General features: G+C 38.8%; 1 protein-coding gene across 1 annotated transcript; it reads left to right on the top strand.

Annotated features, from left to right (window-relative positions):
* The first annotated feature begins 19,767 nt into the window (after positions 1-19,767).
* On the top strand, positions 19,768-43,142 carry mbip (MAP3K12 binding inhibitory protein 1). Its single transcript, XM_003214464.4, has 9 exons — positions 19,768-19,979; positions 31,495-31,614; positions 33,282-33,503; positions 33,606-33,702; positions 35,265-35,330; positions 36,733-36,882; positions 39,008-39,105; positions 41,535-41,573; positions 42,604-43,142. The coding sequence occupies exons 1-9, from the start codon at positions 19,848-19,850 to the stop codon at positions 42,706-42,708; spliced, it is 1,029 nt and encodes a 342-aa protein (XP_003214512.1). The 5' UTR covers positions 19,768-19,847; the 3' UTR covers positions 42,709-43,142.
* The last annotated feature ends 28,947 nt before the right edge of the window (positions 43,143-72,089 follow it).

Below are 72,089 nucleotides of genomic sequence, written 5' to 3'. Positions count from 1 at the left end.
TCTCATCACAGCCATAGCCCAATTCTATGTACCTTCATTCCCAGGTAAACCCTACTATTCTGCCCCCAGGCTATCTAACTGCTTGGAAAGTGAACTGGTTGTGCAGGGAACAAATGGAAGACACTTAGACAACTGACAAAGGCTTCAATCCCTTTCTCCTCCCAGGTCTAACTGGCACAGTCCTCAGAAGGGAGTTAAAGTCCTTGAAAGAGGGGCTCTGAAGTACTTAACTTCTCTGCTGTTTCTTCTCTTGTTGGTATCTGTCTTTGGAGTAATATTTGGCTTGAACTAACTTTACTATAATTCTGTGACTTGAAATGACTCCAACCTGTACTCTCTCTGTGACACCATCTGTTACATGTTATTTTGTAAACTTTCCTGGCTTTCCTCTCTCCTCACCTTCCACTTATAAAAATGGCTGCTTCTTCAAGGAACAAGAAAGATTTTACCTGGGGCTCTGCCCTTGGGAGGATTCTTAAAAGGACAGGGAGGGGGGTGGCTTAAAGGGAAAGAGGCTATCTAGGTTGACCCCCACAAAACTGTAAATGAAATGCTAATTCCCTCTAACTAAAAAAGGCTTAAATAAGGCTAAACAACGAAAGTCTTTATGGAGGCACGACACCTACTATGTCCAGTTCAGTTCCAGAAAGCACACACTGGATTGCAGTCTTCTTGAAAAATTCATTCATTCACAGATACAATAATAATAATAATAATAATAATAATTTTATTCTTATATCCCGCCCCATCTCCCCGGAGGGACTCGGGGCGGCTTACATGGGGCCATGCCCAGACACGACAGCACAAATCAGATAAAACATTAAACCGAGCAGTAAAACTTCAACATGATTAAAAACAGTCATAAAAGTCAATATACACAATAATATTAAGATCCCGATTTGGGTCAAAAGATCCAGGCCAAGGTGCAAAGTAATATCAAGTTATCAGGGAGGGATAATTATGCAGCAGGTGTAATACTTAAAGTGCTGAATGAATCCTAAAAACAATCCAGAGGGTCTACTGCTTAATAGGTAAATAACATGATCCCACAAGGATCAGTCAACGAAGGCCTTCTGGAATAGCCAAGTTTTCAGGCTCTTCCTGAATGAGAGTAGGGTAGGGGCCTGCCTAATCTCCCTGGGGAGCGAGTTCCACAGCCGGGGGGCCACGGCGGAGAAGGCCCTCTCCCTCGTCCCCACCAACCGCAACTGCGAAGTTGGTGGAAGCGAGAGGAGGGCCTCCCCCGACGAGCGAAGAGGTCGTGCGGGTTCATAGGGGGAAATGCGGTCTCGAAGGTAGGTGGGTCCCAAACCGTTAAGGGCTTTGTAGGTGATAACCTGCACCTTGAATTGGGCTCGGAAAATAAATGGCAGCCAGTGGAGCTCTTTAAACAGCGGCGTTGAGCGCGTCCTGTAATCTGCCCCAGTTAGAAACCTGGCTGCCGATCGTTGTACTAGTTGTAGTTTCCGAGCCGTCCTCAAAGGCAGCCCCACGTAGAGCGCATTGCAGTAATCCAGTCTAGAGGTAACTAAGGCGTGGACCACCATGGTCAGATCTGACTTCTCGAGGTATGGTCGCAGCTGGCGCACAAGTTTTAGTTGTGCAAAGGCCCTCCCAGCCACGGCCGACACCTGGGCCTCAAGTGTCAGCGCAGTGTCCAGGAGGACCCCCAAGCTGCGGACCTGCGCCTTCAGGGGGAGTGCAACCCCGTCAAGCACAGGTTGCCACCCAATACCCCGATCAGACGTACGACTGACCTGGAGGACCTCTGTCTTGTCAGGATTGAGCCTCAGCTTGTTCGCCCTCATCCAGGCCAATACAGCGGCCAGACACTGGTCCAGTATCCGAGGGGCTTCCTTGGAATTAGGTGGAAAGGAGTAGTAGAGTTGGGTGTCATCCGCGTAGAGATGGCACCGCACTCCAAAACTCCGGATGACCTCACCCAGCGGTTTCATGTAGATATTAAAAAGCATGGGGGACAAAATGGAACCTTGCGGGACCCCACAGGTCAATGGCCAGGGGTCCGAGCAGGTGTCCCCCAGCTTCACCAACTGGGAACGGCCCTCTAGGAAGGACTGGAGCCACTGCAGAACAGTACCCCCAAGGCCCATCCCGGAGAGACGTCCCAGAAGGATACCATGGTCGATGGTATCGAAAGCCGCTGAGATGTCCAAGAGAACCAGCAGGGTCACACTCCCCCTGTCCAGCTCTCTGCGGAGGTCATCCACCAAGGCGACCAAAGCCGTCTCGGTACTGTAGCCAGGTCTGAAACCAGACTGCGATTGGTCCAGAAAATCCGTATCTTCCAAGAATCCCTGGAGCTGGGAAGCAACCACCCGCTCCAAGACCTTGCCCAAGAATGGAAGGTTAGAGATTGGTCTGTAGTTACTGAGGTTAGCCGGATCCAAGGAGGCTTTCTTCAAAACAGGCCTCACCACAGCTTGTTTTAGGCCAGATGGAAATATGCCCTGCTCCAAAGAGGCATTGATTATTCTCACAAACCAATCAACTAGCCCTCCACTGGCTTGTTTTAAGAGCCAAGATGGGCAAGGGTCAAGGGCACAGGTGGTCGCCCTCACCGCTCCAAGAATCTTGTCCACATCATCAGGCTGCACAAGCCGAAACGAATCCCACAAGATCGAACAGACAGATGCCTCGGTTACCTCACCTGGCAATGCATCAAGGCCGGCGTCTAAGTCGGAACGAATCTGAGCGACTTTGTCTGCAAAATGGTGAGCGAACTCGCTACACCGAGTTGACGAGATGTCGGGTGCTCCCCCAACCTGAGGAGGGTGGAGGAGCTCCCCAACAACTCGAAACAACTCTGAAGATCTATTTGTTGCAGACGCGATGCGGGCAGTCGAGAAAACTTTCCTGGCTGCCCGCAATGCCGCGGAATAGGCCCTAATAGCGGCTCTAGACCGTGCTCGGTCAGATACGTCACGAGTTGTCCGCCAGCGGCACTCTAGTCTCCTTCTTGCACGTTTCATCTCCGCCAGCTCCCCAGTAAACCAGGGAGCTGGGGCAACTCCACGCAGCAAGAGGGGACGCTCAGGAGCGATCGTGTCTATTGCCCTGGACAACTCGCCATTATAACGAGTGACCAGGGCATCGACAGGATCGTCAGCTTCCATGGTAGACAGATCCCCAAGAGACCTCAGGAATCTCTCAGGATCCATAAGTCTCCTGGGGCGGACCATCTTAATTGGTCCACCACCCCTGCGGAGGTTGGAAGAGACGGTTAGTCTTAAACTGATCAGATAGTGGTCGGACCATGACAATGGAAGAATAATTTGCTCTTCCACTCCGACCAAACCGTCGCCCGCAACAAAAACCAGGTCGAGTGTATGTCCAGCTTGATGAGTGGGACCCGATATTATTTGGGACAGACCCATGGTCGTCATGGCGGCCATGAATTCCTGAGCTGCACCTGTCAAGGTGGTCTCAGCGTGAATGTTGAAGTCGCCCAGCATCAACAGGCGCTGGGAACCCAACACCACGCTAGAAACCACCTCTGCTAGCTCAGGCAGGGAGACTGCTGTGTCGCGGGGTGGACGGTACACCAGCAGAATCCCCAAACTGTCCCGGGTACCCACCTTCAAGTGGAGACACTCAAACCCGACCGATTGCAAAGCGACGCATCTGACCAGGGCGATGGACTGCCTAAAGACCACCGCAACCCCACCTCCCCGCCCTCCTGGCCTAGCCTGCTGATGCACCCCGAAACCCGGAGGACAAAGCTGGGTAAGACTAACCCCACCCAGATCATCCAACCAGGTTTCGGTGATGCAGGCCAGATCCGCATGTTCATCCATGATTAGATCCTGGATAATAGATGATTTACCTTTGACGGATCTGGCATTAAACAGCAGGACCTTCAGCCGGGAGGGGCTACCATGGAGGCTACCACACCTATCCTTCTCCAGGGTCGCAAGAACCCTGTTGCGCTTCTCCCTGGAAATGCGTTGACGGCAATTCCTCCTCCTCCCCCACACGACCTCGATGGAGCCACCCCCCGCCTGTTCCCCACCCCCCAAGGAGTCTGGCTCAATTGGAGCATCCTTAAGAGAATCTAGTCAGCTCCCTGGATCCAAAAGGTTACTAGACACACCATCTAACTTTACTTCAAAAGAAGGGGATAAATGGGGCCTACTGGAAAAACGTAGTGAGGTTGAAGAGGGTGAAAGTTGCTGGTCTGGTACGGAAAATGATTGGGCCAGAGTCTCTAATTGAGACTTTTCTAAAGGGGGGAGCCTACGCTGAGGACTACACATCCTATTATCTCTGGGCCTAACAGATGGTTGAGTGTGTAAAGATAGGTTGGCCACCAAAGGGCGAATCACGGGGTCCACAAATACTCTTCTAATGGTAATGCCCCATGAGAGCAGCCGGAACCTAAGGGCCCATAATTCCTCTGTTATAGACTTATCCTCAAAAGTGAAGATAAGGCGTAAAGAGCGATCATATGATTGATAGCCCTTATGGAGCCAAGTGATCATCTTTATCTTGACTGTCGTCAGGCTCCTTGAAAGAATTTGACCCAAGGACCTCTGGATCACTCTTTCCGAGGTCCATCTACCCCTGTTCAATATAGAGTCTTCAATTTGAAAAGCCAGCTGTTTCGTCTGTACAAGATGTTCATAGTAATCCTCTACGTATGGAGGAGAGAAATCCCCCTCCAACGGAGAATTAGTTATCGGCTTCACCGCTGCCAAATCTAGATCCATACCTTCCCTCCTTTGAACAGTTTGATCAACAAACAAATCATTCCCTCCCTCAACCTCGTCATTTTCTAATCTTAGCTCCTTAATACCCTTTTGGAGCCCAAGTTCTACCTCTCCCACCAAATCTGAAGGACAACTGGCCTCCTTTAGATCATAACCAGTATTATTATTATCCTCCCCAGGAACATCCTGTAGTCTAGTGGTGTTTACCAGTAACAAAATTCCTTTGAGGAGATGATCTAATTTCTCATTCACTGTTACGAGCTGAGAGAGGACGAGGCTAAACGATCTACCCATGAGGTGGCATAACTGGGATAGATCGTGGTTCCCATGTGCATCTATCTGACTCATTCTCTACTACAACTCTACTACTCTTCTAGCCAGACCCTCCTTCTTCTACACAACCCAGTCCTGAATAAAGGCACCAAGGCACTAATTACTCAGAGCAATTATAACAATGTGAGTTAAGTATACTCAATTGACTCACACTGCTAAAAACATAGGTTTAAAAGGGATAGGTAAGAAACAAAAATGGGGAGAAAGCCAAGTGGCGGCGACACATTAAATCTAATAAGGGACACTCTTTAGACAACCTAAAATAAACCAAAAACACCTGGAGACCCCAGGTTGAGAACCACTGGTCTATGACAAGGGCGTCAAACTCATTTTTATCAAGGGTCACATCAGCCTTATGGTTGCCTTCAAAGGGGCATTGAGTCCACTGATGAAGAATCCATTGATACAGAGGGACAACTATATATTTTTACATATTAGAGTTCTTTAGTTTTTACCCAGCTTGGATCCCCAGATGTTATTGAACAACAACTTCCATTATTTTTAATTATATGTCATGTGGACTGGGAATTGCAACCCAACAACACTTGTGGCTCTGAGGTTGGTGAAAAGTTAAAAGACATTTTATAGTCAGACACCATATTCATAAGCCTTGTAACCAAATTCAAACCCGACTATCCTGCCTGAGCAGAACAAACTGCAGCCTTCCAGATGTTATTATATCACAACTCCCATCAGTTCTAACCATGATGTCTAGAGATGAGGAATAAAGAAGATGTAGACCAGCATCTGGAGGGCCACCTAAAATGAAATGGCAAGCTGGATTCAGTCCGCGGGCCTTGAGTTTGACACATGTGCTCTGTCACTAGTACAGAATGTGTGCTACTATGCTGGTTAACCAAAAAGTTTGCTAACAGTAGGTAGAATTCATTCTCATAGATTGTAGAACTTTGTATACACAAACATGAACTGCAGTCCTGCACACTTATTTGGGAGAAAATCCAGTTAAATTCGGGTGAAGTTTCTATTGTGTAAAATGAACAGGTGTGCAAAAGATTGTGCTGTTAGATGATCATTGTGTGGCTTGTAAACTTGAAGTTAAACTACTGTCATGTAATGTCTATAAAACTCACAATAATTTATATCTAGAATGTTACTAGTGGAAAACACACGAGTTTACATTTCATAGGATGGTGAGCCCCCAGTAACTACTTAAACCAGTTTTTAGAGTGTGTATTCCATGCCATCAGTCTTTCAAAAACAATTCAAAAACTTTAAAAGGACCAAGGGCCAAACTCTGTGTAACATGGAAAATCCATCATCAAATCTCTCAGCTTTTTTACTGATGCCATTTTCTCCAATTGACATCATCCTAGAGACTCTTATCCTGCTAGTCGAAAAAAGGCAGATATTATATCTGTAATTTTTCCTCCCTCAGCTGGGAAAGAGTGCAATTTAATCAGGGAAATGGTATAGGAAAAAAGAGGGGAGGGGAGAAACTTCTGCAGTGTTACTTTTCCATCAAATTAGTACTTTCTTATAGCTGTTCTCAAGTAAGGAAATAGATGCTGTGAGTTCTGATCAAAAATTTCTTGCATCTTCTGTAGTTTTATTCTAGATAACATGGGCCCTACATGCATTGCAGGCTACCATTTGATTTATTTACAAGCACAGTTTTGCTAACATTAATCGAGAAAACAATAAGGCTGGTGTGAAAGCAAGATATTTTGAAACATTCTGCAAACTTTGCCCATTTTGACACTTGTCAGTGACTGCAATTAAAAGTGAAACATGTATGGAAAAACTAGATTTGGGGGCAAGTGGCCAGCCCTCCATCTGGCATTGCTGTAGTGTGTCATTGTGGGGAAGAATTAGAGGGAGATGAAACTGGTTGATGGGAGATGAGCATTTCCATCAGGAAGTGGCTCTTTCCTAGGTAAACATTTATATTTTTTAAAGAAGTTTTTGTGTACAGATCCTCACATATCAGTATATCGGTACTGGCGTAACTCTACTTAAAAGAAATACATTTATTTCTTCAATTCTAAGACTCATTTTTTCTAGATAAACAATTTCTAAAAAATGGGGTGCATCTTAGAATCACAGGTGTATCTTATGTATTTTTGTTGGTGGTGGTGCTACTGAATAATAATAATAATAATAATAATAATAATAATAATAATAATAATAATAATAACAACTTTATTCTTATACCCCACCCCATCTCCCCGAAGGGACTCGGGACAGCTTACATGGGGCTATGCCCAGACACAACAATATAAAAGCAAACAAAGCAATAAAACAAATCAATCAACAATAAAAACAACAGTAATTGATCAAAACAATAATAAAAGGTTGTACTGAAATTAGGATGCATCTTATAATCGATGCCTGACTTGCTATGCAGATAAGACGATTCATGGGGGAGCATGAAAACCATAAATGGCACCTTGAACACTATGGGAGAAATGTGGGATATAGATGTAATAAGTAAATAAATGTCTAGAAAGAAAGGTGTTGTCGCTTCTTAAGTCCAAATATCTAGGGGTGGACTGTATGTATGGTATGGTTAAAGAAATGCATGTTGCAATTTCTCTAAGGTGCAGAGGGATGGGGTCAAACTTAATGGTGTGATACAACATGGGTGTCTGCATAGAACAAAGGATATCACACATGTTCTTCAAGAGATTATGGGAAATGTGTTGTAGCCTCACACTTTGCCCACACTGTTGTTGCTTAAGCACACCGTTTTACTTATTTTATAGTAGAGTGCCTACTCCAAACCCAATGAGGCTAGGTTATACTTTTTCAACTGAGCTGACATGTCTTTCAAGATGTTGTCTTAAGCTGAAGAATGCTGTCCTCTTACCAATCTACAACTAATACATAACTATGAAGAGTCACTGAATTTTAACACAAGTGTTCACGACGTCTCTCTACTAGTAGTTATTGGCATCTGCCCCTGAGGTGCGGAAGATCTACAGCGATCTTCTGCAAATAAAAGAAGATCTAAAGGAAATGAAGATCTTCTTCTGCAGCCTCTTTAGATGTTAAGTGAGCTGGAACAGTGTTCAGACTCCTTTACCAAACCACCCCATCATCTAAAAGTATTTACATAAGACTCTCTGTATTATATTCTAACCTCTGCAATGCTGGTATTAACTACTGACATCTGCCAAGTCTGTCTAGCAAGTGCTTAACAGTGTCAATTCATGTAGAAGCAAAATGCATTTCTGAGTGCTGTGGAGTCCTTGTTATTGCAAAAGAGAAGTATCAGCGCGCATATGACACCTAGCCGAAATTAGTACCCACATTCAAAGAAAAGCTTTTGTTATTTTTTCCCCTGAGTATTATGTGGACTTTATTGAGATGACTGCATCTGACACCTGCTGTAATATAAATGCAGCTATAATTAGCCAACTGATGCTCACTGCAGTTTAGGTCGAATCCCTTCTGTGGGAATTATGCTTTAAAATATTCAGAACTCCAAGTGGCTCTCATTACATTTAATTTTTACTTAGAATTAGGTGGTCCAGGAAAAAAAATTAGGATTGTAATAGCCCCCCGCTGAATGCCACACAGCAAAGTGAAAACCCATAGATTCTCTCCCCCACCCTGCAAATAAAAAAATGAGAACAGCAGACTACACTACAGCCTTCAATTGAAGTCTGGCTTTGCTTAATTGTACTTTTTGCACTCATCAGTCTCTGCTCTTCAGAACAAGCTAGAAAAATTGCCTGAATAGCCAGAGAAAAGTTTCCCACAGTCACTGGCCACAGAAAAACACCATTGTCCTTCCTCACAGTTTGATGGACAACATTTCTATAAATGGGTAGTCAGTCTGTCAATGGCACCCTTGCTGAAAAGGCAAAAGAAGAGAACAGATTCTGCCAATATCTGACAAAGCATGTTAACACATAATCAGGCATTCACTAGCCAGGCAGCTGCCCCTGGGACCTTCATAACACAGGTGCCTTTAAGCCATTTCCTATTCACAGATAAAGGAAACAAGTAGGCGATACCTGGGAAAGGAGCAGTCTATTATGGCCTGTCAGATGTCCATCTTTTGGGCTGCATGCATAAAAACAGAAAGGGTATAAAGGAAACCTCAGAACGAATGGCTACACTATAAAAACAGCATAGCATTCACAAATCCGGTCATAACTTAAATTTAATCTTTCTGCCATTCTGGGCTCTTATCAGAGGAATAGTTCACACAACACTTTTTAGCATGTTGAAGTCAGATCTCATGATTTGTAAACTCTGCAGATAGTTCAATGTATATCTAGATTGTATCTCACCTTGTCTTGGCTCACTGCCCCCCAAAAAAACGAAATAGACAGGGCAAGCCACAAGATACACATTCAGAACCTTTATGTGTGCCAGTGAACTGAAAATGTCAACTTTAATTAATTTTCTGATATAAAAAACCTGGTTATGTTAATTGATACTGGACTTGTCTATCCCCCTTTAAATTTAACTGGGATTCATGGATTTAATCAGGATTTTTATTGGATTAATGGCAAAACTTAAACCACTTGACTTAAATCTTTCTGTGGAGTATGGATACACCATTAATGAAGAGCATTTTGACAACAGTTTGTAATATGGCAAAGAATCAGTTGTCAAAAGAAAATGGTTTTGAGGTATAACCACATAACATGAACTTCAATAGTAGTTTGGATCTTGATCACTAGTTGACTAATAATTTCATACCCAGGCAGAATTCATCAAGCAGAAGCCCTCTATCTCGACTCCCTACCTGCTATAAACAGCCTCCTATATCATATAGTAAATTGCTTTTGAAATTTTCTGGAGTTTCAATGTTGATTTATATTTTAGCAAAATAACATTACTTGGATGTGATCCAGGCTATCTAAAAGACTGTATTTCTTTATACAAGTTGGCCTGAACTTTAACATTTTTGGAGGCTTTCTTTGGGACCCTATCTACACTGCCCAACAATGCAGTTTCATAATGTAGTTTAACTGCATACAATGCAATTATAAGGCATTATGAAACTGCATTGTTCGGCAGTGTAGATTAAGCTTCAGGCCCATCACAGGCACAGTTGATGAGGACTCTAGAGAGCTTTCTCAATGGCTACTACTGAGATGTAGAACTCCCTTCCATAGGAACTCCAGTTAGTCCTCCCCTTGTTTTCTTTCCACCAGAAAATTAAAACCTTTCTATTTAGGTGAAATTTTTGATTTTTTTTAAAAAAAATCAAACAGTAGAAATGTGTTTGAAAGTACAGTGGAGTCTCACTTATCCACTTATGCCGGCCTTCCGAAGACAAAAACCCAGAAGATCCAAATGGTTCAAAATGCGGCGGCCAGGCTGCTAGCGGGATCATCTATAAGATCCCATATTACACCGATTCTGAAACAACTGCATTGGCTACCAATAGAACCAATAGAACAACGGATCTCTTACAAGATACTGATCCTGACATTTAGAGCTCGAAATGGCCAAGGACCATTATATCTTAGGGACCGCCTCATTCCTTTTTCCCATCAGTGGGCACCTCGATCCTCCCAGGAAAATCTCCTATACGTACCGGGCCCAAGGGAGGTACGCCTGGAAGCCACAAGGCATAGAGCCTTTTCAATCTATGCTCCAATTCTGTGGAACTCATTGCCTCCATATGTTAGAGCAATGTCGGAGTTGCGACCTTTTGGAAAAGCGCTCAAGACTTGGCTGTTTGGTTGTGCATTTAAGTAAAGTGAATCAGATCTAATTTGCCAAATAGTCACTGTTGAATGTTTTTATGATGAATGTTTTCTATTGTGGAATGATATTTTAAATTGGGGTTGTTGTATGTCTTTCGGGCTGTGTGGCCATTCATCAGTTTGCCTATGCGGTCACCTAAACTGGGCTCTACAGGCCAATGGATACTCCACCACAGACATCAGAAGAGCTGCAAGGCCAAGAACAAGCCATGAGAGTCAAGACAAAGATCCACCCAGAGGAAAGGTGTTCTTACCATACATCAAGGGAACCACTGACCGCATAGGCAAACTGATGAATAAGCACAACCTACAAACTATCTACAGACCCACAAAGAAAATCCAACAAATGCTACGGTCAGCGAAGGACAAGAGGGATCCTCTCTCCTCTGCAGGAGTCTACCGGATACCATGCAGCTGTGGACAAGTCTACATAGGGACCACCAAACGCAGCGGCCAAACAAGAATCAAAGAACATGAAAGGCACTGCAGACTAATTCAACCAGAGAAATCAGCCATAGCAGAGCATTTGATGAACCAGCCTGGACACAGAATATTATTTGAGAACACAAAAATGCTGGACCATTCCAACAACTATCATGTCAGACTACACAGAGAAGCCATTGAAATCCACAAGCATGTGGACAATTTCAACAGAAAGGAAGAAACCATGAAAATGAACAAAATCTGGCTACCAGTATTATAAAACTCCAAAATCAAAACAGTAGATGGGAACCAAAACTCTGAGGGCTTGACTGACAAAGGATGCCCCCAGGCAAGAGACAAAAACATCTCCAATGCTAATTAGGGTGATTAACTGAAACATTAATGCTGGCTCCCAGTGACAAAGGACTCTTGCCACACCCCGGACTCTGCACAGATATATATATTCTTTCCTTCCCTTACTTAGTTTATCCATACCTCACAACCTCTGAGGATGCCTGCCATAGATGTGGGCGAAACGTCAGGAGAGAATGCTTCTGGAACATGGTCACACAGCCCGAAAGACATACAACAACCCTGTGATCCCGGCCATGAAAGCCTTCGACAACACATATTTTAAATTGTAAGTCGCTCGGAGCACTCTGGTGGAGAGCGACTAATTAAGAAATAAAGTGAAGTGAAGTGAAGATAAATGGGCCGGCAGAATGTTGGATAAGCGAAAATGGAGGGATTAAGGAAAAGCCTATTAAATGTCAAATTAAGTTATGATTTTACAAATTAAGCACCAAGACATGTTTAAAACAAATAAACAGAAAAACAGTTCAATACACTGTAACATTATGTAGTAAATACTGCATTTACGAATTTAGCACCAAAATACTGCAATGTATTGAAAAGATTGACTACAAAAACCCTGACTACTAAAAGGCAGACTGCGTTGGATAATACAGAATGTTGGATAAGTGACGGTTGGATAAGCGAGACGCTACTGTAGTATGCTATGTTTTTTACCTCACATGTTACCAACTAAATTTTAAATGGATTTTAAATTGTTTTAACTTTTATAAGAGCTTTCTTTAACTTCTGTAATGTAAGATTTTAGCTAAACTTTAAGTCCTATGGCAGAAGAAAGGCAGCATATGGATTGAATGAATGAGCAGAAGGATTAAAGGTGGAGTTGCTCATCAAGTATTTAGTCCTATACTATGCACATTAACAAACAAATATAAGTAATATGGCAATATGCCTATCCTAAATATGTTTAGCTAGCTGTTATGTTGCTCGGCTCTGGGACTGTAACATAGATGTGTATCATATTCTGGGACCAAGGGGAGTTGTCTCCCTGAAAGAATATTGTGGCACAGGAAAAACCAGCCTGGCCCTATCTATCCATCCATCCATCCATCCGTCAGAAGAGCAGCTGCAGAATGTTTGCTTTTTCATCTACCTGCTGAGAAAAAAACCTTGTTGAAATGGCAAATACAGGTTGTCTTCCAACAGCAGAAATTGTTACAAAAGCCTTTATCACAAAACAGAAGAAAAATAGCTATTGGCTAGGCTGTCTGCAAGGAAAAATCAAGCTGGTCTTAGGTTGTAAACAGGATTAACATTTCAGTTTACAACTCACCATTTCTTCTTATATTTTCCAACCGATTTCTCCAGTCTACTTCTCTCCTTACACCTCTACCCTCCTTTGAGTGTCTTTGTCTTTCAGTCAGTAAGACTTTGGGAAGGACTTGTCTCCCATATTTTTCTAACTGTTGTAAGCCACTTTGAGAAATAAAATGTTCATCAGCAAAGGAAGATTAAAACAACAAAGTGAAGCTTAAATAAGTCTTTTAGGGAAAAGAAAAGCTGTTGAGGAGTGAAGATACCTAAGGGACTAGAGCCTGCAGCTGAATTTGTTTCTTTCTCCTGAACCCACAAGGATTTACTTGGGAGCTGCCTGGCCAGAGGAAGAAGCTGTCCTCCGGCCACATACTTGATTACACTTAAAATGAGTATATTCTAGTAGATCTGCCTCAAGACAGTGCTACAGAAAATTAGATTCTCACTTAATTGATATAAATAACAACAGCTGGAGACTAACAAGGTGAGACAACTGAAAAGTCCCAGAAGTCCCAATGGTGTATGGCACCATTGTGTGCTATTTTGTAAGCTGCCCGGAGTCCCTATGGGAGATAGTGGTGGGGTATAAATAAAGTGTTGTTGTTGTTGTCATTGTTAATGTTATTTTATTGTATGACACAGCAAACAAGATAGATATGCTGGGTTTCGTTTCACAAAATCACAAGTCAAACACTTCCCAAGTGTCTAAGACTGTGTGATGTATTTTCGGATGATGCGTGCAGATCCCAGTAGGGTGGCCTTTTGCAGTTGACAGATCATAATTTTGTCAATGTCTATTGTTTCCAAATGCCGGCTGAGATCTTTTGGCATGGCACCCAGTGTGCCCATCACCACCGGGACCACCTGCACTGGTTTCTGCCAGAGTCTTTGAAGTTCAATCTTGAGGTCCTGATAGCGGCTGAGTTTTTCCTGTTGTTTTTCGTCAATGCGACTGTCATCTAGGATGGCAACATCAATGATCCAACCCTTTTTCTTTTCCACAACTGTGATGTCTGGTGTGTTGTGTTCCAGAACTTTGTCAATCTGGATTCGGAAGTCCCACAGTATCTTTGTGTCCTCTTTTTCCATTACTTTTGCAGGTTTGTGATCCCACCAGTTCTTTGCTGCTGGGAGGTGGTACTTGAGGCATAAATTCCAATGAATCATTTGGGCCACATAGTTGTGCCTCTGTTTGTTAGTCTGTCAGTGCGCAACTGAGGATATGATCAATGGTTTCGTCGGTTTCCTTGCAGAGTCTGCATTTTGGGTCATCAACTGATTTTTCGATCTTGGCCTTAATTGCATTTGTCCTGATGGCTTGCTCCTGGGCTGCAAGGATCAGGCCTTCTGTCTCCTTCTTCAGAGTCCCATTCGTGAGCCATAGCCAGGTCTTCTCCTTATTAGCTTATTCAGCATCAGACAGAGTAAAATGAACAATATTGCTTGCCAGGCATAATTAGAGTTGCATCAACAGTGTAAAATTAATGTAGTTTGACACCATCTATGGAATCATGTAAGTTGTAGTTTTACAAGATCATCAATATGCTTATCCATCAGAAAACTACAAATCCCATTGAGCCACGGCAGTTAAAATGGTTCAGTTCTAGAGGACATGGCTTGTCTACATTGGTCACTTATTCGAGGTCCAGAACAGAAATGGAGCATGCTGATGCACATTAAGGTCTTTCTTTCTGACTTTCCCCTGACTTTGCTTAGGTCAGTTTAAAGGGCTTGAATGACACTTCAGAATACTTTTGCAGCGTGTGTTGTCTAGCCATGGTGTTTTGATGTTTGCTTGAAGCTGCATTAAATAGTCAGTGTAAATGGGCCTCAGTCACTGGAGTTGGCTATTATGATATATATCAAATACAAACGGTGTAGGGTCAAATGTAGTCAGCTGTTCAACAAGGGAGGTATACAGGCATTCCATCCATATAAGAAACTGTAGCTCTGAAGGAGTTGCTTTAATAGATCTTTCAATGTCAGATTTTAAACATTTTTTATTAACACCCTCTCCCTATTTGCTATATAAAATAAAGCCCCCGGGGGACGAGGAGGAAACGGGACCAAGCTCCTTCTTTCAAGGAACAAATCAGTATGTAATTCAGAGGGTCACTATTTCCACACTTTGGGCTGTTAATATTGGGAAATAATTTCTGTTATTGCAAACAGTAATCAAAACACCAAATTCACATTTGTATCATCTCCTGATCTCCATCAATTTATTTCTTCACTTATGTGGATAAAGTTTAAAATACATTTCAAGATGTATTTTCCTTCTATAAAAACATTTTAATGGCATTAATCCAGTCGTTTGTTTATTTGAAATATAATGTGATGATGAAAACAAATAAGAATAAACCACCTTGGCTTTTTGAACATTGGAAAAATTAAAAATAAAGTATTTCCTCTGGCTATTTCCTGCACCTGACTTTCAGAGCTGGATTTTATTTCTTTTCCTCATATTTTTTTTCAGTGGCTGCTTCAAAAAGCTGAGTCATCTAGTAAAGCACGGCACATGCTACAGATAAATCTGTACGTGCCTCAGAAAAACAACAGCTACTGACAAAAATGTTCTAGTGTCCCTATTTTAGGAACAAACAGGACTAAACCACTTGAGGGTGTCTGAAGTGATCATCAGAAATCAACACAAGACGTTACCACCATTGAACAGCGACTATCTCCATGGCCTTCCAGATGTTGTTCAACTCAATTCCCATCATGTCCATTTGTGATGGCAGTCCTAGTCCAATGTTTTGAAAGCTACAATTTCACTGTCAATGCATCAGAATGGATACAGGTTGAGCCTTCCTTATCCAGAATTCCAAAATTTGAAATACTCCATAATTGTCTATATGGGTGGCTGGGATAGTGAAACTTTTGCTTTCTTTCTCTTTATATTTCTAGGTGCAAAGATTACTGCAGATGTAGTCTGCAGCCAGGAAATCAGAAGACGTTTACTTCTTGGGAGGAGAGCAATGGCCAACCTCGATAAAATACTGAAAAGCAGAGACATCGCACTGGCAACGAAGGTCCGCATAGTGAAAGCAATGGTATTCCCCATAGTAACCTATGGCTGCGAGAGCTGGACCATAAGGAAGGCTGAGCGAAGTAAGAAAGACGCTTTTGAACTTTAGTGCTGGAGGAAAATCCTGAGAGTGCCTTGGACCGCAAGAAGATCCAACCAGTCCATCCTCCAGGAAATAATGCCCGGCTGCTCACTGGAGGGAAAGATATTAGAGGCAAAGTTGAAGTATTTTGGCCACATCATGAGAAGACAGGAAAGCTTGGAGAAGATCATGATGCTGGGGAAAATGGAAGGAAAAAGGAAGAGAGGACAACCAAGGGCGAGATGGACGGACGGTATCCTTGAAGTGACTGGCTTGACCTTGAAGGAACTGGGGGCGGCAACGGCCAACAGGGAGCTCTGGCATGGGCTGGTCCATGAGGTCACAAAGAGTCGAAAACGACTGAACGAATACTGATGATGATGATATAGTTATACAATTGGCAAAGACAATAATTTTCCTATATATAACTTATATCAGGACTTCTGAAACTTTTTTCACTTATGACCTCTTACCACCTGAGAAATTTTTACGTGATCCTGAATATATAAGTATATAAGATAGGTATAAAACCCAAGCATTTACTGATAATACGTAAATCAGTATTTGCAAAGCTTGCTAAATACGCTGTTTTTTCTTTTTGTGGAGTCCAGCGGATGCATTTCTGCACACCATTGCTAACACATTTCTGTAAATAGGTGGCCTTCAGAAACCTTTTACTGTTGCCAGATTTTTCTGACCCCAGCATTGAATTAGAGACCTCATTTGGGGTCTAGACACACAGTTCAAGAAACAGTGACTTGTATTACTGTATACTTCAATTCAAACTACAGTAATTTCATCCACTCTCCTAGCTAAAAACAAAAATAAATTAATAAAATTGAAATATTAAAATAAGACTTTCCATCCCAAAGAAACACAATTAAAATATTATTGTAATCTTGTGATTGTATTATCTTAAACAGTGTGTTCATTATACCTTGCTATCTGTGTTTTATTCAGTCTTTAAAACCAGCAAGAATTTTTCCATTTTCTTTATATGTGCTATAAATGGTTTCCATTCTTTAAAGTCATCAGTTAACTTTTCCTTTATCAAGCAAGATAACTTGCTCTAGAACTTATTTAATTCAGTATCTTTTAGCGACAGTTCTTTAGTTTTCCATTTTTATGCATAGAATAACCTGCCTGCAACAGTCATGCAAAGTAATAACTTGAAATCCACAGTTTTGGTTTGTTTGTTTGGAATTTCCTGGAGAAATAGTTGGCTTTAACTCTAATCTGATTTCAAATATCTTTTGTAACAATTTTTTGTCTCAAGTCTCACATATTTTTTTTGCTTTTAAAATGTTCATCACATATGATAAGAAGTGCCTTGGTGTGTTTCACATTTCCAACACAAATTTTTAGTATCCCTGTACATAGCTCGTAGCCAGAAAAAAAATTGAGGGGGGGGGGTGTTGGAATCCCCCCACAAGATGACTTTACAAGTCAGTGCCTCTTGATAAAGGACAATAGTTTCCACAATTGGCAGAAGTTTATTTCTGTTTTCTTCTGCTTTCTTCTTATAGGCCCGGGCTGTGGCGCAAGCTGGTGAGCAGCCAGCTGCAGCCAGCTGAGACCAATCACTCTGACCAAGAGGTCATGAGTTCGAGGCCAGCTCGGAGCCTGCGTTTGTCTTCTGTCTTTGTTCTATGTCAAGGCATTGAACGTTTGCCTTATATGTGTAATGTGATCCGCCCTGAGTCCCCTTCAGGGTGAGAAGGGCAGAATATAAATACTGTAAGTAAATAAATAAATAAATTATTACCTTTATCATGATGACTGGTTACATGAAGACGTTTGTGAATTAGAAAGAAATTTTCAGCCAAGCACAAGTTGTTCTGATGGCACTCTTTTTTTTTTGGGGGGGGGGGGTGTCTTTTGAAGACTTTTATTGCTAAACCATCGCATCAATGGTTTAGCCACCAATGCACCAAGCTTCTGATGACTAGCTTTGCCCCCAATTTCTCCATACACCACACTGTACTTACAAAGTGCACCTTGTACATGAAATGAGTAGGCTAACCAGGGGAATCCACAGAACCATTTGGGTTGAAAATGTAGATGCCTCTTCTTATCCACAAGAAATACATATCCCGGAAATGGAGTCTGTGGATTTTGCACTTGGTCATCAGAAACAGTCTTGTTTATATAAAGTCCAAGGTCTAACAATGACACCGCTTATTGTCTTTGCTCCTGTTCCATGGTTTATTTGGCAGGGCTTGGATTAGATCAGTGGTTCTCAATCTTCGAGTCCCCAGGTATTTTGGCCTACAACTCCTAGAAATCCCAGCCAGTTTACCAGTTTAGGATTTCTGGGAGTTTAGGATTTCTGGGAGTTTAGGATTTCTGGGAGTTGAAGGCCAAAACATCTGGGAACCCACAGGTAGAGAACCCCTGGATTAGATGAACCAGTAGTAGACACATCAGTTTCCATAGTTTTGCACAGAATTGCAGTTTTCACCTGCAATTCAGGTCAACCCCACACCCCCGCCCCATGCCATAGGCTTTGCCTATCAGCTGAGGGTAGACCAACTTGGTTGCTTCCACTATGCCCGGTATTGCTGCTATTGCAATGTAAATTGGTAGAAAGGTAGGTAATGATAGTGTGAATAATACAAATTTGTTTGAGATAGTGCGTGCAGTTCTGGAGGAACTCTAATTTTTGCTTCTCATAGACTTGGCACAGGGATTTGGTTTATCAGTTAAAATTCATGAGTGAAACAGGTTTGTTTTTTCCCCTGAAAATTTGGGAGGGGGGTTGAACCTCCCAAATAGCTTTGGACTTGCCTCTACATCTTCTTTACAGTCTGATTGGAGTCAGGTACCATCCATACATAATTTCATAGAAATTCTCTTTCAAGTCAACTTTTTACATTCTTTTGACCATATTGCCATTCCATCTCTCCAGTTCAATATTCTGCCCAATATTTTTTTTTGCCTATTGAGTTGCAGATTTTTTTCACTTGGTTCTCCCTTTTAATGCCATTTTCACAAACTTTCTGATGTACAAAGTTAGACACTTTACTGGCATGGCTGGAATCCTGGAAGTTGTAGTTTGGTGAGGCACCAGCATTCCTGGGCAGAGAAGGCTCAAGACCTCACAAAACTACAACTCCCATGAATCCACACTGTAAAACAAAAGCAGTTTGATGCCACTTTAATTGCCATGTCTGGATGCTATGAGCTCCTTGGAGTTGTAGTATTTCAAGCTGTTTGGCCTTGTATTGTCGAAGGCTTTCATGGCACGAATCGCTGGGTTGCTTTGAGTTTTCTGGGTCGTATGGTCATGTTCCAGAAGCATTCTCTCCTGACGTTTTGCCCACATCTATGGCAGGCATCCTCATAGGTTGTGAAGTCTGTTGGAAACTAGGCAAGTGAGGTTTACATATCTATGGGATGTCCAGGGTGGGAGAAAACTCTTGTCTGCTTGAGGCAAGTGTGAATGTTGCAATTAGCATTGAATGGCCTTGCAGCTTCAAAGCTTGGCTGCTTCCTGCCTGGCCTTCTTTTGCAAAGAGTGTTGGTGCCTCACCAAACTGTAACTTCCAAGACTCCATAGCATTGAGCCATGGCAGTTAAAGTGGAGTCAAAATGCAATGATTCTGCAATGTAGATGCACCCATTAAAAGGTGGTAAAGGCTAATTATCTTACAAAACTGCAATTCCCATGATTTCATAGCATTGAGCCGTGGAAGTTAAAGCGGCGTCAAAGTACATTCATTCTGCTGCAGTAGAGCGCCCAACTTCTCCCGCGCATGTGCGTTCCGGGAACCAGGGCCTTCAGAACCTGCCGGAGTCCACGCTAGCCGTCAATCTTACGTCTGGGGGCGGAGCCAAAGGCAGGCTCTTGGAGCAGAGGGAGCGCTGTCGTCATCCGTGTGCGACCACATCCGCGGGGCGAGGTATGGCGAGGGTTGTGTTTGTATTGAGCGGCTGTCATGGCGTCCGCCGGGGAAGAGAGCTGCTCTGGTGAAGCCGAGGCCTTCGCGAGGACGGGGGGCTCTTCCGAAGAGGCGCTCCGAGAGATCCTGAGGGACTCCCTGCGTGTGCTGCCTCGGCTGGCGGAGGAGGTCAGTGGGCGGAGGGGAGCCCAGGGAGAGAGAACAGGCTGAGGCCGCGGAAAGGGCGGCCGGGCTGGAAGTTGCGAGAGGGGGGGAGGTTTCCAGTGTGGTTTGCTCGGTCAGGGAGTGCAACAGGCTTCATTCTAAAGATGCCCCAGACCCTCTTTGCTTGATTTGCAAAAGGAGTTTCCTTAAAACTGTATTCTAGCTAATAGTTCGAGTGCCTTCTTCCCACGATTTAACTGGATATCCCAGGCATGGGCAAACTTCGGCCCTCCAGGTGTTTTGGACTTCAGGCTGTTAGGAATTTTGGACGGACGGCTGTTAGGAATTGTGGGAGTTGAAGTCCAAAACACCTGGAGGGCCCATGTTTGCCCATATACACTGCCATATAATGCAGTTTGGAAGTGGGAAGCGCATTACATTAAAGGGCATCTACATTATAGAACGAATGTGGTGTGACACTACTTCAACCGGTCGTGGCTCAATGTTATGGTATCATGGGAGTTATAGTTTCAAAGGGTGTCCAGCCCTCTCTGCCATATAGTGCTGTAACCTCACGAAATTACAACTCTCATTGAGTCAGGGCAGTCAAAATGATGTCAAACTGCATTAATTCTATAGTGTAGTTGGCCTCATTTATACTCACCAATTAATGCAGTTTCAAGCCAATATTGAAGACACTGGTTTCAGCTGTGCAGATGATTACATAGGAATTTTTGGAACCAATTTGAGGCCTGGATAATAATGCACATTACGGGCTTTCCTTCACGCACTTTCGCAGGAGTTTGTTGTCTGGCAGCTGCAGTTTGAAGCTAGTCTCAAACTACATTAAATGTCCAATGTAGATGGGGCCATAGTCTGTTTTTCAAGGGTGGCTGTTGCCATGTGCCCCCAAGCCATTTTTGGCCAAATGAAACTCTAAGATGTTTTGACTTTCAACACCCAGAAATCCTAACAGCTGGTAAACTGGCAAGGATTTCTGGGAGTTGTAAGCCAATACACTTAGGGACCCACAGGTTGAGAACCACTGCCCTAAAGTGACTTTATCACAGGTTTTTCTTATCACTATTGGTTCAGGAGAGGTTTGCCCTTCACTTTCTCTGAGGCTGAGAGTGTGCAACTTGCCAATGAACATCCAGTGGGTTCATGGCCATGCAAAGGTTCAGAATTATCTTAATTCAAAGTTGCATCCTCCCTGTCTGGCAGCAGTTGATGGAGTTTTGAGTTCTAGTTTTGTTTTTGTTTTTTAAAAGAAATTATATCAGTCTCCCTGGGCATCATCACTTTGCAGAGGTGACCAGTCTTGTAGCCTAACTGTGCTAGAAAGGAAACTGAAGTTTCACAAGGCATCTTATAAAAATATGAACTGTGAGCAGAATGGATCAATGAAGCTAGAAATTGTACAAGAAATGGGAAATACAAACCTTGTAATAAAAGGTTAAGTATCCCTTGTCTGAAATGCTTGGGACCAGAAGTGTTCTGTGTTTCAGATTTTATTTGGTGTTTGCAATACTACCATACTCATAATGAGATATCTTGGAGATAAGACCCAAGTCTAATCACAAAATTCATTGTTGTTTTGTATATGTCTTATACAAATAGTCTTATGTACCATGTCAACCACCCACATGGACAGTTTGGGATTCTGGAATACTTCAGATAGGGGATGCTCAACCTGTAGCTGGTGTGAGGGAGCTAAAGTTAACAGGAATGTTCAATCCAATAATTACATAATGGTTTATTCAGGAAATTATCATCTTAGAAATCAGATGGAATTAATAATGAAGTGTGATATAGCAAAAGCAATCAGGAAATATAATGCAAAGTTTGACTAAGTATTTCATGGAATAACCATCAAAATAATTTTAATCCAACTTTATGCTCCCAATTCTAGTGGTAGAAGAAATAAAAAAAATCAATGCTACCTATGTAGGCATCCAGGAATAAATCCATCAAACATGTTGATCATAGGTGATTGAATCTCAGAGGGAAGAAAAAGAGAAAAACCAAGCATTGTTGGCCTAGAATTTTTAAAAACGAAGCAGGAAAGGGACCGTTTTTGTTATCGCAGACATTCTTTAGGCATTTGAAAAGATTTATACATGTACATAATTGGATCACTAATATGAAATTAAAAATTGTATTATTGGAAGCAGAAAATGGAGAAGCCCCATTCTGTCAGCAAAAACCATATTAGGAACAGATTGTGACAATAGGCATTAACTGCTAATAGAAAAAATTAGAGCAAACTTAATAAACTGCATTAAATTATAATGATAAAATACAGTCTAAATACTTTGAAGAATTTAAACACATGCCAGTAATATAATTTTATTACTTAATCTAATGAGTAATGAACCAGAATTCTGGACAGAAACCAGAGACATTATGAGTGGGGAAAAGCAAGAAACTTCTCTATAGCCAAGAGGAAAGAAATGCCTAATCAATGCAACTCTTCAAGCAGTAAAGGACAGATGAAAAACAAAAGGAAAAGTTGACAAAAAAATTCTGACTGCTATTGTTAGCAGTATAATAACTGTTACAATAATTAGTGCAAACAAAAGAATTAGAAATCTCTTCCAAAGATCCAAGAGGTCAAAGGCAAATTTAAGGGTACAGATCCTTAATTATCAATTGGAAAATACATAATATGATCAGAACAAAATAAAAAAATAAAATTAATTAATCGAAGAACTATACAGAAAAATGAAAGAATTACAGATTACTTTAAATGAAAAATTGTTGAAGAAGAAAAGGATAGAAGAGAGGGTTGATGAAGAAACAAAGTGAAAGCTGCTGTCAAAGCACTTGGGATAAGTGATACACCTGGAAAATATGGCATACCAATATGGTCGTTCAGGCTATACCAGGCATGGGCAAACTCTGGCCCTCCAGGTGTTTTGGACTCCAAGTTGAAGTCCAAAACACCTGGAGGGCCGAAGTTTGCCCATGCCTGGGCTATATTGCAGAATCCACCCACATTGTAACAAATATGGAAAACACAATAACGGCCTACAGACTAGAAACGTTTTGCGTACATTCCAGGCCCCAAGAAATGCAACATAAGAACTGTAATAATAATGATACCATTACACTAACTTCCATGCAAGCAAAGTGAAGCTTCAGATTTTGCAACAAATACTTTTACTGTATATGAAATGGAAATGCCAGATGTCCAGGTTAGAATCAGAAAATGAAAAAGCACTAAAGATCATGTTGCAAATACACATTGTCTAATTGAGTGTACTGAAGAATTTCAGAAAAAATCTGCCTGCACTTTCAATATTACAGAAAGCTTTTGACAGTGTAAGTCATAAACCATTGTGAATTACTTTAAAATAAATGCAGATGATGCCATACGGTATTATTTTTAGAAAAGACCATATTACTTTTGGACTTGGACAGGTGGAAGAAAGGAAGTGCAAAAACAGTGCTATAGTCAAATATGGAGAAAACAAAACAAAAATGACTAGGTGGTTTATATTGAAGTGTATAATGAAGACATTGAAATTCACAAAGATTATCTATTCTTAGATATCAGTCTAAATTGAGCATCTAATCAATGAATTGGAAAATATTAAGATTTATGAGGCAATTGTAGAAGGAGATTGAAAGAATACTTAATTGTAAAGAGCTCTCATTGAATAACAACATCAGGATCATCTGTGCTATAGTATTTCTGATTTCTGTGTATGTAAGGGAAATCTGGACAGTGGAGATAGTTGACAGAATGACAATCGACTCATTTGAATTGTGGTGCTGGGAGAATGTGTTCTATAAATGGCATAGCCTGCCAGAAGGGCAGTGTAATGGATCCAAGATCAAACTGAGCCAGAGCTGTCATTTTAAGCCCAAATGACTAAACTGAGATAATGTACTTAACATGAGACAACATGACATATTGGGTAAGATAACACTTGGTAAATATGAAGACAGTAGGAAAAGAGGAAGACCACATTGCAGATTGATTGATACAGCTCTGAATTTGTAAGATCAGAGAAGAGTTGTAGATGACCAGGGTTTTTTTTACCACAGCAACTTTTTCTATTTATTTATTTATTTATTTCCAACATTTATATCCTGCTCTTCTCACCCGAAGGGACTCAGGGTAGCTTACAACAGTTGGCAAAAATTCAATGCCTACACATAGTTAAAAATCACAAACAATACATACAATCAATTAAAAACTATTAAAATACAATATAAAAATTTAAATTCATTAGTCCAAGAAACCTCATGCTTTGGCCATAAGTCGGTCCATGTCGTCTTTGTCATTTATTCATTAAAAGCCTGAGCACATAACCATGTTTTTACAGCTCTTCTGTAACCCAGGAGGGTTGGGGCTTGTTGAATATCTCTGGGGAGGGTGTTCCACAGCCGGGGAGCCACCACTGAGAAGGCCCTGTCCCTCGTTCCCACCAACTTCGCTTGCGAGTCAGGTGGGATTGAGAGCAGGGCCTCATCAGATGATCTCAGGGATCTTGCTGGCTCATAGGAGGAGATACGTTCGGACAAGTAAATTGGGCCAGAACCGTTTGGGCCAGAACTTTTTGCTACCATTTGTCTATCATTTTAACAGAATAATTACTACCATGCAATGTAAGCTCACAGATTTTTGAAGCCATAAAACTATGAGTATCATTTCTTTTCATCACTTGATTTTTTTTAAAAAAAATCTCCCTTCTGAACTGTATGGTACCAGAAAGTGTGTGACTGGCAGATGCTCGTAGCTCATTGGAAAAGAATAAGGGATACGTTCCAAATCAAGTCTATTGTATATTTTAAGGAAGGAGAAAAATATGTATAAACATTTACAAAATGTAATTATATCTTCATGCATGGCTTCAAGGTTTTTATATTCATGTGTACATATACACACCTACACACGTAAGTTTTGAATTTTATAGCCTTTACTTGGAAAGGATAAGAACCACTTGTTTTAAGGCTTGGGTTGTATTGTTGTAGCCTAGTCAGATTCTGAGTGCTCAGAACCTGAGGAAGGGGGTACTAGGATAGATTTAGAAGGCCCAAAGGACGATAGAAGTGGCCTGGAGAGAGTTGTTTTGGAATCTTCTGGCAGTTCCTATGAGACTGGCGAAAGTGATATCAGTTCTCATGAGAATCTGCCAGAAGTGCAGGTTGACAGAAATGTGAGAGATGAATGTTTGGCCAGATCAAGGCGCTTGGAACTTCGGAGGCAGAGCATACAGCAGAGATAGACTTGCTTTCCCCAGTGACTTAGAGATAAGGAGAGGAAAAGCAGGTGTGTGAGGAATGATGTCATGGGAGGGTTTGAGGGCTCTTAAGTGGTTTTCTGCTGATACAATCCTTTGTGAGAGCAACCTCGCATTCAGGTGAACAGCTCTCGGTTCTTGGGTCTTACGTTTTTGTATTCAAGTTTCCAAGTTTGTTCTTGGTTCTAGTTTCATATGTGGCATAGGTTGCCCTCCCTTGGATTCATGTTATCATGTTTATGGATATGTCTGAGGATTGACTCTTGAGACTATTTTTGAAAAGGTTTTGAAATCTTGGCCATCTTGGAGATCTGTTTACATTTTGTTTCTTCTTTTTAGATTTGCTTATTTTTATATACTCTTCTCTTAATATACTTTTACTTACTTGATTACCTGGACAGAGTTTGGTTTGTGGTATAAAGGTGTTTCAGGGCTCTAGCGCAACATGTATTCCTCATCATTACATATTTTTAGAGCTGATGGGAATTATGATACAGTAACATCTGGAAGGCTGCAGTTCTGTTTATTTGGAGTAGTGAAGTTTTAATTTGGATACAAGGCTTATGGAGATGATATCTGACTTTAACATTCCTATAACCTTTTCCCAACCCCTCAGATGCTATTGGGAATTGTTGTTCAATAACATCTTGGGACCCAACTGAAGAGCACTGACCACTATGTAATATATATATATATATATATAGTTGTCCCTTTGTATCCATGGATTATCTGTCTATGAATTCAATAGCTCTTTGAAGGCAAATTTAAGGCTGGTGTAAGGTAGCCCTGAATGAAAATGAGTTTAACACCCTTGACCTGGGAGGGCAGTTTGAAGAGATGTGTTCTCCAATGGATAAATGATTGCATTTAGATCTAGGAAATGCATGTTCAAAGTTTATTTTATGGTCTTGGATATGTCTCAGTCTCAGCCCCTGTCCCCCATAACTGAAATAACATTACAAGAGGGCATTGCTTAACTTGAATAAAAATAATAATATTCAGTAAAGATTAAAAATAAATTTCACAAGTGGTGTCACAGTCCTAGGTATTTCTTCTCGGATGTACATCCTGGTGAATTTGACAAAATTACTCCCATGTAAATTATACAGAGTTGGTGCCCTGAAAGGACTATTAAAAATATAAGGTCCATACCCTTAAAGGGAAGGAAATAAAACAATGGAAATCTTTTTATATATATCTCTTCTTCACTCTGCATAGTTTCTTAATTAAAACAAACTCTACAGCTGGGAATACGCTTATTAGGAACAATCAACATGCCTTATAAATATGCACTTATTGGAGTTTATTCAGGTCTTACTACTGTAGATGGTTTTTAAAAGCAGGGGGGCAGGCGAAGAACAGAGAAAGTCAAAACTTAAAGGCGATGTTGCTGAATCATTGGTAGGTTGGGACCGAGATTACACCTAGCAGCACATACTGGAGAAAAATCAGTGGTCTGTCACTTGAGTTTCAGAAAACACAGTGGCCAGTCATTATTAACTTATAGATCATTCTCTTGTTTGGGAGAAAAATGAAAATAAGCTTCTCTATGATAATAAAAGAAAAAAAAAATCTAAAACAAATGAAATGCTAAAAGAGGCAAGTTTTATTAAATTCAGTGAAACTCTGTTTTAGAAAAGCGATTTGGAGATTGCAGATACTCTACTGCCCTGTTATGTTTCTTTATAAATTATATTTTTAATTACATTATATCATAATGTTGCTTTCAGAGGCTTATGGTAGAATGCATAGCTCTCATTTTGTCCTTGTAATAACCCTCTAATTGACTCTTTGCTAACAGAAAGTGACTGGGTCAAGTGAATTTCATGACTTGAAATGGGATATAAATTGGGATTTTCTTGGATTGACATTGTTTTACTACTAATACTGATGTCAATTTTTTTGTTTTCATAGGAGATTTAAGCTCTTAGAAATTTTCTAATCCCTAAATGGGGGGAAAAAAACCCCGCTCACTCAAGAGTTCTGCACACTAATTAAAACGTTTTGATCAGAGTTACTTATGTAGGTCCCAACTTTAATAAAATATGCAACAACTATTGCAGGGACTGGGCATCTGATAATGTTGTCTTCCTTCTTTTCCTTCTTCTCACTGAAATGGAGGTTACATTGAATCTGGAGCAGGGACATGATACTATTCCAGTATTGCTGCTTCATTTTGATGTTAGTTTTAAATGTGATTTATTTGGTGGATGATGGGGATTATTTATTCTAAGAAATAATCATTGTCTACCAGCTCCAGTTTCATGCTCAGAGGTACAGTTATGGAAAAAAGACCTAACCTGAAGGTTGTGCAGCAGATATAGCCCCGTTTGAGATGCTCAGAGTATTTCACAGAAAATTAAATCCATTTTAAAGTGAAGTTTGCAAGGTGTCCACACTTTGTTTTAGAGAAAATAATCTCAGAACCCTATAGAAAATGAAATTCTTTAAAACAAAGTATGTGACTTGTTCTAGAGTTAAAATGTTCTTTTTCTAAAACCAGAAGTGCATCAGGGAAGAGACACCAATGTGCCAAATTGTGGATAACTGTTCTACATTCTTATTAGGGCATACGTTAGAAACTTGACTGCTCATACATCTGGGAAATCAGGAACTATAATTCAACATATCTGAAGGACATTTGATTGAAAAAGACCAGCATGTGGATACCAATAAAGATGCCTGTACAGAACCTTTTAAATAATAAGGCAATAAAGGCAGTCTCAAAGTTACAAACAAGATAGGTTATGAACGTTTGTTCTTCAGTTGAGTTTGTACACAAGTTGGAACAGGTACATTTTAAAAGTCTAACTCCAGCCAAATATATATCTATTAATCATGTATGATTGATAAAAAAGTTACAAAAGTCATTTCAAAATAATTAGGATCCACTTGCATTCCATTACTAAAGTGTTTCCAAAGTATAGTTAGTAAAACTTTCGTTACAATAACGAGAGTAATGAAATTTCATTACTTTTTCGTTATAATAATTGCACAAGTGGGGAAACCTCAGGAGCTCCTTTATCTCTCATTTTTATATCTATTGGGGTGAAACATGCTACAATGGTAGAATACATTTACTATTGTTAGCCCATCAAGTTTCAGAATGTTTCAGTTATCCACAGGTTTTTGGGGAATTTTAAAAGTTTTCATAAACAATTATTTTTTAAAAAAACTTACAAAAGCTATCTCTTTGAATTTTCTATACAGTGACACAAGATAACGGGATCATTTCCCCCTAATTTTCAGAAATATTCATACATCTACTGATTTTAGGGATTTTTTTTTTAAAGTATTGACAAAATGTTTTTTTTAATTAAAAGCCACAACAGCTATCTCATTGAATGTTTCTCATATTAGTAGACCTTCCATTTAGGGATTTCTTCCCAACCCAGCCCAGCTATTTACTTACTAGAAGTCTTAGTTTGTCCTCCCCTTTGCAGATTCAATAATTTCTTGGAACTCTGGCAGGCTGCTGCCATGGGGGCTTTCCCCTATCCTGATTGAGACTTTCTGATACTGATCAGAATTCTGAGAAATGTAGTTTAGAGCATGATCTTTTGATTTCTCTGGCATAGGGCTCCTCACCTTCCCAAACTACATTTAACAGAATTATGTGCTTCTTTTCCCGGCGAACTCTGCTTTCTCACTGCTGCTTCCCTCTCCTAATTCCGAGAGGCCATTAATTTAACGAGGAAAGGCATCCGTTTTGGCTTTGCTTTGCTTCCTTGCACTGAAAGTGGAACTGACTTTGGGAGGCTTCCAAGATTTACAAATGGGAAAAGTATTGCAGTGTAATGCAGACAAAAAAGTATTGGATAAGTTTTGATTCGTAAGTTTTTGGTACGGGCCATGCCTGTGCATCAGATATCATGTCGTAAGTACAAATGTAACAAATCTGATACAACTTATGACTAACAAAAATATTGCACACCCATACTATCTATCCAACTAGCTTTGGATAGCATAGGGATTTGTTAATACTCATGTGGTGTTGGTTTTGCTATCTGTGCCCCTGTTCAGAAGATTTAACCTCACTTTATGTCCCTGAGATAATTGAATTTTGAAAATTTTGGCTTGTTGTGGAAATAAGAATTTGTGATAAAGCTTCAGTTGAGACACCTTTTCCCCATGATAACTCTTTTAATAGTGAATTTCCCTTCCCAGGAATAGATTTCTCTCATTTCCTGTTGTCTCATCAGCGGCCTCAAATGTCCTTCAGATTTGTAAATTGGATGTTTGTAACTTGGGGACTGCCTGTATACCACTGTATGCTACTGGGAAGTAAAACCACAGGTGATTTCCTGAAGTTTTTTTATTGCCACCCCAGTGAGCATGAAAGGCATAAATTTTGGAAGTTGTCATTTATTTTTGGATAACCAAGGAGCCAGATCAGCTACATCCAAGAGTATTGAAGGAACTAGCAGAAGTTATTTCAGAACCACTGGCAATTATCTTCGAGAGTTCTTGGAGAATGGGAGAAGTCCCAGCAGATTGGAGGAGGGTGAATGTGGTCCCTATCTTCAAGAAGGGAAAAAAGAACGACCCAAACAATTACCATCCGGTCAGCCTCACGTCGATACCAGGCAAGATTCTGGAAAAGATCATTAAGGAAGTGGTCTGCGAACACTTAGAAACAAATGCGGTCATTGCTAATAATCAACACGGATTTACCAAAAACAAGTCATGCCAGACTAATCTGATCTCTTTTTTCGATAGAGTTACGAGTTGGGTCAATACAGGGAATGCTGTGGATGTAGCATACCTGGATTTCAGTAAGGCCTTCGACAAAGTCCCCCACGACCTTCTGGCAAACAAACTAGTAAAATGTGGGCTAGACAAAAGTACGGTTAGGTGGATCTATAATTGGCTAAGCGAACGAACCCAAAGGGTGCTCACCAATGCGTCGTCTTCATCTTGGAAAGAAGTGACAAGTGGAGTGCCGCAGGGCTCCGTCCTGGGCCCGGTTCTGTTCAACATCTTTATTAACGACTTAGACGAAGGGTTAGAAGGCACGATCATCAAATTTTCAGGCGACACCAAACTGGGAGGGATAGCTAACACTCCAGGAGACAGGAGCAGAATTCAAAACTATCTTGACAGACTAGAGAGATGGGCTGAAACTAACAAAATGAAGTTCAACAGGGACAAATGCAAGATACTTCACTTCGACAGAAAAAATGGAATGCAAAGATACAGAATGGGGGACGCCTGGCTAGACAGCAGTATGTGGGAAAAAGACCTTGGAGTCCTCTTGGACAACAAGTTAAACATGAGCCAACAATGTGATGCGGCAGCTAAAAAAGCCAATGGGATTCTAGCCTGCATAAATAGGGGTATAGCATCTAGATCCAGGGAAGTCATGCTCCCCCTCTATTCTGCCTTGGTCAGACCACACCTGGAATACTGTATCCAATTCTGGGCACCGCAGCTGAAGGGAGATGTTGACAAGCTGGAAAGTGTCCAGAGGAGGGCGACTAAAATGATTAACGGTCTGGAGAACAAGCCCTATGAGGAGCGGCTTAAAGAGCTGGGCATGTTTAGCCTGCAAAAGAGAAGGCTGAGAGGAGACATGATAGCCATGTATAAATATGTGAGGGGAAGTCATAGGGAGGAGGGAGCAAGCTTGTTTTCTGCTGCCCTGCAGACTAGGACACGGAACAACGGCTTCAAACTACAGGAAAGGAGATTCCACCTGAACATCAGGAAGAACTTCCTCACAGTGAGGGCTGTTCGGCAGTGGAACTCTCTGCCCCGGACTGTGGTGGAGGCTCCTTCTTTGGAGGCTTTTAAGCAGAGGCTGGATGGCCATCTGTCGGGGGTGCTTTGAACGAGATTTCCTGCTTCTTAGCGGGGGGTTGGACTAGATGGCCCATGAGGTCTCTTCCAACTCTACTATTCTATGATTCTATACTAACCTAAGCTGAAAGTTCCTTTTTTGGACTAATTCCCGAAATTTCCTAGCCAATGAAATATTTGTGAGGGTTGTGGCTCTGTTCTTCAAGGTCTGGTTTGGATATTCATTGGGTTCAGTTTAGACACTGAGAAGCAGGCTGCTGGCTTTAATGGACTGTTTATTTATTTTATATGGATTTATTTATTTATTTGATTTTATCCCACCTTTTCCCCAATATAGGACTCAAGGCGGCTATAGTGTATACTGTCGAGTAATGCTGTCCTTCAGTTTTACTGAAAGGAGATTCTCATTAGATCTTAAGCTCTTTGTGTGATTGTCAAGGCATTCACATTGGAGCTGTGTTGTGACTTGGTTTATTTGGCTTTTGAAGATTAATCTTGGAGAAGATGTGGTGAAAATTAATGTGGACTGGAACAAACTTCAAGGAGCATCACCAGTTCAGCCCGTTTTGCTCATTACTGTTCTGCAGCAGCATATTTCAGCATTACAGGTAAAGGTTTCTTCTTGGGTATTTTTTTTTAAAACCCAGTTGCTCAAATATATCACTAAAAGCAAAAAAAATCACCTCTAGGCTACTGAGTAGGAAAACCATTCTACTGTGCTCCCCAGAGAGCTTTAAAAAATACCCACCCTGCTACCTAGAAGAGTTGTGAGAATAGCATTACAAGTTACTCTGGGTTAAGTAGATTGCACTAGGTAGCCCCGTTGATTTCTGCTCTTCCATTGTAAATGCAGTGCATTTCCATCTGTGGCAGGTTATAATTAAGCAATAACACGGCAGGTGTGTGTCATGCTATGATAATGATTCCATGCGTTGGGTGAGTTCTGCGGTTTGTAGAGTGCTTTCAGTGGATCAAGAAGTGGCATTATCCCAGCAGGATACATCCTGGTGTGTGTATCTGCAATTAACCATATTTCCCGCACAGATTTTGTTTAAGTAACTTCTTAGACATTTAATGTTTCATCTTGCGAAGTAACCAATTGCAGCATTATATCACTTTTGTTTGACATTTTTTAACCTTTATTAATGTTAACTTCTACTACTTGTGTCATTTCTTGGTGTCAGATCAGTCATCAGATCAACACAAAAATGAAAATATATCTGTAATTAAATTGCTTCTCTATTTAATTAGGGTATAATCTGTCAGCAGCATTGACTATGCAATCCTCATTGGAGAAAAAAGAAGATAGAAAGGTGGATGAATGTTTTTGGTTCACCACCCATATATTCTTGTGAGGCTTGTATAGTAAGAATTTGAAATTGATTATATTATCATTGTAATACAAACAATGCATACCATTAAATATAAAATAAATGTAAAAAATAAGAACGTTTCGGATAACAAGCACAAAAAGGCTGCAATGCCATTGCTCACAATGTGAAAAACAAATTTTGTAGTTGGAAGATATTATCTTGCCATTTCTTTTTTAAATATCTAGTAGCATCAATAGAAACAAAGGAATAGCCTATATTAGATATATTTATCATTTTAATTCTTTATCATTACTTGCTTTGCAAGTACTGTTTTTCCCAAGTCATTATTTGGCTTGTCATTTAATGCAGATACTTTCAAAAATGCAATTCAGCAGTGCCGTTGTGTCTTTTCCTATATTTCTTGGTTTGTATGTAAAATGTAAAGGATTGAACTATTTAAAAATAGAATAAGGAATATTTATTTTACTTCTCTAAGTATTGGATGTTAGGAGAAGTGCATGATCTGGAGTTCAGTGCTTGTATATCCTCTCATGCATTTTGGGTGACTGCTGTTTCAAGTGGAGATGCTTTCAGTGAAGTAGTGAAAAGGAAGAGCTTTAACAAAATGAAAGTTTTGGCTCTCCTGTTGAGGAGCAAAAATCCTTTAGGTTTAATGTTCTAATTACTTATTAAAAGGGTTTCTGGTTTCATTTGGTGCAAAACATCTCAGTAGCAGTCAGATGTGTTTAGCTAATTTGGACCCTCTAAAAAGGGTACAGATCAGTATATAGATTAGTAAAAAGCACTGATGACAGGTAGAATGATACTTGGACATGCTGTATTTTAACTCTCATTTCATTTAGTGACATATCCTAATGCTGGTAGCATATAATCTTTACAATGATTTGAAAGATTTTAAAAGGGTTAGGTTAAGTCTTCTTTTTTCTTTCTCTTTTGCTTAGCCATTTATAGAGAAACTCCAGTCTTTGATTAAAGCAGAAAACGCCACAGCCACTAACGATTCCAATAAGACAGAATGCACAAAGTGTGATGTTGATTCAAATGTAATAGATAAAGATGTGCACATAGAAGAGAAACACACAGCCTGCGATTCTGCAAACCTGAAAAAAACTCATTTTGATTTTGACCCAGAAGTAGTCCAGATAAAAGCTGGGAAAGCTGAAGTAAGTGACTTTTGGGACACTACCATTCTTCTAGCTTACACCATTCTTTGATTTTAAATAGCAATAATGAAAACTAAAGAAAAGTTGTTCTGTTACCTACAGATTGAAAGACGAATATCAGCCTTCATTGAAAGGAAGCAAGCTGAGATCAATGAAAACAACGTCAGAGAATTTTGCAATGTTATTGATTGTAATCAAGGTAGCTTATCCTTGTTGAGCTTTAATTTTTTAAAGTCTTTTATGCATGATTAATACTCCTTAGTTTTGCACAGCTCTTTTTTATAAATTGTTGGAAAGCAAACAGCCAAATTGTCTTTAAACAATGTAAAAGATGCTAGTTAAGCAAAATGAGGAATCTTCCATCTGGATGACCACGTAAAAAGCTTTCCCCCATATATAGTTCTTTTTGTGTAATACTCCTGTGAACTCTAGTAGAATAGTACAGGATAACTGACACAATACTATAAAAGCAATTATTATATAGCTATTCACACAGATTTGTTTTTCTGTGATTACTTTAAAATTCTATTTTTAATATTTTAATAATATCATATTCAGTTTCATAATTTGAGTTTATGCAATCTAAATATTGTAGAACAGTTAATCCAAGATGTAGGTTTACTAAATATTGGACACTGATTTCATATTAATTTATATACATGATCAAGAAAAGCTATAGAGTGATTGTCCCTAATTATGCTTCCTTTTTTCTCTTTTTCTTTTTAAAAAGACAATCCTCGGAAAACCCAGTGGAACTTAGGGAAGCTTCTGAACAGACCAAACTACATAGTGAAGAATTGTTATGAATTGTTTGTAAAAGGGATCGAATGCTTAGTTAAAGTAATATACAAATAAGTGAGCATAAGAAATAAACTATAGGAGCAATAAGTACACACATATGTTCTGAAAGGAATAGCTTGGGAAACTATGATGACAAAATTATTCCACAAACAGTTCACATATTATACAATAATTGTTCTCAATTTTTTTCTTTCTTGCATATTTCTAGCTGCATGTTCTCAAGCTAATTTGAGAATACTACTTTTACAAAGCTTTCTTACTGCTTTGTGATATTGAAATTTTTAGTTGTTTCCCAAATCTATCATTCCTTCCTACAATGTATTTATAGTGTACATAGGAGAAAGACAAGCTTATTCAAGCATAGAATGAAGATGTTACTGGAACAGCAAGGGAGAAAGCCTGATAAAAATTTTCATCCTCTGAGGTCTCTTAAAATTCCAGCCAGTCTTCACCAACAGATTACTCTCCAGGTCATTTAGATTGCGCCTCCCATCAGTTCCATACATAATAGTGGTCAGAGATTATGGAAGTTCTCCAAAATAAATGAAGAGTGCTAGATTGAGAAATCCTGAGAGGGGAACCTTTGGTTTATGGATCTTGTCCAAATTGTGATTTTTTTCTCTTTGCCCAAAAAGCTTCATCTACATCATTAATGGAGAAAAAAAGTCTGATAATATTTTGCATTAAATGAGCTCTGTTTTTTTAGACCTGGAAGATTGTGCATGGAACAGATTGCATGGGAGATACTCCCTTCATTGTTTGCCTTTTAGTTGGTGGTGGATTCCACCAAATTGCATTTTTTTATTGAAACAGGTGTCTTTGGAAAATACTTTGGCGAAATCTCCCTTCCCGCATCTACTTAAATACTAAATTTTGGTCAGTGGCCTTGTTTGTGAGACTTTAGAATGAATTTAAGGCATCTTAAATGTCTGCACTAAGGATTTTTTTTTTAAATCTTAGAAAACAGCTGTGCTAGGACTGATGCAGTGTTCACGCCATATCCAGGATTCAAAAGTCACGTGAAGGGTAAGTGCTACAGTTTGTGATATCTGTCATTGTAGTTAATGAGTGGAATAAATTGTCTCATTTCATTTATATATTTTCATTTATATTCTTCTAGTATTAGTAACTTAATAACAACATGGTACCAACTGACAGATACATTTAATTTAATTAATATTATCCAGTGCTTACAAATGTTGTAATTAAATAACCCAGTTCAACATGAAATATTGAGGGACTACCTTTATGTTATCTTAGCCAGAATAATCAGTTGGAGAATGAAGTGAAAACTGCCTTATATTTGGGCCGTTAACTCTGTGAATCTGATACTCCTGTTAAGTAGTGCTCTTATGCATGAATGACAAGTTGATCTGATCTATTAAACCTAGCATCAGATTCTTTTAGAATCTACACACCGTTCAAAACAATCTAGTGTTTTATAGAAGCTTAATTTACAATGCTAAAGACATGATCAGCTCTGTAGTTTATAGTGGGTAGACTATGAGATGAAAAAGTACATCTGACAAGGACAATGGACAGAAGCATAGGATAGTGTTTATTCTTACCAGGATGAAGACTGCAAGAAACAGAATAAGGAAAATATAAGTGTGACGACTACAGAACTTAATAAAGTGAAACAGTATGGCTGATAGTAAAGTAGAATATGTTTTTAATTTGATGTTTTAATTCTGAGTTGTGTTTTTTCACCTATTGTGTATATTTATTATTAGTTTCTGTTGTTGTCCTTTGATGTGTCATATTTATCATTGCTTGTATTTTGATTTTGCTGTAAGCCGCCCCGAGTCCCCTTCTGGGGAGATGGAGGTAGGATATAAATAAACTTCAACAACTTATTATTATTATTATTATTATTATTATTATTATTATTATTATTATATTGCAGTTTGATGTTAAAGGTAAAGCATAGACTGAGATTATTAAGCATGATATGTTCTTTTAACTGGCAATATGTATCTAATCATTGTAGTTTCCTACCTTGATTACATTTCTTATGCTTATTATTATTACTACAGCCAGCCTTCCACATTTCCTGGGATTATGGACACAGGAGTCCCATGAAAGTGAAAATTAGAGAATAAAGAAATAAACTCTTTTTTAACCTGAGAGAGAGAAAGAAAAAGTGAGGTGTTTTCTATAGGATTCCCTAGTCTTCCAAAATAACTTTAAAAAGTTGGCCACAAAGTTGCACTGGTGGATACAGAGATTCCTAGAAATAACATTTTAATCAAATCTGTGGATAATCAAGTCCATAGAAGTGAAAGTGGCAAATGTGGCAAGCCAACTGTTGTATTTTGCAGTGTTGTTTGCTGTTTTTATTAACTGCACTGTAAAATGAAACCGCATTATAAAATGTAATCTCCTTTTATATGTATAGATACTATTTTTATTGTTTTTAAATCCCTAGTTTCTCGAGTTGTAAATACCTATGGCCCTCAGACTAGACGTGAAAGTGCTTATGGGTCCTGCCATAAAAATTCCCTCTTCCGAGATTGTGGGAATCAAGCTGTAGAAGAGAGACTACAGAACATTGAGACTCATCTGAGGTTGCAAACAGGTTTGTACTGACAATTTCTATCTGAACTCCATGCTGTGGTTCTTTTACTTTATCATAAAGCAGTAAAACAATGCATTAACATATTCCTACCAGCCTTTATGCCCAAGTTTCCAGAAATGAAGAATGGTGAAAAATTTATTTTTAATCCTGATGGGCTTAATTCACAGGTTGAATAGGTTCTATGCACTGCATTTTTCTCTGTCGCTTTCTCACTCTGTCCATTCTACCACAGATATCTCTAGGAATCTCTTGTGCAAAAGTTCTCTCCCTTTATTAAATCTAACTTACTGCTTTTGCACACTGCTCTGCAGTTGGTGTTTAGAAGCCATGGTACGTGTCAATAGCGGTCACATGAAGGTCTCTTTGGACTGCTCTGTGTGAATGCCATGCTGTTGTTTTGCTCAGATTATGGGATGGGTACTTTTGGGGACAAAATTTAGGGAATCCGCTAACCTGACCAAGCTACCTCAACAAATTTGCAAAACGTAATCCTAAAAAATTAACGTTTTGCTATGATCTCAGGAAGACTGATTTCTTTCAGCTTACTCCTTGGAAAGATTCATGGTCAAAGGACAGTGAACCCCTTGTTTCCTTACTTGTCTGACACACTCATTGTTTTTATTCACTTTTCCAGAAAGGTTGCTTAACAGGCAACCTTTTCCCATGGACTTGCTTTGTGGTGTAATAAAGTTATTGCAGGTTTCTTTTCCTACTCTATGTACGATTTCCTGTTTCCTGGCAGGGGGTTGGACTGGTTGGCCCATGAGGTCTCTTTCAACTCTATTATTCTATGATTCTATGGTGGGAAGTATATTTAACATGTGAAGATATGACATGAAAAGTACTTTATCTCAACTTGATCCTTGAGAATGCATTGTCTAAAATTAAATCAATTTAATTGGCTTCAGTCTCCCTGCAGCAGAAGGCCACAATATGTGCATATAATTTTCTGAAAGAGAAAGTGCAGCCAAGGTATCCATACAGAATTTCTGAACAGTGCAGTCTTCAAGTCCTTAGTCAATCTATGGTGCCCCCATTCATTTCATAAGACAAGGAATTTTCAGTATTGGTGTTGCCAGTTCCTTCCTCTGTAATCAGTGTAGATTACCCATTAATTTAATTCTGCTTTGGAAAACAATGCCTTCAGAAAATAAATAAGAACTTACATGGACAGTCTGAATTTTGATCTTCTGACTTAGATTTTCATCAAATCAAGATATCAACAGAACAGAGTAGCCAAGCACTAGGCACACTTGCATGTACCTGCTCTTAGCTGATGCTGAATGTATTTTACCTTTTACACATAGAACAGTAAGAACTAATATTTAAGTATTGTACTCTTCTGCCGGTTGGTTTTAATTTCCTAATTTACTATTCCCATAAAATATCTATATATACCCACCCTTGCTACCTTAGATAACACTCTTCTAAGTCAGAAAACCAGTAGTAGAATTTCTTTGCCATCTTTGGTGTAAAAAGTTGGTAAATACACCCCAGTCATTCTTGAGATTGGTCAAGGATTTTTCCTTGATCAACATCGTCAGTATGTCCATCTCAGCTAACTTACATATCTTCGCAAGCCAATCTTTTTGCATCGGGATATCTGAGTCTTTCCATCTCTGGGTGAAGACGATTCTTGCTGCTGTAGTTAAATATAATAGTAGTTTTTTATGTTTTTTCTCTAGGTAATCATCCAACTTTCCCAACAAGTAAAATTCTGGTTTCATTGTAATTTTAGCATTGACAATTTCTTTCAACATCATATGTATTTGAATCCAGTATTTCTGGGCCTTTTTACAAGACCAACACAATTTCTGACCATTTACTAAACTGTCTAGGACAAAGATTGAGAACCACTCTTTTAAATGTAGCCTTGACTACTGAATTAACTATTTGTTGGCCGGTCTAGGAGTTTTTTGGCTAAAGTACAGGATGCTAATGTCTCGAATAAGTAAACAAATACTTTTCTACAATATATTTGTAGTTCTTGGTTCACATCTGAACTGGAAGACTGAATTAAAAGAATCTTAATACATTTTCCTTTTAAAAATTCCCTTAACCATCTTTATTTTTCTTATGGATCTTCTGGGTTTTTTGTTTTGCTTTTGTAATTGTTATAATACAGGCAGACCAGTACCTAAAGACATTTATCAAAGGATTAAAAAGCTGGAAGATAAAATCCTTGAACTGGAAGGGATGTCTCCTGAGTACTTTCAGGCTATGGTGAGTAACATTAATTCTGGGTCTCTTGTTCTTAATAATATATTTTCTGAATCTGTGCATATGGATGCATACATGTGTCTGGTAAACAAATTTGCATCTTTTGCAACCAACATTGTCCCATGCACTTGATAATATCCATCAAGGAAAGCTGGTCTACCAACATACTGTGAAGTTCTATATGCAGGTGGCTCATGGGGCATTGTTTCAGGAGATAATTACGTTTTTAAGATGTTCTGTACCAAGTTTTTTGTTTTACATTAGTCTAAATATTTTACTCTTGTATGCACCAGAAATGTTGAAATGCCCTTGGTCAATTGTATGATGGCATATATGTAGAGTTTTAAATTCTCTAGTTATTTTGAAGGCATAGGGGAAACAGTCTCTTCCAAGGAGATTCAGAAAAAAATTGAATGAGTGGATTGGGGGGAAATGTTATTGCTAGGGCTGTACAAAACGTTGTAATTCGTTTTTCGGATCAAATTTGTTAGATTAGTATACACGAAGCAATATTAAAAAATAAGAGGGGCAGCAATGCAAAAAAGATTTAAAACACTGACCTATGACTTTTGGATGAGTTATGTAAGTGCGGGAGCTGCTTCTCGCCCAAAAGCCATGGGTTTGGTTCCCCCAGAGGGCCCCGAGGAGGATGGTGAGGCTGGAGTGGAAGAAGAAGCTCTGATTTTTCCCCACAGGGGGCAGCGAGGGAGGAAGGGATGCCTGGCTGGATGGATGGGCAAGAAAGAAGCCCCTCCGCACATGATTGGCCCAGAGAGAAAGGCAGAGACCACATTCACATTGAGGCTTTAATGCGGGAAGCAACAGAATTCTGGGAAATGTAGTTTGGGGCCAGGCCTTTTGAATTCTCTGGCACATGGATCCTCATCTTCCCAAACTTCATTTCCCAGAATTCCACTTACTGCCTTGTGCTTCCTTCTCTGTGTTTGTTCTCTCAAGGTATTTTGAGATAAAAAGGGATTATTGAGAGTTGAATCAACCCTGTGAGGTAGGCAAAGTTGAGAGGCAGTAACTCCAAAGTTTTTCTAGTAGATTTCCTATTGTTGTTGTTGCTATTTCAAAGACTGGATGGGCATGGGGATGGTTAGACTGTGTTTTTCCTTCCTGGCAAAATAAAGGGGGTGGGCTCCCTTCCCATACAAAATTATTTAACCAAAGGTAACAAATAATTTGTTATATTGTTATAGTTATGCTACAGACCCTTAACAATATTTTAGAAAGACTTTAGAAATAATTCTCCACGCCCCCTTAATTTAGTAATGAGTATTGAAACATTTTTTTTCATTGATCACTCCAACCTAGTTACTACTATTTATTACAAGTTCAATAGTTAAGAACAAATTGTGCTATACACAAATTATGATAAAATTATACAATTTTGTTTGGTATAAAATTATGTTGGTATATTAATAGCATAGTTTTTAATGTTTTGTATTCCAGCTGGAGCTATAAGAACTGTAAGGAATCTCTTTTTTGTGCCACTTTATTAGCAGTGAATAAAAAAACAACAAAAACAGCAGGAACCATCAACATTAGTAAAAGAGAGAAAATTAGTTTGTCTCCTTTAATCTTCCATAGTATCAACCGGAATTAAAGAACTGAGATAAGAATACCAATACAGGGAGAGAGGCAGGGTATAAATAAAGATAAGTATAAACATAAGGAAAAAATAGTACAAGCAATGACAACGATGGGAGTATATTGTCTTACATAATTGTCATATTGTTTTTTGAAATACTTTTGAGAGAAGTAAATTTATGACTGCCTTGTCTCAAACATTTTATTCACCATTATAAACAACAAAAACCCTTTCCAAAATCCAAAATCTTAAAACACCCAATTATTCAAAATAAACAAAACGCCTGTCAATCAAATGAATGTTTCCTATTTTTATCTCTTTGTCTTCACCTTTATGTATATGTGTATGTTCCTATACTGTTCCATGCACACTATTCCAATTGTTAAAACAAAAAAGGGTTACCAGTTATGTATGGCACATGTGTACATATTTTCTATTCAGCAAAAGATGTATGCGTACGAAAGTTTTTCTCAATGCTTGCAATGCCCTATTTCAATTGGAGTGGAAGAACTCAAACACTGCTCATTTCCCTTTTATGAAAAATGGAAGTGTCTCTGAGGTGGACAGGCTCTCATTTGTTGCTTCTTTTACCGATGATGATGAAATGATTTATTGTACCAAAAGGGCATAGGTTCGAAAAGTCTGACTCTTAGCTGTCAGACTGCTGTTTCCATGAGCTCTAACACTGTGTAGCCTGTAGTATGAAATGCTGGGAACTGTAGTCTAGCAATATATGGAGAGTTGTATTTTCCTTATCCCTACCATAGTATTACTTTTTCTTTATTCGAAATATAGTAATAGTAGTAACCCTGTTTTATTTGTATATTTTAAATAGAATTTGTCTGGCAAAAGAAGGAAAATCCAGCAGAACCAAGTAAGTGCATTTGAATGGTGGGGTGACAGACCATATCTTGAACCTGCTAGGGCAGAGATCCTTCTTTTCTACTTGTGGATATTTCTATCCACAATGATTAATCTTGTCAAAAAATACTTACGATATACATTTAAAACATTAGATGGCTTAATTCATGTTTGTATAGCACTGGGATACCAAATCAAAAATAATAGTCTCGTTTGGATGGAAAATTATACAACATTTCCCTAGAAAGATAACAGTGGTGGGACTGCATCTTACACCATCAAGCCTAAATGGAAAGTAGAATTTCATATAAATATACCTGTACAGATGCCAACCCATAGAGGAGTGTGATAATAGGCAGTATTCAATTCTATCCTAAAATAAGATATCAAATAGTGAAATTTATTTACTGAAATATTTGTCCTTCAAAGTATTTTAAGTTTTTAATATTGCTTCTCCATCCACATCATCATTTATTAACAATAAATTGAACTGTCATTTTTCCGTCCCCAAAAAATTCTTTTTCAGCATTTAGATATTTAAGGGCATTCATTTAAATGGCCTGATTGCTGTCACAGAGCCAGTTCAGGTGTAACAATCTGTTTTAAAAGCATGGGTTTTTAACAGAGAAATGAACATCCTCGCCTCTTCAGAGTCTTATTTCCTTTCCAGATTCCAGTTTCACTACATGTATTATGGGCTCCAGGTTCAGGATAGGACTTCTAGCTATAATATGAAACTAAGGTGCATATTATGGTCTGGAAAATAAGCTTCCTGTTTTTAGTGTTAATTAAAGTAACTACTTAATAAATAATAAGAATAACACTTCAATTATAACCCACTCTCTCTCCCCGGACAACTGAGGGCGGTTTCCGAAGTATAACAAAAAATTGCAAACATTCATTGCCAAGAAGCAAAATAACCACTTAGCAAGTTGGCATCCAAACTGGCCCATTGTCCTCTTTTATTAAAAACTGATGCTTTGCTTAATATTTAAGTAGTACATCAAATATGTTAAACTTTCATTTCTTTTCTTGAATGACAGGACTATTCTTTGGCTGAACTTGATGAGAAGATCAATGCACTTAAGCAAACATTGCTGAGAAAAACAAATGATGTGAGGCCCAAGGTGGTTGACCAGCTTCTTTGAGTACAGCAATGTGACTTCAGCGAGCCTTCATGTTTACTTAACTCCTTTAGACTGTTTTGAGTAGTGTTTATCTAGGCAATGTGGTAAGGGAAACTAAACAATACCTGTGGCTTCGTCTGATCATTAGCGGAAACAAAAAAGAAGTGAACTTTGTTTCTTCAAATGAAGAAGGTTTTCGGACAGCATTACAAATATTGCTTCCCTTCTGTTGGAAGGACAGACTGTGCAGCCATTAATAAAACAAACACCCTTTTGTTTTGGCTGCATGAAAATAACTATACATTTTGTATGTGATGGCCATGCATCAGAAAATTATCTCATGGAATACTGTTTTAACTAGACATGGTTGTGTGAGATGTGATTCTTTATATAGCTTTGTGAAGTAACCTAAGTATACATGTAATAAAATAAAGATGATTTGTAATAACTGTCAAGTGGTGGTACTACTTTTAATGAGATTAATGGCTTCCTTGTAGAGGATGACAGGCCGCCTGTCTTTGGGTGACAGAATGCTCATGAACTAGTACTGAGTGCCCATGGGGGCAAAATCCATGTGACTTTTTCAAGAAGGAAATCAGCACGGGTTGTGAAATATGTCACATAGAATGAGATCACTAGTCCTGCATGCCCAGTGTTATTTGGTCTGACATCAGTTTTATGCAATATGAATCCCAAAGTCTTCCCAGTATTGTCATGAGATTCTTTCACTCAAGATGCCAACATTGGATCTGTGTGAAACTCCACAAAGACCAAGACAATGAGTCTTCAGTGATTCTATGGAAGGCCATGATTATATCAATGAGGGTCTTCATGGAAAGGGGTATATATGGATAGTCATCACAAACTTCAAAGCTGAGCTTTTTGTTCATGGCCAAGTGAAACCATGGTGTCCTTCCTCTAAAGAATGTTCTAATTGGTATTGTTTGGGGTATTAACACTGAGTGGGCATGTTGTAGAAAAAAAATACATGCAGACTAGGTAAACTACAATTGCAGTGTAATATATTTTTGCTGTTGTTCAAGTCTGCTTCAAATTATGGAAACCTTTCCATAGAGGTTTTTATGACATGATTTAGAGGATGTTTGTCGTTGCTTTCCTCCGAGTTGAAAGAGTGACTTTCTTAAGGTCTGGAATACTTTTCTTATTGGAGAATTACTTTCTTATTGAGAAAATGAATTAAAACAGCTTCTGCATCTGCGGATTTAGCAAACCATGGACTGAAAATGTATTTTTAAAAGGGTTTGGGAGCCTTTAATTTCCCTCTTGCCCTATTCAGTGATTCTATAGAACAAAACTGCAATTCTTTTGTAGTTTTAAAGGCTCCGTTCCAATTTGAGATTGCATACTCCAGTGTAGATTGTACACTCAGCAAAACACAGCAATGAATTAGATTTTACTGGAAACTGTGGAGAAAGAAGTTAGTTTTGGTATATCACATGAAAGTTTAAAAGTAGTGCCTTCACTACTAAAGGGATCATGTGTCAAATGTCGTGACCAAGGCAGGTATGAGTACAATTTTTTTGAACAGTGTACTCCATACCAGTATAACTATATCAACGTAGAAGGATCCCCACAGCAATCACCCTACCCAATTATCTAAGGAGGTTTAGATTGCTGTGGTTTTCACAGGTATATTTATTCAGCAACGTTCCACCTCTGAAAATATTTTGTTCAGTGAACAGCAAATGAAGGGTTTTTGCAGCTAGCATACTTTATCTTAATTAAGTTGGTACACATCTGCACTCCATTTTAAGGCTGTTATGAATGACAGAGATTGAAGCTTTTCCTATTAATTTCTATAAACAAGAAGTCTTCCCTACTCAACTACCCCCAACTTCTCCGATAACTATAATGGAATCCTCTGTCTGAATCTGCACAAGTGATTCAGTGCTCAGGAGGGGGGTGAAAAGAAGATGGGGGGAAAAGAGGATAATTACTAATTCCTGCTTCAAGTATATACTTTGATACCTCAGAATGGAAAGCATAGATCAGATCTCTGTAACAGGATAGCAAGAACACTGCAGAATTTCAGAACAGAACGTTTCACAAACAAGTCAGTACTTTTCCTTGTTATGTGTACAATTTAAAAGGGCATTCAGTTCCTTGTTCGTGCCCGTTAAGACATTATTTGGACAGTTTTTACAAATTATGTTCCCAACAGAATAATTATTTTTCCCAAACTAGTGCTCTCCACATGTGTTAGACTACAACCCTTAGGAGCATCCCCCAGACTGATTGAACTACAGTTCCCATCATATCTACCAAGTTGACGGGACAACCCATCTGCAAAGTGCCAGGTTCGGCTAGTACCGGCATATTCAAATTGTGGCCTTCCAGCTTTTGGGGCCTCTAATTCACAAAAGCCTTAGCCATCTTTAATGGTCATGAATTTTGGGAGCTGGAGGCCTAAACAGCTGGAAGGGCACAGTTTGAGGATGCCTGGGCACAGAACATTGCCAATGACATCTTGTTAGAGAGCTTTCTTGGCAGCTCTCAAGCTCTAAAACTCCCCACCAAGGGAAGTCAGATTGGTTCCCTACTTGTCTGAATAAAAAAGTAAGGATTTTAAAAAATTTGATCAGGATGGCAGGGCTTATTAATAGCTGGGTACTGTACTTTTCTAAGGATTTTCAATTGTGTTTTCCATTTCTTTAAATTGGATGCTCAATTCTATTTCAATAATTGTTCTTGTTCTGTCTTATGATTATGTGATTTCATTTGTTCCTATGATCTTCCTGGAGAAAGGTAGGATATAAATCCAATTACCACCCCTTAAAAAAAAACTATCTCTGCACATATACATAAATTGGCAGATACAATATCAAAATCCATTTTCTGCTATCTAAAAGCTTCCTAAGTGCTAAGCTGAGGGAAGCAATGCAAGACATTGCTTGGTTTTGTTTTTACTGTCTTACACCGAAATGTCTGTTTTTGTTGCAAGTTCTTCCCCGAAAGGAGTGGTTCATCTCTAGGAGGCTAATTTCATATAGCCAAGTGCAGGATTGTAATAAATAAACCAAAAAGTGAAGTGCCTTTCTGAACAGCCCTCACATCAGCAGGAAATATGAGTGGTTCGGGAAATTTGAACCATTAACTATTCTGTCTAACATTGTTTAGAACAGTAATAGATTTTTTCCCTTAATAAATCATAAGTGATCTCTTTGTTTGGTTTTAATTAAGGAATTGCACCACCACTGAGGAGTTTTCACTTCTAACTGCTAAGCAAATAATCTGGAATTAAAACGAAGCAGGTAGGCAGATTGAAAAGGTGAATTTTGAAGCTGCCTTTCCCCCGCAATCTCTATGCAGAAGACTAATTTCCCACCTGGCTGTCTAAACAGATAGACTTCAATGCAAGTGCATTTCTCCCTAGTATAGGGAAAGCCCTGTCTCAAGCTGGACAATTTTTGCTATCCCATCTTCTCTGCCAAACTATATCTCTGCACCTGATATAACACATTTGACACTTGCCCTTGGGGTGCTTAAGGGACTTAAGCATCCACATTTCTTGGTATCTATGTGGGGTCCTGGAACCAATCTTCCACAAACACCGAGTGCTCACTGCAAAGTGTGGAAAGGGTTAGCGTGAGAGAAATACATTTGAGTGATTGGCAAGGATCTGATTTATCCTGAGGGGAGAATGTGTGGTGTTTCAAGTGTTATACAGTACAAATTATATTAGAATTTTCTAGGTCCTCAAGGCAATTCTATGGAAACTTCCAATTGAAGTCATTTACTTCAATAGGTTTCACTGTTAGCCAGTTTCCTGTTCCACAGTAAATTCAGGAACATATCCCCATAGATATGGGTGTCATCTTGTATATAAATAATTTGTCATTTTACATCCAACTTTTGTACATTTATTTTTATACACCTCTGGAATCACTCATCCTGAGAGCTGGATTTCAGAAACGGTGTCTGTGATGTCAGCTTTGTAGGTGGAAGTTGTGGTGTCCAGTTGGTGATAAAAATAATAAAAATCCTTACATAAACCCTGAGGGTATTTACTTGGCAGTCGGTGTCACACAAAAGGGACAGGAGAAACTCCTTACATGTGGCAGAGGTGGGGATCAGGAGTGCACCTACACTGTAGAGTTAATGTAGTTTGGCACCAGTTTAACTGCCATGGTTCAATGCTATGTAATCATGGGAGTTTCAGTTTTACAAGGTATTTACTATTTAGCCTTCTTGGCCAATGAATGCTGGTGCCTCATTAAATTACAACTTCCATAAATTCCATAGCACTGAGCTGTGGCAGTTAAAGTGGTGTTAAAACTATATTAATTTTTCAGTGTAGATGCACCCATAAAAGGTGGAAATCCCATGTTTAGTGTAGGCAGTAGAAGGACATAAATTAAGATATCCATATTTGCAGCATTGGGATAGTATAAACAAATAAAGTTCAAAAGCATTCCTGTGAAAAATTGTCATGTCAGAAGCGACTTAAGAAACTGCAAGTCGCTTCTGGTGTGAGAGAATTGGCTGTCTGAAAAGACATTGCCCACAGGACGCCCGGATGTTTGATGTTTTACCATCCTGTGGGAGGCTTCTCTTATGTCCCCACATGGGGAGCTGGAGCTGACAGAGGGAGCTCACCCCCTCCCCAGATTCAAACTGCTCACCTGTCGGTCAGCAGTCCTGCCGGCACATGGGTTTAACCCATTGCGCCACCAGGGGCTTTATAATACTATGGGGCCTCTTAAACTTAACATCTTTTCATTTGTCCGTGGGATCTGACCCATCCCAACAATAGTTTTGCAACATCTCTTGAAGTAAAAGGGTCATCTTTAACTCTCTCTCTCAGCATAAGAACTAAGCAAGATATTTAAATTTCTTCTCCTCACTTTTGTTTCTAGAGCCATAAAAGTGCCTGCCCAAGAAAGGTGGGTGTCAGTATGGCATAAAATAATTGGCAATAGAAAAGCGCATGAGTTAGGTAATCACCTTCATAAATCTTTTTTAAAAAACAGTGCTTTTGTCATGGAAAAAAACACTTGGAGCCACAATAAAAAGAACAAGCATTGTTTAAAACCTATTATTTAGAAATCATCTAATTTTTAAAGGTTAATTAGTGTAATTTACCCATCTCAGGACATTGAAAAGGTCTGTATGTGAACAACAAACATCAGCATTCAGTCCGTTTCACTCCCCCACACACTGATTTATCCACATCTGTTTTGTTTTTTATGACTGTCTAATTGAAGCAGAGATTTCTGTCCAATACAGATGGTCTACTGTTGATAACTATTTGCATGGCGCTTATACGACTATTGTGCTGATTTTTAATTCAATGCCAAACAGAGGGAAGCATAACAATAGCATAAACGATTCATTTGGTTGGGAGATTAAAATAGATTTGTGAAGAAATTACACAATGAGGATAAGTAAATTATTTATCAATATATTTGTTCTGCTGATTGTTCATCTTCATGGCCTATTTGCCCATTTCCACAAAAAGTTTGGTGATCAAGGAATCTTAAACTAGCAGCCAAGCAAAATCATCTGCTAAGAAACCCGTCTTTGCCATAAATGAGAATAATTGAGATATCTCTGTGCAAATACATAAATAACAATTGATGAAATCTTGGATCCAGAGAGGCAAAGCATTTTGGGGATTTTTCAATGATTCCTGTGTACAAATGATTGCTGTGGGTGCGTGACAGCTAACTCATTCCTGTTCTTTGTGAGACTCTCACTTAGCGGTTTAAAAGCTTATAATGGGAATTGTGATTTGGTTCCTCTATTCAAAGCCAGCTGAGTATCTCATTCTTCCCACCTGACAATATCTTCCCACCATAGGATTTCCAGGTCTCAAGATATGGCTTTAAATCTCAGAATTTGAGAGTCATCCTCCAGGTCTCAGGGAGTAATCTCAGGTCAAGAGCATTGTCTTGGAATATATATATATATACATATACATATACATATGCCTAGGTAGGTGCTGCTACTGCAAGCTGCTTCAGAGCAGATACTTTAGATTCTCTGGCAGGACTCTTTGGCCAACTCTTTTCCCATTGTCAAAGGGTGCATCTGCACTATAGAATGAATGCAGTTTGACACTACTTTAACTGTCATGTCTCAATGCTATAGAATTATAGGAGGTGTACTTGGTATTTATTTATTGTGTCAGAAATGAATTGAGGGTACAAGATGTAATGTACTTGAAAACACAACATTAAAAAAACAAACAAAAACAAAAACAAAAAGTTATACTTGGTAAGGCACCATAATTCTTTGTTAGAGATGGTTAAAGATCTTGTACCACTACAATTCCCATGCTTCTACAACATTGAGACCTGGCAGTTAAAGTGCTGTCAAACTACATTAATTCTACAGTGCAGATGCACTCAAATCACAGCCAGAGCAGCATGGATCCATCTTCTCTACGACTCTGTCAGCAGGGATTTCCTCTCATTGGGCCATCCCCATAGGCCGAGCATCAAGAGTAATGTCCACAGGCTGCTACAGGTACTCCACCAATGGAGAAATTCCCACTAATCCAAAAGTCTTCCTAGATGCCGAAGAGAACCTCACACTTGAAGCGTGACCCCCAACCTATTGCTCATATTCCCCAGTATTCAGCAACTCACTCCCTTTGAAACTTGTAGCCTCCGTGCATCTTTCTCATTCTGTTTTAAAGCTGTCCATACTGGTGATCATTACACAATGCGTGTAGCAAACAACATAGTTAAGTATGTGCAATTTGAAGGAGTCCTTATTTTTCTGTTCAGAGCTTCCCATTATTCAACTTCACTGAATCTGGGATGATGGGAAGAAAATCAGAATGCACTGGAAACCTTTTTTAAAAATTGGGAAGGAGGCAGTGCTGAATTTAGGACAAATGTAGGCCTACATTGCCTGCTTTGTGGCACATGCCCACTATAAAAAATCAACTCTGTCATTATGTCTGGAATGGCTCCAAAACAGAACACCTTCAGATTTAGAATTGCACCACATAAGCCAAAGCCATCATAATTATGACTTGTTTTTATTGTTATTTGATCTGTTTTATTGCTTTGTTTTATTGTTGTGGACTGGGCTTGGCCCCATGTAAGCCTCCCCGAGACCCTTCGGGGAGATGGGGCGGGGTATAAAAATAAAATTATTATTATTATTATTATTATTATTATTATTATTATTATTATTATTATTATTATATTTCTTTCAGCGAGAAGATGCCGTTCTCCCCCCCCCCCCCCCGCCAGCCAGCGGGGCCCTGTGCTTAAGCACACCTGAACACAATGGCAAATTTGGCACTGGAAGAAGGATGGGAACAATACTCTCAGCCCTATACTGAGAAAAATAGTTTTTGCTGACTACATTGCCAAATTATAGCCAACCAGTCTCTAGCTGGCCTATGTTTGATTAGACCACTGCTTCTTAATCTGTGCATCCCAACCCCAAATGTGGTCCCATTAGCTCAACATTGGGGTCATGACAAAAATAGCAATAGTAAAAGTTCCTGAACACCATCTAGTTTTAGACATTTACTTGACTCTTACCAACCATGGGCAGAGTTAATAGCAGGACACTGCAAAAAATACTTCAGTTGTACTTCATTAAAAAAACCAGCCTATTTAGCAAGACTTTCAAATATGGATTTATTTTTATACCTGTTTTATGTACCTATATACCTGGGGTTGCATACTAATTTCTTGGGTGGAAAGAGGATATGACTGGGGGGGGGGGGGGGAATAAGAAGTCCTGGGTTAGACTACATCTGAATTCTTCACCAGTGTGCTTTACTCGCGGTCTCTGTCATTTAATTGCTTCCAGCACCCGAGAGCTGGTCCAGTTCCACAATGAGAGGCAATGCTCAGGGCTCCCCCAAAGTTGAGGGGCCTCCAACACCAACACCAAAACCACCTCAGCTAATCAATAAGAGATGCTGTTCAGAAAGACATGGGCAGGCAGAATGGGCAGGAATCTGTCCCAGGCAGTCACCTTCAAATACATACATTTTAACGAGCATATACGACCACTTAAATACGGTATATTTAATCTAATATAATTATTCACAAAACAAGACCTGGAGTCTGGGATTCTGAACCGACCCAGTCCTCCCACACTTCCCAACTAAGTATAAGATTCAAAATTTGCCACTCTAAGTTAGGGTTCAGATTTTCACACAGTTCTTAAATTCCCTTTCTGCTACCAAGTAATAGTTCAAGCATGATACACAGAGAAAAAATCTGTAAAACTGCAATGGATAGTTGCAATGAAAGTTATGCTGATGGGTTTCTCTGTAGCAGTCCCACAACTGCAGAATTCCGTCCCCAAAGAAGTTAGACTGGCTTCGTTTCTTATAACCTTTCAGCAAGCAACAAAAACAATGCTGTTCCACAAGGCATCCAGTGTTTAAAATTGCTGCTTTAACTGTTTATAGGAGTTTTTAAATTGCTTTGTAAGGGCATTAATATGCTTTTGTCTTTGTATTTTTTAAATTTATTTTTACATGTTCATCAGCTCGGGAGCCCTTGTGGGCTGAGAACTAAAGAAATACTATAAATAAACTAGCAAATAAATAAATAATATGCCTCCTACTATAAAAAAATATCAATTGTCCTTCTCAAGCTTTGAAAGAGCACTATTTTGAAATCCCTGCAGACTGAGTTTTAGATTGCTCTGTAAATATTTACACGGTGCTACTTTTGTATGTATTTACATTATATACTTTATTTGATATATTATTTCTTAATGTGTTGCATTTTACATATAAATAAACATAATCTTTGTAACAATGTATGTACACTATGTAACAAAATTTGAAAAAAAAATCTGTTCCTTGTTTGAAAGTGTTATTTCCTGTTTACTTGTGCAGTATTTACTTTGAAGTAGTTGTTATATGCCAGAAACTTCATGTTTGTGACTACCACAAACTATGTTGAATTGGTTGGAACGCTGAGATAACTGAAAAACTATAACAAAATGTGTTGCGGGAAGCCCTGCAAAAACTTTGTTTTTGTTTACTATACTTTTATGATAGAAGCAATTAGGAAATGACATTTATAACCAAGAAAAAAATCGTGTTAGATAGTGTTATTGCTGCATATCATATTGCACATTTTCTAAGCTAAAAAAACCCCCAAACACTATAATCTTTCATATAACAGAGTAGTTTAAGTGACTGGATTGTTTTTGTTGCAAAGGTAGAGAATAGTAACAATCTCTTAGGGCCCTTCCACGCAGCCATATAACCCAGAATATCAAGGCAGAAAATCCCTCAATATCTGCTTTGAACTGGGTTATCTGAGTTCACACTATCATATATTCCAGTTCAAAGCAGAAAATATGGGATTGTATTCAGCTGTGTGGAAGGGGCCTTAGTAAGAGGAGAGAGAGCTTTTGGCAGGTTGAATGGAATAGTATTATTATTCTCTAACTAGAAGAAATGCTTTGTATCTGATTGGTATTTTGCAAAACAAATCAGATTACCAGAGAAATTTGTGCTACTTGGTTTAATATTTACTTTTTTTATGTGATTCATAGCATCCCTCTTTTCCAGTCTAGGACTCAGATACATCCATTTAATTCTGTTGAATAATTTAAGGTAGTAGAGTAATACATATATGCACCTTTTAAATAAAACTCCATCTATTGCAGTTGTGCATAGACTTGCCTAGGAGTAAGACTCACTGAATCTAAGTAAGCATGGGCTGCATGATCATTGTAATAAGGTACGTTTTCCACTTTTAAAACCCTAACAGATCTGAGGCTACGCTCCCACTCCCAGGCCCAAGATGAAGCCCATAATTGCTGTTTAAATAATGATCCGTCCCAAAGAAGGCTGTTTGAATGGCTCAAGCCACAATGCCTGAGTATATTTCCAGACGTTCAAGAGCTTGTCAGTGTGACACCAAATTGTCTTTACAACTTCATTACGGAAGAATGAAATACTTACTTTTGGTTAAAAGAAAAAGAAAAGGAAACTTCATTCTTTGTCAAATATACTTTTGTTATCCTAGACTTTTGCTAGATTTCCTGCATCTTAAATCTGGTACTTTCCCCAGCCATTAAGAAAATCCAGAGTGCCTACTCATTGTTAAATGGCTTGTTTCCGCTACCCTGTGACAAAACCACTACTAGCTGGCTAGGCAGCCTCAGTCAGTGTCTATTTATGGCAAAATGTCAAAAAAGAATGTCCTGCATTAGTGGCTCAACAATAATGAACATGGCTAAATCTGAAAATTCACAAAAGGAAGTGAACAGCTTTTTAAATTCTGAAGAACATTAGATTCTGGTGTCCTTTTTGTTCCAATTGTCATGGCTTAACACTATGAAAGGACCACCTGTTGGGCTGCCATTTTGTGATTGTATTAAATGCAGTGGTTGCATAAAAGAACACTTTCCAAAATAACCTGGTATTATTATTCACTTATTTCACAGTAAATGTTCCGTAAAGTATGTCTTCCCCCCCCTTCAGTGAAGTTCGAAGATGTACGTGCTCAATAAATGCACACTTACTGCAGATGCACGATTTTATAGGTCCCAAGCATGATGCTTACGAATGAGCTCATGTAAACCTGATGAGACAATTAAGACTCCTGTAACATAATGCTAAACTTCTGTAAATAGCAGACGTAAACCGGAGAGGAAATTATCTGAGAGTAATGGGAGGGTGCTGATTAGGGCAATAAAGATCACAATGGCATGACAACATATAGCTTTTTGTATCTCATGTACAGGAATACAAATGCTTTTCTTGTAAAATAAAGCAGTAGCTTTCAGCAGTGTGAAAATATATATTACATGCAATCAGCACCTATCCAAAGCGTAACTGGCTTCTCAAAGCTTCTATAAAGCAAAGCAAAGCCAGATGTAGCAGCCTTAACTATCATATTACATACGAACAACTTTAAAATCTTCTTCATATACTCAAAACATTACAATAGAATGAACCCTGACCATGCAATACACTTCAATCAAAAGCTTGCCTTTTATTCTCTCTTTAAATTATCTTTCTCCAAAACTGATATGCTGGGTTTAGCTGGGTTTAGGGGAGATTTCAAAGTTGGGACCACAAGAAAAAGGTGTTGATTTGAGGGCTTAAAATGTGCTTGTTTCCAACTAAACACAGAACTACCTTAAAAGCAAATTGAGGATCATTGTATTGTGGATTGCTATCAAATTAACTTTTATTTCTGGCAACCCAATAAATAAAGAGATCTCCAAGACACCCTATTATTAATACCCCTGCTCAGGACTTGCAGACTCAAGGTTATGGCTTAATTGATTGAGTTCATCTGCCTATAACGGAGCCCCTGGTGGCGCAGTGGGTTAAACTCTTGTGCTGGCAGGACTGATTGACTTTGGGATGGGTTGTTGACCTGAAGGTTACCGGTTCGAATCCAACCCAGGGAAAGTGTGGATGAGCTTCCTCTATCAGCTCCAGTTCCATGCGGGGACATGAGAGAAGCCTCCCACAAGGATTGTACTCACTGGGCAACACCCTTGCAGATGGTCAATTCTCTCACACCAGAAGCGACTTGCAGTTTCTCAAGTTTCTCCTGACATGAAAAAAACTGCTTATAATGCAATCTTCCTCCTTTACAAAATCTTTTTTTCTTGATAGACATATTTTCTCATGATATGTCCAAAGTATAACAGCCTCGGTTTATGTCATCTTGGCTTCTAGGGAAAGTACTTTCTTGATTTTCTCTATGATATATTGATTTGCCTTTCAGCAGTCCACAGGGTCTGTAGAACTCTTCTCCAGCAACACATTTCTAATTGGTGAATTTTCTTCCTGTCAGCTTTCTTCATTATCCAGCTTTCACAAATTGGAAATACGATGGACAATTGCAATTTAGTTTTCAACTGTACATGTGTGTCTTGATGGTTCATTATCTTGCCTTGTTCTTTCAAGTCCTAGTCTTTTTCTGATGTCTTGGCTGCAGTCTTTTCTTTAATTAATGATGTTTCTTAATGTTAAACTGTACACTTGCCTCTCCACTTTCTTGTTTGAATTTTTTCAGCAATTGCTTTGTGTAGTATTATGACATTTGCATATATTGAATTGTGTTGTAATACTTAGAGAAGTTTACTCAGCCTCTTTTCTATATCACATTATCCCTGGTTTGCCTTGGGGCAAACATTTATACAGTTCTCCTTCAGAATTAGAAGAACATTATAATTCATTAGTCACAGTGTGAGCATGATGCTATCTTCACATACATACTTGGAGTGATTGCACAAATGCTAAATACACTTTGGATACAAGTGTCATGCAGTTTAGACACAGCTTCACCAGGTCTCACCTTCTGATTCAACCCTACTAATGGTATTAGTCACAGGAGAAAAGATTTCTTAATTATATTGATTCATCTTTATTATTATATGTGAATTAAATAATCATGATTCATGTATTTCATTATTACATCTATATATTATTGTTGTTGTTATAATTATTAAAATAGTATGATGTCATAAATAGTGCCACTCATATTTGCAATTAAGGCACCATTGAAAGGACTGCAGATGTCTGCTGAAACCAGACATCAGAGTCTACACTGCCATATAATCCAGGCTTTTTGTGTGTCAGGAGTGACTTGAGAAATTGCAAGTTGCTTCTGGTGTGAGAGAATTGGCTGTCTGCAAGAACGTTGCCCAGGGGATGCCCGGATGTTTTAATGTTTTTACTATCCTTGTGGGAGGATTCTCTCATGTCCCCGCATGGAGCTGGAGCTGATAGAGGGAGCTCATCTGTGCTCTCCCTGAGGTGGATTCGAACCGGCAACCTTCAGGTCAGCAACCCAACCTTCAAATCAATCAGTCCTGCCAGCACAAGGGGCTCCATATAATCCTGTTCAAAGCAGATAATCTGGATTTTATTTTACAGTGTAGATAGCACCTAAGAAGCCAGTCAGCTGAATCCAAGTGAGTTAGTTCCAAATTACTACATATCGGATGCTGAACAATACTGAGTTCAGTATTCTCCCTCCAGCATGACACAGTGAGAAACTCTGTTGCCCGAGGACTTTACAGATGTTCTTATTAACGCTTTTCATACAATACCTCAAATTCAGAAGGAAATTGCTTGTGTCCTTGTTCTGTGCCCTGCGCTCCAGTGCCTTGGAATTTTTAGAGGTTGGTGCAGCTATCTGGGTTCTAAAGTGAGTTTTGGTAAGTTAAATGAGGAGATGTAGCGTCAGTGATGGGGCTCCATCATTGCAGCTACATCTGAGAGGACCTCAGCCATAGTTCATATTTTCTTTCTAAAGGAAACTGAACTTTTAATGGCTTCTGAATTAATTTTTGATGTTTATTACGCCACTCCCACATCCCAATTCATGAGCCTAAACTAGCCTCTGTTTTTGCTCAATTTGTTTTGGCTTCATTAATTCATTCATTTAATACAACTCAAAAATGTAGTCCACTTTACTTCTTGCTGGTTTCTGTAAACCCCATCTTGGGAAAGGCAGTACCTCCTCCTGTGGAAGAGTGAAGGAACTTTGGCTTTTGAGATTATGTCTACCACCTGCAGTTTTATGGGCATTTATATTTAAAAAAATATTTAAACTTTCCCCCAATTAATTGGGCATGCCTTTTAAGTAAATTAAAAAGGTTTAACCAAACTGACTAATAAATCACATTTTTCATTTCTCTCCTCTTTTGATGTACATTTACAAACATATTATTCAGAACAAAATGCAAGTTTATTCTTCAGGTATAAAATGATAGAATAATTGAATGTTTGACCTTTAACTATATCACTCTCCAAGGCGACATGCAGAAAACAATGAATTCTGTATGCTAACCAAACTGATTGGTGAGCCTATTTCTATACATAGACTCAAATATATTTTATGCTGAGGGAAGAAAAGGCTTTCTTTACACTGCTTATCTTAGAAGAGGAAAAAGTGTATACAATTGAATATACAATTGAGCAGTATACAATGTGCCAGTATAAATTAGTATCTTGCCTCATTGTTCATAGCAATGTAAAGAGTCTGTACGGAGCACTTAACTATTGTGTTAGAGAAGTAAGGAAACGGAATCTACCAAGCAGAAATGGCTTATGTCTGAATAAAAAATATATATCTTTAAGAGAGATACAATGTGTTTGGAACCCTGAGGGTTAATGAGAGGTAAGCTGGTGAAGGGGGAGATGAGATGAAGGGAATAAAAGAAGCTGAATAGATGAAAGAAGTGATTCAATGGGAAGCATTGTTGGTAACAGCTAGGTGTCCGAAACAAACAGAAAAATGGGAACTGCTTTAACATCAGGAGGATTTTTTTTTAAAAAAAAATAGAACTTATACCACATATTAAAAAGAAAAAGGAAATAAGGTATAATAAAAGGCTTTCAGGCTTTTACAATAGATATCTATAAAAAAAATAAAGAAAGCAAGGGAGAAAAAGCAGAAAAATTGAATTCCTCTCTAAAGGTATCTCTGAAAGAAAGCTTCATTGTCCCCCTTTTCACATCAAGAATTTAATTTTGCATTCCCTTTGTCCATCTAGAGATACATATCCAGTTTCCTTGCTCCGGTTTCTATTACTCCCTCCCTGCCCCATGTTTTAGATAGTCGGTCTATATTGAGGAGGTGGTTTAGTTCAAAATTTAGGAGACATTGCTGTCATACATTATGTGTTCTGCCCTTGATTTCTGCCTATTCTTTTACACTGAGCTTGGGGAAAAAGAAAACTTTTTGTTTTACCAAACTCTGGGGGGGGGGGGGGGGGGGAGGCTGGCTGATTTATTTCTCCTTATTTTGATAGTACTTGTGAATAACATGCGACTAGTTCATTAAGATCCAAATCCAAATCTAGATTATATTTCCTGAGAGAGTGACACATTGATTAGAAACCACTGTTAATGAATCCCTAATTAACCCACTTTTCATAACTTTTCCCTAACAAATTCACTTGGAAGACATCCAAAATGCCTTGTTTATGTAGGTTCAATGGGCAAAATCCAACTGTTAGTCCAATTAAAGAAAACTCCTTGAATCAATGGAATTTGCATACATATTCCCAAGTTGACTTCCCAAGTTTCCATGGATCCAATGAGTCTGCTGTAATTCAGATTAACAATTGGATTAGTTCCAATAAGTGTATAATCACTTATTAAGAATTGTGAGCAAGTACTTTATAGTGAAACCATATTTAACAAGGGTTAACTAAAAAGGCAACAGTATGCATGCATGGTTCCACTTTTTCCATTTCTCCAAGTGCCAGATAGGATGAGTGTGGATTTGAAAGAGGTCATACTGGCCTATGGCGATTTATAATATTATTATGCAGTTAAAATATGAAGGTTTATCATGCACTATGGCAGACCTGAAACATTATTAGTCAACCAAATGCATTGTTTGATATCAGCTGACTCAAGAGAGACACCCTTTCATCACATTCCTCTTAACTGATAGAGAATTCTCCAAAGTCATGCAGCATTCTGTTCCTCATTCAAAAATTGGAATCTCCAAAAAAAAATAGTACATTACTGGGGATAGCACTCTATACTAGCATAGTATTTAAATATAAAGTCGGCTTTTTGCATTTATGTGAGGATTTGCTTAATTACTCCAGGGTTTGATAAATATGTTATCTCTAGGAATTTCTAGTTCCTCCATTGTGAGTAAACTCCATTGAAAATTGACTATAGGGCTCATCCAGGCAAGCCCAAAAACCAGGTCCTGCCTCGGTTTTTACAAAATGACATCCAAATGACGCCTTTGGTAAAAAAAAATTAATTCAGAACAAACCAAGGTTTCCTTCCTGAAAGGCTCGGGTCTAATGGGGTATTGGGCCTGTGGAGACTCACTCCCAGACAGTCCCAGAGTCCAAAAGTACAGGATGGCGCCCAACCCCTCCCCCCAAGCCCCAAAAATGTACTTACAAGGTCCCTGGTCATCATAACTCTTTTCTCCTGGCACCAAAAATGATACGTGAGGAGACCGGGGGGGGGGGGATTTTCCTCAGTCATCACTCATGAAAAAGATGTACAGTAGTTAAGAAACCAAAAGAAGTATAGTATTTGGAAAGGAAACCAAGAAATAACTAGGTAAGATCTCCAAGTGCAAAGAGATAACATTGAATACCAAAGTCAGAATAATTTTGTCCATAACATTTCCAATTTCTGTTGGATGAAGCTAGAAAGAAGCTGCTGTTGCCAGGCTAAGGGATAGGCTGAGCAGTGCCATTGATACAGAAGTCTTGGAAATCTCTCTTTTTCCCACTTTTAAAAGAGCTCAGAAACCAAAGTAGAAAAATCATGATAATAGACTGTCCAAGTTCAAGAATCAGAATAAATCAAATAAAGCTCAGCTAAAGAAGTCCGTGATAAGCGTGAGTGTCATAAATCTGAGATGTATAACAGCAAAGTCTGATTGTCATAACATGGACTGAAGTTGTTTTTTCGCTGCCAGTCAAGAAGATGCTTGCCTGCTTTTAATGACATAACACTCAGGCTACATCCACACTGATCATTTCATGCACTTTGAAGCTGGCTTTAAACTGTAGTGGACGAACAACAATCTTACATAAAAGTAAGCAAAGTGCTGTGTGGTTCGTGTAATCACCATCCTCAGACTGGTTCAATTATTTCCTATGCAAGAATCTGCACCATGAAAGCACTTTCTTCAGTAATGGTTTGAAACTACATTCATCGGTCAGTGTAGATGAGGCCTCAATTCACTCTTCATCTAAATGTCCATTAGCATTTAGAGAGTGCATCTCACAGCTGTGGCTTTTTGCTGTGCCTGAGGATCTGTGTCAAACAATTTGTCCTCTTTCATGAGTGCTCAGAGGTCTCTACTCCAGCTTCCTTTCTTGTTGAACTTGGGTTGGACTTGGGTGCTTATCAAACTGAACTGCTGAAAGTAAACTTAACTGTTGTAAATCTTCTTCATCTTCCAAGGAAGAGAACCTCCTGGGGAGGGGACATGAAACTCTCCTTCATAGGGTCACCATACGTCAAAGCCAACATGATGACACATAAGAGCAACAAGAATAGTATTACCTCAAATACTATATTTTTCTACTCATATCTAGCACAGTTCTTTTTGTGTGTGTGGAAGGGGAAAGATACGAATAAAGCCATTCTTCAACCACCTCTGAAACTTCCTGGCCCATTTTGTTACAGGCCAGTGGATATTCTGTCACCAACTTCTCTGTCTATATTACTTTAAAAGGCAGAATTTAACCTAATGAGAGCTAATACAGGCAGTGCTCTTTTCCACCTCCTGTGTGTGTGTGTGTGTGTGTGTGTGTGTGTGTGTGTGTGTGTGTGTACACGCACCAGCCATCAGAAAACTGGCTACAGTAGAGGTCAGTCTGGGAAGAATGCCAAATGCTCTGGAATGTAAATGAAAGAAAAGAAAACATACTTGTTCTTTAGAGCTGAAGGCATCAATAGATTCTGGAGAATAAATAAATGATGACATGAACTTTGGATGAGGCAGGTACATTAGATGAGCACTGACTTCTAAAACATTGCAGGCAGTGTTGAGGAAAGAAGTTTAATTGTATAAGAGACAGTATATTACACATCTAGTGTACAACTCAATTCTGAACTAGTCCATTTTGATTGGTCAACAGACAACCTGAGTGGACATAACAAGCAAATAAATGAAAATAAAGTCCAAATCAGGGTGCTTTTGGCATCTCTCCACCACTATCTATCTATCTATCTATCTATCTATCTATCTATCTATCTATCTATTTATTTCTCGCTTTTCTCCACCCCAGAGGGGACTCAAAGCAGCTTACAAACATTAAAATGCATCTCAACAAAATCAATAATCTCAAACATGAGCAGTTACAACACATATCAATCAGTTAAACAGATTAAAACCAAATAAAATGTTGAGTCATGATTTCATAACCAAATCGTTTTCCAAAATCCATAGTCCCTTATTCAAGACGTGAAAGTCTCATTTCGTAGTTTCCTATTCACCAAACGCCTGTGAGAAGAGCCATGTTTTACGGGTTTTTTTCTCTCTTTTTAAAAAATATATTTTTTATTGAAGTTTTACCTTATAAGATAGAGTAAATTAACATCAAAAGAGTGAGAACATTTGGTTGTATAGAAAGTAGGAAAACTGCGATTAAAAAAGGATCAAAAAGGGAGAGAGAGAGAAAAAAACCAAAAACCAAAAACAAAGCTAAAGTCTCTCTCTCTCTCTCTCTCTCTCTCTCTCTCTCTCTCTCTCTCTCTATATATATATATATATATATATATATATATATATATATATGAACAAATGGCGATATAAAAATGCAAAAGTACTTGGCAAAGAAACACACCAAAAAGCAAAAGCAAAAGCAAAAAAGCATTAGCACTGGCATTAAACACTTCGAGTAAGGTTGCTAGGTTAGAAGCAGCTGACATTGGTAATGTTCTAACAAAGAACTGCCAAAAACTGTTAAAGTTAAACTAAACAATCATTGTTGTTCCAGTACAACAGTTGGAAAATATAATAATAATAATAATAATAATAATAATAATAATAATAATAATAGTCAGGATTTCCAAGCAGTATGTCATCATGTGATTAACAGAGACATATAGAAGAATAATATAACGTGCATTTATGATAAGTCTATATTTCATTAAGGCTAGTAATAAATCATGTTCTTACTCCTAGAATAGTATATTTTGCTTTTTAGTACATTAAGAATACTTTTTAATGTATTTCCTTAGATGGTAGAATATAAATGCCTGCATTTCAGGCAGAATTATCCTATGGTTTGTTGTATCACTTTTTTATTTTAGGAATGTTCTTTTGTTAAATAAAATAAAGCATAATTAATTATAATATGCAGGCAGTGAGTCAGAGCATTTCTACAGATATATAGATTAGGATGTCTTAATGAAAATACCAATGTTGAATCCATCCTGTTCTAATTATACTATCTATTGTTCCAGAGGTCATCAATTAAACAGTCTAGCTCCCTGCTTTTCCAGTAAAGCACTCCAGTAAGATATCCCAGAGATCTCCATGCTTATTCAGATATTCCCAGGAATATAACAATTTCTCCATAAATATGCTCAGTTAGTTTTCTATTTTGCACAAGGTCCAGAATCCCTTGAAATACACCTGAATTATCTGCTTATTTTCACTGTTTCGCAAACTTTTCTTAAAACCAGGAGGAATGGGGCCTGCTTGATGTCACTAGAGAGGGAGTTCCACAGCCAAGGGGCCACCACTGAGAAGGCCCTGTCTCTTGTCCCAACCAGTCGCACTTGCAAAGAGGCTGGGACAGAGAGCAGGGCCTCCCCAGTTGATCTTAAAGCTCTTATAGGACCAAATCTGTATAGGGCATTATAGGCCAAGACCAGCACTTTGAATTGGGCTCGGTAGCAGACTGGTAGCCAGTGGAGCTGATGTAACAAAGGAGTAGTATGCTCCCTGTACCCCACCCCAGTTAGAAATCTGGCTGCCGCCCATTGGACTAATTGAAGTTTTCGGGCCATCTTCAAAGGCAACCCCACGTAGAGCATGTTGCAGTAGTATATACAAGATGTAACAAGAGCATGGATCACCGTGGCCAAGTCTGATTTCCCAAGGTATGGGCGCAACTGGCACACAAGTTTTAATTTAATTGGAGCACAAAAGATGCTGTTTTGATTAAACACCCACCACTATTCCTGATATGCTGCCCTAAAATTCTGATTCATGCTACTACTGATAAGGCTGATAAGAATAGATATACTTAAGTAATTGCAAATGCTTTTAAGATTTAACAAAGAAAATAACCCTTGTATACAAAGTAGTTATAGAAATCTGCTAGAGACAGATGAGCAAGTGTAGATGAATGGGTTAGAGACTACATGTTAGGTAGGATGTTTAAGATTATAATGAATACAGTACAAGGGATAGAATTCTGTATAAGTGAAAATATTTCTGAAATGTCTTTATAACGCCTTAGCAGATAATATGAAATTATGAAGTAACCTAAGGATGATAATGAGGTGTATAATGGATAAAGAAGACTTGGTTCATATGTTAAATGGTTTTGGAGAATGATGTGCCTACGCATGTTGCTTATTACTGAGCCTGTAAAAGCATATAAAAAGTTTTTTTTCAAGCCTATAGAAAATAATAGAGAGATAAGGGTTCAGTCCTTATGCGAAAGTGCCTATGAAAGTAAAACCACACAAAATGATGCAATGATTACCTTACATGCAATGTAATATTACATAGGGAAGCTTAAATGCCAACACATTATCATGCTTCTCCTACGGGGAATATATATGTATATCTATGAATACTTATAATAAATAGTTTTAAAAGTACTAACATTGCTAGCACAATTCCTATATAAATATACTGGAATCCCAAGACTTTAAAATGCTTAAGTGATGTTTCAAAACCATCATATTCCCACTTACCCTTTCTTGAATATGTTTATTTTTAAATAAATAATCAGAAGGGACTGAACTGAATTGGGACTGTGGGGGGTGAGTTCACCAAATCCAATATTTTCTCACATTTTGCCACAATTTGCTATGAGAGGAAAGCAACTTTTGTTTTCATTGCCTTTCCAATCAACGCCTTTCTTCTTATCCATTTGGCATCTTTCTTGCAGTTGTTTATATTGGAACCATGAAAATTGCATGCTCTCTTGAATTTTTAGATGAGCTTTTTGTTGTTTGATTAATACCTTTTATAGATGGGCCATTGATCTCCCCCCCCCCCATCTCTGACCAATGGAAGGCTTCTTTGGTGGATGTCCACAAGATATTTTTAAGTAGAGTCTTGAGTTGTACTTTTTCTGTACTCTGATAGCGTATTTCTTAGCAGGTGGCTCTTAAAATTAGAGTCATTTTTTCATATATTAAGTATTCATACCATCCATATCTTAAACCATGTCCATCTAATGTTAGTAATCATTTATTACCTAGAGTTATCTATTCTTTCATCCAAACTAAAGCTGCAGCTTAGTATTGCTTAATGTTTGGTAGAGCCATACCTCAGCTAGATATTCTTCCCAGCAAAGAAAGGCCTAGAATGATAGAATCATAGAGTTGGAAGACACCTCACGGGACAGCGAGTCCAACCCCCTGCCAAGAAGCAGGAAAATGACATTCAAAGCACCCCCGACAGATGTCCGAACGGCTCTCACAGTTAGGAAGTTCTTCCTAATGTTCAGGTGGAATCTCCTTCCCCTATAGTTTGAAGCTGTTGTTCCACATCCTAGTCTCCAGGGCAGCAGAAAACAAGCTTGCTCCCTCCTCTCCTACAGGAAAGGGGATTCCACCTGAACACGAGGAAGAACTTCCTGACTGTGAGAGAGAGCTGTTCAGCAGTGCCCAGTTCCAGTGGTACACGATATTTCAATTGCTGCTTTATTTATTTATTTATTTATTTATTCCATTCCATTTATTCTTTCTCTTGGAGTAGGATTCAAAGCAGCTCATAAAACAAATAAGTTAAAACCTAACTTCTTTGTGAGAATTTCATTGGGAACCTTCTCAAAGGCTTTGCTGAAATTGAAATATGCTATATCCACAGCATTCCCTTCAGCTACCAATATTATAATTCTATCAAAAAAAAAGAGAGAGAGAGAGAGAGAAAGATAAACCAACATGACTTATTTTCTGAGAGACTTTTAGTGAGCATGGAATTCCTGTCTAAATGCTTACAGACTGTCTGTTTATCTTCTGTAGTATTGATCTCAGGCTGACTAGGCAATAATTGCAAATACAGTAGACTCTCACTTATCCAATTTAAATGGGCCGGCAGAACGTTGGATAAGCGAATATCTTGGATAATAAGGAAGGATTAAGGAAAAGCCTATTAAACATCAAATTAGGTTATGATTTTACAAATTAAGGACCAAAACATCATGTTATAAATCAAATTTGACAGAAAAAGTAGTTCAATATGCAGTAATGCTATGTGGTAATTACTGTATTTTCGAATTTAGCACCAAAATATCACAATGTATTGAAAACATTGACTACAAAAATGCGTTGGATAATCCAGAACGTTGGATAAGTGAGACTCTACTGTATCCTCTTTTCCCTTTTTGAAAGATGGGGACCACCTTTGCCTTCCTCCAGTCTGCTGGAACTTCAGTTCTCCAGGAATTCTCAAATCTGATGGCCTCTGGTTGTGAAATTACTTCTCTCAGTTCTTTTACTACCTTGAATGTGATTCATTTGGCCCTGGGGACTTGAATTCATTTAGATTAGCCTGATATTCCTGTGCTGCTCTTTTACATATTCTGTGCTGCTTTTCCTCTATTGCATCCTCTGCTCCATTATCTCCAAGTGTGTTAACCATTCAGCAGAACAATGAACAAAGGTGTTGAGTAATTATACTTTTTCCTCTGCCACCTATTAGTATTTTATTTGTACATAGTTGTCCAACCATTTCCTTGTTCTTTCTTTGCCACAGACACAACGAAAAATATGTTTTACTGTTTTCAGCCTCTCTAGCAAGCCTTTTATTGTTTTTAACCTTCATGGCATTCTACGCCAGTGATTCCCAACCTCTTGGCCTCCAGGTGTTTTGGACTTCAGCTCCCACAGTTCCCAACAGTTGGTAAGCTGGCTGGGATTTCTGGGAGTTGAAATCCAAAACACCTGGAGGCCCAAAGATTGGGAACAACTTCAACTTTCTGGACCATGAAATTGTCTACAAGGCACATGAAGAGTTTGTTGGATCTGATATTCTTGGCAGAGTTCATCTTCCAAGATTTTAACAAATATTAGGATAATTAAAATATCCCATTACTGCTACATCTCTCCTCTCTGAATGTGTGGTAATTTGTTCTAGGAAGTCAACATCCAAGTCCTCAGTCTGGCTTGGAAGTCTGGACTCCCACAATGACATTCCTGTTGTCCTTCTTCTTTTTGCACCACCAGATAATGAAGAATGGATTAGGCTACTGCATGCTGCTTGCATGACAGAGATTAGAGGGGGGAAACAGGATATTTCCCTCAAAGCATTTATTACCCTAATGAATTAAAGACAGAAAAGTAAGTTTCTAAACTCTGAAACATATTCAGATAACCATGTTTATTTGGAAGTAAAGTTTTAAACTATATTCTATGGAATAGGCTTTTAAATAGGCAGGATTTACCTGGGTGTAAGGTCCACTGGAAGGTAATTCTATTGAAACTATCATGGGTGGTGACAAGTGTTACAGATAGATACATGGACTGATTTTGGGTTGCATCCATACATATTAGTTGAGGAAATAAAGCATGAATGAATACAATGCATTTTAAATGAATGAACCAAAAGATCCCATTCACTTCACAAAGAAAGCTCTCAGGAAAGTACCTTAATGTTATTTTCAGTCTTTTAAGAAACATGTAGTCCCATGAATGCATTAAATATGATCAGATGCACGTGGTGTATGCATAGTAGAGATGCTTTCTCCATCTCTCTTCCTGGAGTGCTTGAACTGCAAAACAGCCGTGTCAGAACTCAGATGGTTAACATTCGTTTCTTGCTGTTTTATTGCATATTACTGTGGGCTCCCGAGCAGCAGGAGCAGATTCAAGCAATTACAATCAAGTCAGGGCACATGCCGTGGCTGAGCGACACGATCATGATGAGGATACTGATGAGGCACTTATCGAAAACCCCACATCATCCACACTCATCAGCCACAACATGTCACCCCAAATGAGGCATCAGCTGCCTTCAGAAGGCTCATTGCAAACTGTTTACAGCTTTCTTTGGGTCCACTTTTGATTTTGCAGTCAGGGCTTAGTTCAAACAGCAGCTGAATGGCAGGGCCAAGTCCCAGGGCTCAGTTAGTGCCGCTTCCTCCTTTGGCTGCTGCCAGGCTCTGGCACAACCACACAATGAGCTGCGGAAAAAGGTGCTTTCTCTTTCCACAGATAATGCAATAATTATGGGTCTTCTACTAAACATAGCCTAACATTGGAGGAGGGGGAAGGAGAAATAATAAGTAAGGTGTGCGGAGAGGAGGGGGAGAAGAAAAGAAAAGAAAGAAGAATTGAAGGAGGAAGGAGGGAAACCTATACACTACAGCCGCTTTATTCATTGGGAATACTCTGGAAACAAGAAACTGGATAATAGTGAACCTTATTGAAATGAATTACTTCTGCCACATGTTACCATAGATTCATCCTGGGGAACCAAAACATTTCCTAGAGAGTATCCATTTTAGGAATTTGCTAGGTCATTCAACATGACTCTATGGTAACTTCCAGCAGAAGCATACCATAGAACGAGCTGGAGAATCTAAACAATTTCTAGAGAAAAAAATATTTTATCAGATTTTGGTAGATGAAACTATAGGTATTGATCCCACAGGTAGCAGGAATCATACTGTATAGTCAAACCATAAGAATGAAAGATGATTAATTAGTGTACTGAATGCAACTGGCATATTTGACACTAATCCTATACCCAGTTACATAAGAATAAAGTCAACTGCCTGCGGCCAAAGTACCCAAAAGGCGCCAGATCTCATTTGATATTGGGAACTTGTCAGAGTCAGCCTTGATTAGCACTTTGATGGGGGGGGGGGGGTGCCAAGGAACACGAGCTGCTGCAGGCTATGTTTCAGAGGAATCAACAGGCAAAACCACTTCTCAGTATTCCTTGCCTAGGAAAATGTTATGTAATTCTTGGGGTTACCTTGGTGACCTAAAGAAACATATGCACACACAAAGTCTACTGACTTTCTTGGGATTTACATCTGAGTGGACTTAGGGAGATAAATCTCAAATTGAAATAGTGTTCAATAGTACAGATCATATAAGGGCAGGCTAGACTGCCTATTTGTGATCTCTGATGCGTTTACATTTTAAACTTATTGTTCAATTCTGTTCCATTATATGCATGAAAAAAATATATGTGTTTAAACATACAATTTAATTTTTTGAAATATATTATCTCAAAATGACATTTAAATGCATATTTCAAGATGTTTAAAACTGCTTGCTGAGAGCTTTGTCACAATATTTCGAGAAACAAAATCTCTAAATTCAGATTAGGTGAAGAGACAAAGATTAGGGCTGGATCTACCCTGCCATATAATACAGTTTCAGAATGTGGATTAACTGTACTGAACTGGATTGTATGGCAATGTAGACTCATATAATCCAATTCAATATAGGTAATCCACATTCTGAAATTGCATTATATGGCAATGTAGAACCACCCTAAGTCACTTTCTACAGAAAATTTGCAAGGATCAAATTGCTGAAGTTCCTCAACATTTTTAACTGCATGTAGGACTGCAGTTGTTGCTGTTGTTGTTCTTGCTGTTGTTGTTATTATTATTGACACAACAACATTGTATGACACAGCAAACAAGATAGATATGCTGTATTTCATATCACAAAATCACAAGTCGAACACTTCCCAAGCGTCTAGGACTGTGTCATGTATTTTCAGATGATGCACACAGATCCAAGTAGGGTGGCCTTTTGCAGTTGGCAGATCTTAATTTTGTCATTATTATTATTATTATCATTATTATTATTATTATTATTATTATTATTATTATTATTATTATTATTGTATGACACAGCAAACAAGATAGATATGCTGGATTTCGTATCACTAAATCACAAGTCGAACACTTCCCAAGTGTCTAGGACTGTGTGATGTATTTTCGGATGATGCATGCAGATCCCAGTAGGGTGGCCTTCTTTTTCTTTCCCAAAGGACTCAAAAACTCAAAGCTGCAGTTATCTTGGAAGTTCCACTTACGTCAATCAAACAGATCTGAAAATATATAGTAATGGAATGATGAACAATAGTCTTTTTTGAAGACACAAATCCAGATTTATAAAGTCCACCATAGCAATGTGTAGAAATCTATATTGCTGTTATCAAGGAAAACAATTGCACAGATCAGATCATTAGTAGATACGGGGCAATGACAAACAATGGATCTTTCAAAGTGATGTGAAGATCAAGGCCTTAACTTTGCATAAGGAAGATTGTAAACAGAATTGCTGGCAATTGTGTGTGTATCTTCAAGTCACCAGCTGACTTACTGAGGTGCAACTCCATGAATCTCATAAGATTTTCTTGGGCAAGGAATACTCAGGGGTGGCTGGTCAGTTTCTTCATTTGAAATACAGCCTACAGCACCAGATATCCTTGGCAGTCTCTCAACCAAGTACTAACAAGGCCCAATCCTACTTAGTTTCTAAGATCAGATGGGATCTGGTGTCCTACAGAGGACAAGAAAAAGTTTCCTGTGACCTGGAACATTTTTTGTTTGGCCTACATGCTTCTTCGGTTATTTCCTCTGATCAGTGGTGCTTCCCCTTGAACTGAGCTGTGCTTTCAAAGTAGGAAAGCTGTAGTGCGGGATTCATTTGTGATCTACAGACAGGAGAAATCCTGCATGCAATCAAATTATACTGGTTAATACAAAATGGTATAGTGCATAAGTCTGAGCTGTGCTTTCTATGCTTTGTGTGAAAATGTCCAAATCTAAGCTGCCCCCCCCCCCCGACGTGGGGCCTTATCATACACTGACTTTCCACAGTTTCTAAACACTTAAAAGACATTTTAAAGACAGAGTCCCACAAAACCCATCAAATGGAGTAAGAATGCTTCCATTGGGTGCCCGTGATACTCTGTTTCTAAAATGTGTAGAAATTGAGATTTTTGGAGTCAGGGAGCAATTGACTCCAGAAATCCCCATTTACATAGAAACAGCTAAAGGCTCTTATTTTAAGGTGGAATGGAAACTTTTAGATTTTTCTGTTTTACATCATTTTGGTGACATAAAAGTGTGGGCATTCCTGTGGGTGGTCTTTAAATGTGCCTCGATGCTCATTTTGTCACCATAAATAATTTTGCATTCAACTTTAACTGTAAATTTAAAATAAAATCTTCAGAAAATATGCAATTTCAATATATCTCTAATTTTCTGTAGTTATATTTTCCCATTTTGTAGACCTGGGATTCGCAATAGCAAAGTTTCCCTTTTTTATAAAAAGAAAGAAAATGATATGGGCGGAGACTACACTTCCCCGTGTGATTGTTCACCAAGCGGAGGGTTTGTCTAGAAATGGACAAAGTCCATCACGTGTGATGGAGGTGAATAAATTATCATTTTTTCTTAAAAACAAAGAGGCACAAAATGCTACAGTAAGAAGACAATTCCCCCACTTTCTGTTCCAAATGGTATGAGATCCCTGATCTGTTCTTGTCATTGAACCTGTACCAAAGCTGTATTGGTGGAAATCATTTCCAAGCTGGAATTCAGTCCTGTTTAGAAGATACCAATATATTGACCAATGAGATAGATAGATATAAAGCAACTTTCCTTTTTCCCCAAGGAAAGGCAATATTTCCTCTCTCTGACTTAGCACATGTATAGACAAACAGCCCAAACATTTGCTGGAAGTCCATGATTACTTCTTGACACCAAGCCTTACATTATGCAATATGGGGATATCACTGTGAGAGCTGTTCGACAGTGGAACTCTCTCCCCGGGGCCGTGGTGGAGGCTCCTTCTTTGGAGGCTTTTAAGCAGAGGCTGGATGGCCATCTGTCGGGGGTGCTTTGAATGCGATTTCCTGCTTCTTAGCAGGGGGTTGGACTGGATGGCCCATGTGGTCTCTTCCAACTCTACTATTCTATGATTCTATGATTCTATGATTCTATTTCAGTTGCAGCACTACAAAGCAAGATGATAAACTGATTTTGCCCAATGTTTATGTGAAATATCAGCATAACAGAATATGTTTCCAAATACACCCACAATATCTGCTTTGAACTGGGTTATCTGAGTCCACACTGCCATATAACCCAGTTTAATGTGGATTTTATATAGCTGTGTGGGAGGGGCCTTAGATGCACCCTGAGAGTATAATTTGTCCAAAGTTACCCAGTAAGTTTACATGGCCAAGTAGGGATTTGAACCCTGATCCCTAAAGCCATAGCCCAACCTTAAAAGCACTACAGTTCTTAAACTATGGGTCCATACTCCAAATGAGGGTATCCATTCTCTTAATGTTAGAGTTCCAAAAACTAGCAACAATAAAAGGTTTCTGAACACCACCTAGTGGCTGTTTTAAACCTTTACATGAATCTGGTATCAATGTGCAGTGTTTACATGGACTCTGCAGAAAATGCTTCAGCTGTACTTCATAAAAAGGAAAATCAGCCTGTTTAGCAAGTGCGTATTTATTTTCAGTAAATGTGTGATTTTACATCTATGTTATATAACTGAGTTATAACCTACAATGCTGCCAAGTTTTGTGTAGCAGCAGTTAAAATCCGTTGATTGATGACTGGATCCAACAGCTAACAATTCAACTATCAGCTAACTGAAATATAAATCAGTTATTGTCCCCCCAGTTCCCCAGACTTGTGCCTGAATGCTCATAACCATCCGTCAATCTCCCTCCCTCTCCATCCCTTTTTTTGGCCAATCCCTTCTCTAAAGAGTTTTGTGTTTTAGCCTTCAACATACCTTTGTTTTTTTTTAGCCTTTTAGATTTTATGTACATGCTTCTATGAGACTGTACCCTAGTTGTGTTGGTCTATGACCATAATAAAGATTTTAATTTGATTTGATTTCATATGTTATATACCTATATACCCAGGATCACATAAACATTTCTCAGGCAGAAAAGGGTTGCGAGTAGAAAAAGTTTAAAAGCCTTACTCTAACCCACCATAAAAAGAGATATGAAACTAAATCCCACCTGGACTCTCACAAGAAGGAAAAAGGACTAAACTGGGGCTATCATATTTTGGTGTATCATGAAATGTCATAGGCCATTAGAACAGACAATAAAAAGTAAAGCTGAGGAGAGTAGGAAAAGAGGAAAAGTGCACTACTAATGGATTAACTCAACCAAGGAAACCATAGCCCTGAGTTTTCAAGACTCATGGAGATCTCTCCTTCATAGGATGGCCCTAAGTTGATTTGACAGCACATGACAACAACAACAACAACAAGAAATATTTAATTAAATAGTAGTTAGGTGGATGTGGGATATAAGGAAAGTTAATTAGTAAAAAAAGGGGCAGAAAATCCATATAAATGGTCACTGCATCCAAGGAGTGCTCTTGCATAACAAAGAAGGCTGATGAGAATTTAGTTACAATATTATCGGTTATTCCCAATAACTGTAAAAAGTGTGAAAATCTGTAAAGCATATTGTACAACAAAGAACAGGAGAAAAAATCCTGGATGAGAACTTAGTTACATGATAATAATTTATTCCCAATTACTCTCTAAAAATGGGTGGAAATCTGCAAAAGCGTATTGCATAGAAATCAGGAAAAGGATGCAATAGAAACTTAAAAGCACGATCAAAACCACTTCCCAGCCTGTATATGGCACACTTCCCCTGATTTTCTATACAATACATTTGTATAATTATCCACTTTTTACAAAGTTGATAGAAATAACAGTTCATTATGTAGCAATGGCACAGTTTCTCTGTCTTTCCAATATGAATCGT

This window comes from Anolis carolinensis, chromosome 1 (genome assembly GCF_035594765.1).
Source record: "Anolis carolinensis isolate JA03-04 chromosome 1, rAnoCar3.1.pri, whole genome shotgun sequence".
In the NCBI taxonomy this organism is placed as follows: Eukaryota; Metazoa; Chordata; class Lepidosauria; order Squamata; family Dactyloidae; genus Anolis; species Anolis carolinensis.
This window is presented reverse-complemented; position numbering and strand designations above follow the sequence as displayed.

Coding starts and splice junctions, on each gene's coding strand:
- mbip (XM_003214464.4), top strand. CDS start 19,848: ATGGCGTCCGCCGGGGAAGAGAGCTGCTCTGGTGAAGCCGAGGCCTTC. Junction 33,504..33,605: donor TAAAAGCTGGGAAAGCTGAA/GTAAGTGACTTT, acceptor TGTTACCTACAG/ATTGAAAGACGAATATCAGC. Junction 35,331..36,732: donor ATTCAAAAGTCACGTGAAGG/GTAAGTGCTACA, acceptor TTAAATCCCTAG/TTTCTCGAGTTGTAAATACC.